The sequence below is a fragment of the Panicum virgatum genome, chromosome 4K, assembly GCF_016808335.1.
Source record: "Panicum virgatum strain AP13 chromosome 4K, P.virgatum_v5, whole genome shotgun sequence".
NCBI classification, from domain to species: domain Eukaryota; kingdom Viridiplantae; phylum Streptophyta; class Magnoliopsida; order Poales; family Poaceae; genus Panicum; species Panicum virgatum.
In genome coordinates, this window is record NC_053139.1 from 15630143 (window position 1) to 15701946 (window position 71804).

A 71804-nucleotide genomic window follows, 5' to 3' on the forward strand; every position below is an offset into this window, starting at 1 on the left:
TTACCACTACGGTGCATTGGTTTTGTTCGGTGGTCCGCTTGGCCTTTGAAATGCTTGCCCTTCTTTCGTACCGCATGCCTGATGGGAAGAAACCGACGATGACCCATGTATACAACCTTCTTACAGTGAGTCAACCATATATTATCGGTATCATCTAAACAGTGTGTGCATGCTTTGTATCCCTTGTTCGAATGTCCTGACAAGTTACTAAGAGCAGGCCAGTCATTGATTGTTACGAACAGCAATGCTCGTAAGTTGAAGTTTTCCTGTTTGTATTCATCCCACATCCGTACACCTTCATCTCCCCAGAGCAATAAGAGTTCTTCGACCAATGGTCTTAGGTACACATCAATGTCATTTCCGGGCTGCTTTGGACCCGGGATAAGCACTGGCATCATGATGAACTTTCATTTCATGCAGAGCCATGGTGGAAGATTGTACATACAAAGAGTCACAGGCCAAGTGCTATGACCACTGCTCATCTCACCAGAAGGATTCATGCCATCCATACTCAAACCGAACCTTATGTTTCTCGCATCCAAATCAAATTTAGGGTACGTTCTATCTATTTTTCTCCACTGCGACCCATCAGCGGGGTGTCTCAACATCGAGTCTTTCTTGCGTTCCTCTTTGTGCCATCGCATCAACTTAGTATTATCTTTATTTCTAAACAGACGCTTCAAACGTGGTATTATAGGCGAATACCACATGACCTTCGCAGGAACTCTCTTCCGGGGAGGCTCCCCCTCGACATCTCCAGGATCATCTTTTCTAATCTTGTAACGCAATGCACTGCATACGGGACATGCATCCAAATTCTTGTACTCGCCTCGGTAGAGGATGCAGTCGTTGGGGCCTGCATGTATCTTTTGCACTTCCAATCCTAAAGGGCAAACAAGTTGTTTGGCTTCATACGTTGTGGCAGGCAATTCGTTGTCCTTAGAAAGCATTTTTTTAACAAGTTTGAGTAATTCACCAAATCCCTTGTCGGATACAACATTTGTCGCCTTCCATTGCAGCAACTCCAAGGTGGTGCCAAGTTTCTTCAATCCATTTTGACAATCTGGGTACAACAACTTACGGTGGTCCTCTAACAACTTCTGGAACTTCAACCTCTCTATTTCACTCTCACAGTCTGCCTGCACATTGTGCAATGCCTGCCCCAGATCATCACTGGGATCATTTTCTGCTACATCTACTTCGGGCTCTTCCATGGGAATATCGTCATCGAATGCACCGATTCCAGCATTCTCGGGAAAGTGGTCGTCAAAATCTTCTTCTTCATTGTCTTCCATGGTAACCCCCTGTTCTCCGTGCTTCGTCCAACAAACATACTTCTCCATGAAACCATTTGCGAAAATGTGGCTGTGTAGGATTCTTGAAGATGAGTAATTCTTGTTATTGTTGCAATGAACACACGGGCAGCACATAAAATCATTCTGCTTGTTTGCCTCAGCCATAGACAAAAAATAATGCAGGCCATCAATGAATTCTTTCGAACGTCGGTCAGCATTGTACATCCATTGCCGGTCCATCTGCATTTTAAATAAATCGATTTGAATTCTTTACACGTATCGAATAAATAAAATATGTCAAACCTAAATTAAACTAAATGTAACATAACATGAATAATTAAAAGATATGCAATATCCATCATACATCTTGATTAATTAAAAGGAGTACTTAATCCATTACAGAACTTAACAAAGGAGTACTATACATGAAACTTAAAAATTCGGACAACAACACATAGGTTTTCAACTGTCCCTGCGTTGGAATGCAGAATGCTCTAACAGATTTCTTGCTGGCGCAGAAGAAGATGGCGGAGCTGAAACCTCCGAGTTTGGTGGTGACGAACCATAACGCCAGAATAAATCCTCAAGATGAAACGGAGGTTCCTCGCCCCTTGACATGCATTCTCTATATTCTTTTTCCAAATAACGGAGCGCTGCCCTATTAAAAGCACTAGGTTTTTTGGACCGACGACCTACTCGAGTTGTGCCCTTCTCTCCAGAAGGACAACGATCACCCCCACTGGCGCCACTCCCTCCAGCTGCTGAAGCCATATTTTACTGAAAAATACCTTTATTTTCCACAAAATTATAAATTCTTACCATTACAATGCAAAAATTATTTACTATTACAATTACAATGATCAGATTAATAACTCTTGCAAATAACAATGAAATCATATAAAAAATATGAAATGTATCATGAATCCTCAAGAAATCTCTAATTAATTGAAAGAAATCTCTATAACTTCTAATTACTTTGACACCCTTCAGTTCCAGGAGTACACTCTTTTCAATATCCAAAAACCCTCTAGAAGAAAAATAAACCTTTATTTCTGAAAATGTATATGTCAGTAACCTCAACCCTGCGGTGATGACACTACCTTTCGGGGGGACACGGTGCGGTACAAGGATGTCACCAATCGGCCAGTCGCAGCACCAACATTTACGATTAATAGGCACAACACTTGGCACAGGTAGCGTGCTCGTTGATATGCTCTCAGTACAACAACGGCCATGCTGACTGCGTCAAATGCTGTCTTCTTATCAATCGGAAGTGCTGGTGATGCGACCAACCGATTCGCGACGTCCTTATAGCGCATCGTGTATCCCCGAAAGGTAGTGCCATCACCGTTGAATGGAGATGAACGACGTATACTTGTTTCGAAATAAAGATTTTTTTAGCTTCTAGATGGTTTCAATGTGAGTCTGAATAAATACATCACTAGAGTGTCAAAATAATCCATTCATAATACAAAAAATTCTAATATACTCATTTCATTAATTCATTCATGAATACAAAAATCAACTATCCACAATATGGTCATATATACAAGTACATCACAAGAAGTGTCTACACTCATTCTAAAAATTTCTACTATCCACATACTCATCTAAATCTAAAAGAAAATCACACCTACATATGCAATCTAGCTAAATGTCCAAGAAATGAGCTAGCTACACATTTTCTCTATTTGTAAAGCATGAAATGAGCTATACAAGCCAAGGAAGAAGAGAAAAACAAGCCCCAAACTTTTAGCGCCGATGGATGGACGGGGAATCAAAGATCTTCACAAATGTGGTGAAGAAATGAGCAAGCACTCCTCTCTCCCGAGCCAAGAACAGCAAGAAACAAGTGAGCTGAATGGCTCGGGAGGGTGGAGAGGGAAGGGGATAAGGGGGCCAAGGCCTTTTGTCCCGGTTGGAGGCACCAAACGGGACAAAAGGGGGAGCCTTTTGTCCCGGTTGGTGCCTCCAACCGGGACAAAAGGGCCCTGTCCCCCCCCCCCCCCCCCCGCTGGCCCGGCTAGCCGTTGGACCCGGGACAAAAGCCACCTATTGTCCTGGGCCCAAAGGCTGCCGGGACAAATGGCCTGGAACAAAGACCTATTCTGTAGTAGTGCCTTGTGCTTGCGAGATTAGTTTTTATCCTAATGCTGGGGGCAGCTTGTAATTGCATGGTGTTACCTGTTTATCTTTTTCAAAGGACAGCATGCAGGCAAGGCAGGCTTGTCCCTCTTGCTTTACTGTGTTACAGCTTGTACTGCTCACCAGTAACTTTTATGGTTAGATTGCTGTTCATTTACTGAGAGAGATGTGGATGCTCTGCATTAACCAATGTGCAAATTATTTAAGCAATGCGCTAACAATTTATATTTCTTCAATTTCACAGGACTTTGATGTGTTGACCTCAATGGTTAAGGAATTCTGTGTGTATGGTGCAGCACCTGAAACTATTTTTCTTTGTTGAATAAACTGGGCAAAGAGAAGTTCTAGATTGCAGTACTATAAGTCTTAGTGATATTTATTTTTGCTCTTGCATGCACGCTGTAGATTGATAATATTTTTTGACTTCTGCTTTTCAGGTTAAGAACAGGATGTAAGAAGGAGCAAGCAGTTAGAAGAGATTTGTTGAGGATAAGATATTAGGAACAAGCAGAAGCTAGCTAGAAGAGATAATTTATGTGGTGTCTTGTATTGTTTGCTTAGTACTAAATTTTGTCATTCTATGTATCTGGTAGCTCAGAAATGATTTTGCTACCTGTTTTTACTTTGGCTGTTAAAATGGGCTTGGCCCATATAATGTACAGAATTGGAATGGCCTCTAAATTTATGGGCTACAATGAAAATGAAAATAAAGTTTATAATATGGGCTGAGCCCATAAATAAATGGGCCTGCAACTAGCTTTTCACATCAGCATTCATGCTGACCTATTGGTGACGTGTCGGTTCAATCTGTGACGAATAGCTATCCTACATGGCAACAATTTGTGATGCTTTATTTTCGTCACTAATTTTGGGTCTGGGTTGGGCTTGGGTAGGGCCTGATGATTTGTGACATTTATTTTCATCACCATTTTTGGGCTTGGGTTGGGCTAGCGGGCCTGTGGCCACGTTCTTTGATGTTTTTGCGACACGTCGCCAAAACAAAAACAGTTCGGTGATGGAAGTTTCTTCGTCATCGGAAAAAAACAGTTTCGTGACGTTTTACGCATTCCGTCATTGTGGAACAAACTTGACACGGCTTTCATGACGTATCAAATTTTGTCATAAATTCATCACCAAACTTTCTTTATGACAGATTTTGGCTCTATAGTGACGAATACTATTTGTCACCGATGCATCGATTTCCACTAGTGGTATTTTTGATTGATGGTGATTTATACCACACATATATCCCCAACTTTCTATGAGAGACCATTGATGTACACTGCGGTGGTGAAATCGGTACGTATACAACACAACTGAATCTTCACAGATGGAAAATACTTGGTTGATTCCCAATTACTAACTGCAACGGGGAGGCCGTATGATATGCAGTAGCTCTTATTTGAATCAAGTTAGGGGCGTGTAAGTACACGTGACCCCAACATGATATGATGTTGGTAATTTGCAATTATATAATAATAGTCTTGCAATTAATTTTATTATCTTGATAAGAGATTCGTCTAATCCATTTTGTGTATGTACTTTAGGTATAGAATATTCCACATTAATGCCTAGAGCTATAGTCATTAAAGGCTTTTGAGGAAATCTCATCGGCATTATCCATCTTGATGGATTTTGTTGCATTTTCCAGATAATGTGCTCTTAATTTGATAATTTGAGCAATGAACCTTGCGAAAGCATGGTTTTTGGTGGATAATAGACATACATGGGACCATCTTGTTGATGCATCAATAAGTACCATGAAATACCTACCCAGTTAATGTATGAATAGGACCACATATATCTTCTTGAATGAATTCAAGAAATGTTAGTCGTTTAGCCTTTACCTAAAGATAAGAGGGTCTTATGATTAATTTCCCTATGGCACATGTGGTGCACATAAAATCTTAAGGTTTGGGAAATTTTGGAGTATTCATGGCATGACCAAGTGAATTGCTGCATCATCCTAATTCCAGAATGACCGAGGCAATCATGCCAAGTCTTGAAGACATTATGATTTTGAAAAATTATCTTATATGCAACATTCTGTATGGGTTTGATGAATGTAAAATATAATGTTGTGTGTTTGGCTTTATCTAAAATAGGGCCTTGTGGATTTGGCTCTTCAATGGTATTACTGAAGCCTTTTGTTGTTAGCATGATTTTTACATTCATAGCCCAAGTCAGATAGTAGCTACCATGTGCTACAAGTTCAGCGAAATCTTTATTGACTAAATGAGCCATTTTCCTACACGCATAGGATTAATTTATTGTGGTAAATTAAATTTTATGTGTGTATAAATTTATGCAAAATAATGAAATCAAAATGATTCCTGATTCATAATCTAAGGTATATTTATTTGAATAGTGCAACTATTTTGTTTGCATTCCTGCAGGAATTAATGACTTGATAGTCACATTTTATATAAATTTTTTTTGTATAGAATATTTTGGATATACACACGTAGGTAATCATCATAAGATGTAGACCTAAACATATAGTGTCAAGATAAATAAATTTTTAAATAATTTATCGTAGCTGATGCCTAGGTCTCCATTACCTTGTGTTATTTCAAAAATTCAAATTTATGTACCTTAATTTTCATTTTGCATATTACTACATGATGTAGAATATAAACCGATTGCCATATTTGCAATGATACAAATAAAGTAAAGAACACATGAAAAGATTGTTCAAATAATATTTGCATAACCAATGCGAAATATACGGATCACATACTACTGTGGTAATCATAACATCCATATTACATTGGTGCTAACATCTAAACCTGATGGTCTAGATATCTATTTACAATTTTTATGCAAATCCAGAATAGTCTAAGGACTAAACCAGAACAATATAAGGTCTCAAATATAAACATGCAAAACTTGATGGTTCAAGCATGTAAATAGGTAGAACGTTGGGACTCTTATTGCAAGATTGCATGGGAGGCAATTGGGTTGGCGTGGCTCGGCTTGGGTGGTTTTTTTATTTTTATATTTTTTATTTCTATTTTTTACAAAAATATATTTTCGAGTTGGAAATTTACAGAAATATACCCCGGCCGCCCCGCTGTCGGGCGGCCGGGACCTGGCCGCCCGGCTGCCAGACGCTAGGGGCTAATCTGCAAAAAAAGAGGAAACAAAATTGCGGACAGGTCCCTGGGAACCGGCCACCGGCCCCCCACCCCTATATAAGGGTGTTGGCTGCCCCTCCCCCTCATTTGCCTTGCTAAAAATCCAGAAAAAAGAAAAGAGAGGGAAGGATGGAGATGAGGGGTGAGGGAGAGGCAAAGCGGATTTTTTTGCCCTGTCGGATTTTCAAGCCGGCGACTTTAGGTAACTAAAATTTTCCACATTTTATAAATAGATTATGTTGTAATAATTATTTTTTTGAAACAGTAGATTACCAATCAGTTCAATTATTGTTAGGAGTGATTAGTGATACATTTAGGTGCATTTACTTATAGTGATTAGCGTTGATATAGTAGATTAAGTGTTAGATTTAGTATTAGAAAATACTAGAAAATTGTTAGAGAAGTATTAGAAAATGCAAGATAATATTAGAAAATTGTAGAAAATGTTAGAAAATTGTAGAAAATGTTAGAAAATTATAGAAAATTATAGAGAATGTTAGAAAATTGTAGAGAATGTTAGAAAATTATAAAAATTATAGAAACTATTTTGTTGAAACAGTAGATTAGCAATCATTTTAATTATTATTAGGACTGATTAGTGGTACATTTAGGTGTAGTTAATTGTAGTGATTAGCATTGATATAGTACATTAGCAATCTAATTAATTAATCTTAAAAATTGCAAGATAATAGTAGAAAATTTCTAAAATGTTACAAAATATTAGAAATTATTATTAATGCTTAGAAAATCTTATAAATTATTTAGGAAATATTAGAAATATTTAGATGTGTGTGATTGTATTGTATTGTTTTGATCTTACGTGGTAGGTATGGCTGGGATTACTCCTGCGTTGCTGGACCCAACAATAGACTCGGGTCACCGGTCCTTCCTTGCGAAGGTTCAGCACCAAGAACTAAACATGCTGCGTCCACGTCCACCTGCAGAGTTGGTTGCTGTAGACCCACGATGGGTGCCCAGGTGATATGTCGTATATTTTCTGTTTTTATCCGTTATACATTTCGTTATATAATGTATTAACATTTGAGCACTGTATGATGCAGGCTGAGCGAGGCAGGTCTTCTCACAGTGGCTCGTCTTGCTGAGAGTGCTTTGGTGAAGCTAGACAGGTCTCTACTTTCAGCTCTCGTTGACAGATGGAGACCTGAGACACACACGTTCCACCTCCCTTGTGGGGAGATGGCACCGACCCTACAGGACGTTGCGATGCTGCTTGGTCTTCCTATCACCGGAGACGCTGTCGGGCCCCGCGTGGTACCTTCTACGTGGCTGGAGGATCTTGAGGAACGTTTTGCAGGTGTTGCCACCACGATTGATCCTGGAGATTTCAATGAGCACCCACAGTCGAAAGGCCCTTCCAAGTCATGGCTCCTACAGTTTCAGGTACAATTTCGTACAAAACGATGTGTTGATGTATTTTATGGCTTTGAAATAACTCATGTATTTCTTATTCTCAATGTTCGTACTTCATTGCAGCCGGATCTGTTGGCAGCCGATGCTGATGACTACAGCATGACTAGATCACTCGAGGCATACCTGCTGTGGTTATTTGGGTACATCCTGTTCAACAACTCACACGGGCACTGTGTGGATAGGGTGCTTCTGCCATACGCACAGGAGATCGCCGATGCAGATGAGGATGCCATACCCTTATATAGTTGGGGTTCAGCGGCTCTTGCATGCACATATCATGGACTCTGCAAGGCATCACGGCAGAATGATAGGAATGCTGTCCTAATGGGGTGCCCAATTCTGCTATAGCTTTGGTCTTACGAGAGGATTGCGATCGGTCGTCCCATGATTGACCAGTCACCGTACACGTCGGATATGTACGGTGACATGGAGGACGACAGACCCACCATGGGGACTCTCTGGTACTCTCGACAGGTATGGGACACGATAAAAATTTATATTCTATGCGTACTAAGGACATACATTGTTCCCTCAATACCTTTCTTATGAACACATAATTTTTATTTTTGCAGAAAACATGGGCAAATGTACAGACCCGGCGGTCTTATCCTGAGTTTGTTGCCGAATTTGATCGATTGACCCCAGAAGACATTGTGTGGGAGCCATACAGTCCTTCGGCTATAGCCACACGTGCACCGCTTGGGATATTTTCGGTGTGCACACAGGACCAGGTCCTATGGATGACTACTGCAGTTTTGGTGTACGACGTTGCAGTTGAGGCCCAATGCCCGGATAGAGTCATGAGGCAGTTCAGTCGACGCCAGTCTTTCCCTGTGTCTTCAGCGTTGGATCGTGTTCAGCGCCACGATCATAGGTAACAAAAATGTATGAGCACCCATGTACTAATAACGTGAAACTAATTTCTATTTAACGTGCAGTTTATCAAGGGCTGGGCATCCTTTCTCGACAATGTGGGTCACTAGATTACAACCATGGGTGGCTGCATGGGATGATGCAGACGAGCAGTTGGCTGAGGATACCGGTCCACACACTGAGCCTTCGTTTCGGGCATACCTGACCTGGTACGAACCGAAGACTTGTTGCCGTTTGACGTATGTTGACATGCATCCACAGCCGTATGTTGCGACTTCACAAGATCGGTATGCACGACACAGGGATGAGGCATTAGCTGGGGCGGTGAGTAAATGTTGACGGCATTTTCGATCTTTTAATATTTGTATACTAAGTTTTTTTGGTTGCAGTTCGAGGCATGCAGGATGCTTGAATTAGATTGCTCACTGAATGTAAAGAGGATTCATGGTAGGAGTCGTTAGTTGTTTGCACTTGTTTCTCCGGCGGCACTGTGGACTGTTTCGACTGTTCGGATTATGATTGTTTATGATTGTGGTAGTTTACTTGTCATTTTTTCTATAGATATTATTGATGTGAACTTGTTATGTTTGTGGGTTCCATAATGCTCGTGAAATAAGGGAATCTCTTGCGAATTTTTCCGTGATTTAATGAAGGACAAGTTAGTTGCGGGAGGAGTTAGCGGCCGAGATCCCGCCGACGATGATGACGACTACCGCATACAGAGTAAACTTCGTGACACGCTCGTATAGCTCAAAATAGGGACCATAGTGTATCTATCTGCGAGTACGAAATCACAGGTTGCCACTGCTCAGCACGGCGATCATGGTCAGCTAGCCTCTTCACTGTGTTGTCATGTAGGCTTTTCAGGTCCATTTACACTCCACACTCCGGGTATCAGACCTTTGTGCGCCTATAAATACTCCGAAATTTGTGAACTCCCAGCAGCACTCAAACAACAAAGCTCATTGTATACCCAATGTCTGGAGGTGGGTCTAGCGGGAAGAATTACTACGGTTTTGGGAAAGGAAAAGGGGGAAGAAAGGGAGACCCCATAATATGGGAGGGGCCTCTTGGACCTGATTCCTTTCCAGAACCAGTGTTTGAGTTTCCGCCACAGCACAAGAGTGATTTTACCAATGAAACTCCTCTACGACAATACGATAACCGTAGAGAACCGTGGCCAAAATGCAGACATGGTGAGGACTGTTTAGTGCAGATGTGCACCGACAGGATGGATGGCGGTCGGCGTTTCTTCAAATGCCCACACACATGGGTAATACTCGGTTGTTTTATTTCTTTATCTTCGTTGAGATACCTTACATGAAATTTATTTTGCAGTCTTCAGATGCTCCAAAAAACTGTGGTTTTACCAGATAGGTCGATCCTGCACCAATTGATTCAGTTCAGGAGTTCATCGAGTACCTCCAGATAAAGATCTTTGATCTGGAATGCAAGGTAAACCATTACGAGGAATTGAGCGAGGGTAACAAAGACGACGAAGATGATGATACCAGCAATGCTACCGCTTCACAGGATGAACCATGCACTATTCCTTACTACAACTGCCCTTGTCACAAGAAGAAGGGCCCTGCCCCTCCGGCACCACCGCCTGCACCACCTGCAATGGGTGGATACTGCGGAGAAGGCTCAATGCAGTTTGCTACGTGGGGGTACGGCTACTAAGACTATCTATTGCTAGTCACATGCTACATCGTTGTGCTTGTTGTGTCTAAATTACCTAAGGCATGTTAGCTTAGTTTAGAATCTGTTTACCGTAGTTGCAACGAATTCTGCCATGCCACTGCATGTTTGATGTGTGTTTCATTAACGTTGTATTATGATGTAATTCCTATGGTTTATATTGTGTAATGCAGTTTTTAGTTCTTAATTCTTACCGTTATATTTTATGTGTGGTTCACAGTATTCTAGTCCTCTGAAAACGTCCGAAAATATTAAATGCAAGTTCGAAGATTCACTAGATTGCTTGTGCGTGCGTGACACCTCGGCGCCGTGATCTGTGGCGTCAAGACGTGTTATATCGGCACCACATATTACAGCACCCACCCCTAGGGTCTATTTTTGCAAAAAGTTATAAAAAGGGCACATATGTTCAATTATTTCGCGAAAAGGGCTAAATTGCAAAAAAAAATTCCGGCCGCCCCCCAGCCGGGCGGCCGGTTCCCAGGGACCTGTCCGCAATTTTGTTTCCTCATTTTTTTGCAGATTAGCCCCTGCCGCCCAGCAGCCGGGCGGCCAGGTCCCGGCCGCCCGGCAGCGGGGCGGCCGAGGTATATTTCTGTAAATTTCCAACTCGAAAATATATTTTTGTAAAAAACAGAAATAAAAAATATAAAAATAAAAAAACCGCTCGGCTTGGCTTGCTCGGCTCCGCTTGGCCCACTGCGGCCTAGCTTGGCTCGTTGGTGGCCGGCCTGCAGGCCAATGTGGCCCATCGCGCCGCGAGCCGGCCTGGCTGCAGGTGGCCCGTATAAAGGGGGTGATGGAGCAGCAGTTAGGGTTTGAACCCAAATGGCCTAACTCCCTAAGGCTATTCACACTGGTGAGCCTTTAAATTCATCCTCTAAAGAAATATTCCTGGCCTAGTCATCGAGATTCTCTTCTCTATATCTAGTTTCTCTGCATTCATCCATCCTCTATAGCTCTCCTCTATACCAACTACCATCCACGCGGGACCCACATATCAAATTCCTTTATTTTTTTACCCTCTCCCTCCATTCTCTCTCTTTCTCTCTCCCCATGCCTCCCCTGCTTCCTCTGCTCCGCCTCCCCCCTTCGCTCGCGCGCGCGCCGGCAGCCACTCCCTCCGCTCGCGCCGGCCGCGGAGGCGGAGCTCTCCAGCTAGCGCGCGCGCCGGCCGCCTCACCCACTGCTCCTCCTCCCCTTTTGGCACACGCATGCGCTGGCCGCGACATCGAAGCTCTCCACCTCCGCGCTCGCCATGGCCTACGCTTGCGGCTGCGCGACGCTCCGCGGCGCTCCCCGACGGCGAGGCCTCTGCCGGCGCCCTTCCTCCCTTCCTCCTCTCTCTCTCTGATCTTGTGGTCCGCTCCCTTGCTCCCTCACCGCCCTCCCATCCGCCGCCTCGAGAGCTCCGCCGCCTCAAGAGCCGACGCGCGCGGCCATGGGTGGGGAGGGCGGAGCGGCGGCGGATCCGGCCCCACCTCACGTCCCCTACTCCTCCTTCCCAGCGGCGAATCCGGCGTGCCCCTCAGAGCTCCTCGCCTCCGCCCGCAGCCGAGCTTGCCGCCGCCGCCGCCCACGCTCCTAGGCTCCACCCGTGGCCGAGCTCGCCGCCGCTGCCGCCCTTCCTCCTCCATCGATGGTGTGCGAGTGCAAGCAGGCGAGCAGGGCGCGGCGCGGCGTGCGAGTGCAAGCAGGTGAGCAGGGCGGTGGCGCGGTGGCAGAGGCACGGAGGCGGAGTGCGGCGGCGGCGCGTCCCTCCGCGGCAATCCCCGGCCGATCCTCTCCCTCCCCTTCTCTCCGCGGTAGCGCTTCGGGCAGTAACAGCTCTGGTCCCGTGCCACGTCCGCATTTAGCGGGATCTCGGAAGCCCGCTTTCTAACCCGTAGACGCGAGGATCCATTGCTATCCCGTAAGCCATAGCGGACCGCGTTGCAGCTACTTTTCCGCTATAGCGGTCCTCCAGGAACTTTTATAGTTCCCCAGTGCGAGCAGCCTAAGCCGCCGCCACCACCGTGCCTCTGCGCCAGTGATGCCAACATGCAGCACCGTCGCCGTGATGCGCCATGCCCTGCGCCACATATCCTTCTTCTCATCTCGTTGTTGCTGCTCTATTTCCCCCACCCCCATGCACCAGTTTTTGCTAGCCGCCAGCTGGTTAGTTCTTGGAGGAGAGCCAAAGGAAGGTGGAGTTCTATGTGCAGTGCTGGAACCCCAGTCGGCGGTCTGTAGCCGCCATGCGGCCGAGAAGATGAGTGGGTGAGAGGGGCCGAGGAGGTACCGGCTGCCGATAACTACTACAAAAATGATTTGTAGGAACGCCTCGATTTTTTTTCAGGAGAAGACCAAAATGTCACCCGTTACTACAAATAGAGCCGGGTTACTGTAGCATCCGACCCACCCCTAGAAAAGCATTTTTAGGGGCGGGTCACCCCCTCAGCCGCCCCTAAAAATAAGCATCATTTTTAGCGGCGTCACCCGCCCCTAAAAAGCATTTTAGGGGCGGGTGGCGCCGTGAACCGCCCCTAAAAATGGTGGCATTTGTAGGGACGGGTCATGGCCTCACCCGTTCCTACAAATACTTTTTTAGGGGCGGGTGATGGCATGGCCAGCCCCTATAAACGGTTCCACAAAAAAAATTCATAATTTTTTCATATGATCTCAGATGAAGTCAAACTTTATACTAAAATTGTAGAGAATGACGGGACCTAAAACGTTGTAGTTGATAACTTTTTCATTTAAGGTCATCTAATAGTCCAAAAAATTATTATAAGTTCTCTAATAGCTATAACTATATAGTATCTCATATAACTCAAGTCACACTTTGATGTTTCCACAAAATCTTAACTTTTATATACACTAAAATATACTTGGCATATTTTTTTTATATAGTTCACAATAACCATAGTGTAGAAGTTTCACATTTTTTTAATTTGTTTTGCTATATGTAAACAATTAAATGAATATTCAGATAAAATAGAAAATTATTTTTAGGGGCGGGTGATGGCGTCACCCGCCCCTACAAATCAATTTTTGAGTTAATATAAAAGAATAGTATACCTCATAGAATTACAAGTGGTTGTGTAGTGTAGTGGTAAGTAAGGTACGCGTGAGGCTAGAGGTAGGTGGTTCGAATCCCAGGTGATGCAAGTATGTATATTTTGTCAAAAAAATCGTAGGTTGACACTACAGGGCTAGTGGTGGTGGCTGGTTGGCTAGAATATTTTTTTCATTTTTATTTTTCTGTTTTTAAATTTTTTTAACATTTTTAATTTTCTGGACATGGATTTTTAGGGACGGGCCATGCCGTGACCGCCCCTAAAAATGGTATTTTTAGCTACGAAAACTAAGGGCGGATACCGCATCCGCCCCTAAAAATGTGTTTTTACCTGCCTCTAAAAATTATTTTTGCAGTAGTGGATAGCAGTGACGCGGGTGCTAGCAAGGCCGACTCCGAGGCCTCTAGCGGTGCAGCCGAGGATGGTTCGCCCACATTGAAGAAGGGCAGTGCACCTTGGAGGCGTCGCGAGGGTGGGCGCTGCCGAGGGCGACGCCACTGTTGGAGGTGGAGGTGCAAATATAGAAAAAAATTCTTCCTTTCTCTCCTTCATTGATCTAGAAAATTATTTACATGAAGCTAAAACTTATATATTGAGCCCAAATGATTTCATAATCATATTCTCCTACTAAAATAGCACAACTTCATCTGAACGTTTGAGGTAAATGGAGCCTCAAATAGCAAATCCATACCATGGAGATTTAGATCTAGCTATAGGTAAAGAGAGCTTCATTTTTGCCTTAGAACTATACAAAAAGCATAGAAAAGATATGAGATTAGCATCAACTTACCTCCTACAGCCTCCAACTTGAACGAAATCAAGTTTAAAACCTCCCCTCTCCTTTTTACATTTTTTTTTGGATTTTCAAGCAGCACCTCACACCAGTAAAAATGGCATGCCCACTAAAAATGGCATTTATAGGAGCGAGTCACCCTCTCACCCGCCCTTGAAAATAACTCCTGTTTTCATTCAAAATACTTTTTCAGAGGCGTGTTTTTTTTGCTAAAGTAGCCCTGCTTCCTTTTTAGGAACGAGTTATGTTTTGACCTGCCCATATAATTGAAAAAAAAATTAAAGTGTTCCTACAAATCATTTTTGTAGTAGTGCCAACAGTAGCCAGGGCTAATGTCAAAGATCAAAGACCATTCTATATCAGTGAATGTAATCTTACGTTTAAAAAAAAATCATATGAAGAGTGCAATCTAAAAGAATCCAACAAATTGGAGCTGGGGCTCGGTGGAGCGCGGTGGTGGGGTGGGGGGGGGTGAGGGGTGAGCCATCTTATCTCTGCACATATGCATGAAAAATTGCTAATGCAATACGGAACATTATTATATCCATATTCAGCAACACTGCTACAAGCATTATTCATATTTCATACAGAGTATTCTCCAACACTCCACATGAAATTACCAGGCGAAAACATGGATCCAGAGATGCAGCAGGTTCATCTTGTTCCTAGCTAAAATCCATACAAAACAACAGAACAACCGATGACACACGTCCCTGCTCGCTTATTCTACTCCAACCAACAAGCATCGACGATCACCTCAGCAACTGCCCGGGACAAACCCGATCTTCTCCGCCGCGACGTCGTAGATCACCTCAGCCGACCGCTGCTGCGTGTTGCCAATGATGTTGAACGTCATCGTCTGCGGCCTCGCCGCGAACGCGAGGCACCCGATGGCCGTCGCATCGTCCAGGAAAATCAGGATCCCAAAGAAGTCGAGGTCGACAACGGCGCCGTCGCTGAACTTTAACGACACGGCCGGGATGATGATGGCATTGTGCCCCTATGTGTGCGCTAGTACGGATCACTTTGCTGCAAAATGTCCGAACCGCAAAGGCAACAACTCCGCCAACATGGTTATTAGCGAGCCTGGAGGAACTTCGGGGTACGGTAATTTATTACCTACTGTTCTTTCAGTCTTTGGTTCACCCGAGTGGTGGGTTGATACTGGTGCTAATATTCATGTTTGTGCTGATGCTTCTTTGTTCTCTTCTTACCAGACCGGCGGGACTTCCTCCTTGCTGATGGGGAACGGATCACATGCGCGTGTTCTTGGTGTTGGTACGGTAAATCTGAAGTTTACTTCGGGGAAGACCGTGCAGCTGAAGAACGTGCAGCATGTCCCCACCATCAAGAAGAATTTAGTCAGCGGCTCTCTACTGTGTAGAGATGGTTTCAAATTAGTCTTTGAGTCCAATAAATGTATCTTGTCTAAGTTTGGTACTTTTGTTGGAAAAGGTTATGAAAGCGGAGGTTTGTTCCGTCTTTCTTTGTCAGATGTTTGTAATAAAATTGCATACAATGTTATTAACGTTGATGAAACAAATGTTTGGCATTCGAGGCTTTGTCACGTTAATTTTGGTTGTATGATGCGCTTAGCTAATTTGAGCTTAATTCCAAAGTTCACTTTTGTCAAAAATTCTAAGTGTCATGTATGTGTTGAATCAAAACAAACTCGTAAGCCTCATAAGACCGCGGAGGCAAGGAGCTTGGCACCCTTAGAATTAATTCATTCCGATTTGTGCGAAATGAATGGAGTGTTGACAAAAGGTGGTAAAAAATATTTCATGACTTTGATTGATGATAGTACTAGATTTTGTTACATCTATTTGTTGAAGTCAAAAGATGAAGCTTTACACTACTTTAAAATCTATAAAGCTGAAGTAGAAAACCAACTTGAGAGAAAGATCAAAAGAGTTAGGTCAGATCGTGGTGGCGAGTATTTCTCAAATTTATTCACTTTATTTTGCGAGGAACATGGTATTATTCATGAGAGGACGCCTCCCTATTCACCTCAGTCAAATGGGGTTGCCGAAAGAAAGAACCGCACTCTAACGGATTTGGTTAACGCCATGTTAGATACAGCGGGACTTTCCAAGGAATGGTGGGGTGAGGCTATATTGACTGCATGTCATGTCCTAAACCGTGTTCCTACAAAGAATAAAGAGATAACTCCTTTCGAGGAATGGGAGAAGAAAAGGCCAACACTGTCATACTTACGTACATGGGGTTGTTTGGCAAAAGTGAGTGTGCCAATAACCAAGAAACGTAAGCTTGGACCTAAAACTGTGGATTGTATCTTTCTAGGTTATGCTATTCACAGCGTTGGATATAGATTTTTAATAGTGAAATCTGGAGTACCTGACATGCATGTTGGTACTATAATGGAGTCCAGAGATGCTACATTTTTTGAAAACATTTTTCCCATGAGAGATGAAACAAGTTCATCTAGGCAAGAGTTCATCAAGGATGATGGCTCTGCTGAGCCGATAGAACACAATGAACATACACTTGTAGAAAATTCTGAGGAGGATAACAATGATGCTCCGAGAAAGAGCAAGAGACAAAGGACTGTAAAGTCTTTTGGTGATGATTTCATTGTATACCTCATAATGATACACCCAGAACCATTGAAGAGGCATATTCATCTCCTGATGCTGACTATTGGAAGGAAGCAGTAAGGAGTGAGATGGATTCTATTATGTCTAATGGAACCTGGGAGGTCGTTGAACGTCCTTATGGATGTAAACCGGTTGGATGCAAGTGGGTGTTCAAGAAAAAGCTTAGGCCAGATGGTACTATTGAAAAGTACAAGGCTAGGCTTGTGGCCAAGGGTTATACACAAAAAGAAGGAGAAGATTTCTTTGACACTTATTCACCAGTTGCCCGATTGACCACAATTCGAGTGTTACTTTCCTTGGCAGCCTCTTATGGTCTTCTCGTTCATCAGATGGACGTTAAGACGGCTTTCCTCAATGGAGAGTTAGAAGAGGAGATCTATATGGATCAGCCGGATGGGTTTGTATCAAAGGGTCAAGAAGGAATGGTTTGTAAGTTGTTAAAATCTTTATATGGTCTCAAGCAAGCGCCTAAGCAGTGGCATGAAAAGTTTGATAGAACTTTGACCTCTGCCGGCTTTGTTGTGAACGAAGCTGACAGATGTGTGTACTATCGCTATGGTGGGGCTGAAGGAGTGATTTTGTGCTTGTATGTGGATGAGATACTGATCTTTGGCACTAGCCTTAATGTGATTAAGGAAGTCAAAGAGTTTTTATCTCAAAATTTTGAGATGAAGGATCTGGGAGAAGCTGATGTTATCCTTAATATAAAGCTGGTAAAAGAGATCAATGGTGGGGTGATTCTTACACAGTCTCACTATGTGGAGAAGGTGTTAAGTCGCTTTGGTTATAGTGACTATAAACCTGTCTCAACACCATATGATGCCAGTTTAATTCTTAGAAAGAACAAAAGGATAATGCGAGATCAGCTGAGATATTCTCAGATCATTGGTTCATTAATGTATTTAGCGAGCGCTACAAGACCTGATATCTCGTTTGCTGTAAGCAAACTGAGCCGGTTTGTTTCAAACCCGGGAGATGATCATTGGAAGGGTCTTGAAAGAGTAATGCGCTATCTGAAGGGGACAATGAACTATGGAATTCACTACACCGGGTACCCAAGGGTACTAGAAGGGTATAGTGATTCAAATTGGATTTCTGATGCTGATGAGATAAAGGCCACAAGTGGATATGTGTTTACACTTGGTGGTGGAGCTGTTTTCTGGAAGTCTTGCAAGCAGACCATCTTAACGAGGTCAACTATGGAAGCAGAACTCACAGCATTAGATACCGCCACTGTTGAGGCTGAGTGGCTTCGTGAGCTCCTTATGGACTTGCCGATAGTTGAAAAACCGTTACCGGCAATCCTAATGAACTGTGACAATCAAACGGTAATTGTCAAGGTGAATAGTTCAAAGGATAACATGAAGTCATCTAGACATGTGAAAAGGCGGTTGAAATCTGTCAGAAAATTGAGAAACTCCGGAGTTATAGCCCTGGACTATGTTCAGACGGCTAAAAATCTGGCAGATCAGTTTACAAAGGGTCTTTCACGAAATGTGATAGACAATGCATCTATGGAATTGGGCTTGAGACCCACGTGAGTCATTCTATAGTGGAAACCTGTCCTATGTGATCGGAGATCCCGTGAATTAGGATGTTGAAACAAAACTAAAGTCTGACTGTGAGAAGAGAACCTTTGTGACAAGGGCTCATTCCGTGTATAAGGTGCATTTCTCTTCTAATCTGTATGGCAGGTTGGTCTATACCTTAATGTGTGCCAGGTGGTTTCTTTTAAACAAATGAGTTGTTTTCTTGAAACAAAAGATGTTGTCCTACAGAACATCTGAAAGGAACACACCTATATGAGTTTGACCACTGGTCATGGTCTATGAGAATTGGGTATTCTCTAGAAACTCATGAAGGGCCTGGAGTATGACTTATAAGCTCCAAACCGCGGGGATGCTTTTGCAGCCTAGTACCAGTGTAGGGCTCTGGTCAAACTTGTTTGCACAAAACTGGCAATTCAAGGCATAGTCCATTGCACAGTTGTGAATAAGTGTAGCCTTTGTCCTAGATGGAAGTTCAACTTAACAGTCTCTGTCGAATACTGGTATATCAAAGAGAGAATGAGGGTATTTCTAGTGTGGCTTGAATTTCTTGGTGGGGATTGTTGGAGTAATGGGCTTGGCCCATTTATTCTAAAGCAATAAAAGAATTTAAAGCCCACTATTAATACTAGGGAATCAATGTTTAATTCCGTACCGGGAATTGAGGAGGATCTCAACCGACTTAAAAGGTGGACTTCTTGTACACCACTTGTGAAGCCGGTAAGAGGAGGACGGTGAACCACACGCGCGCGCGCGCTCGCTCGCCTCGCCGAGCCGGGCCGGGCCGTGGCCGTGGCCGTGGCCGTGGCCGAGGCCGAGGCGCGGCGCGGCGCGGCGCGGCGCGGCCGGCCGGTGCGGTGCGGTGCGGCGCGGCCGGCCGGACGGGCGGTGCGGCGCGGCGCGGCGCGGCGCGGCGTGGCGTGGCGCGGTGTGATGTGATGGCTATTTTGCCGTTGACAGCAATTAATCGTGCGATTAAACGTGCAATTAAATCTGTAATTAATGGCCATAACCGCATCACCTAAATGACTCTGATGGTGTCCAGGTTCAACGAACCTGAGCACCTGAGTCACTATATAAGGAGTGCCATGCCCCTCATCCATCCTGCACCAGAGCACTGAGGCAACTCGGCTCCTCTCTTCTCCCTCTCCAGTTGCAACAACTGAGTTCCCCAACGCTAATCTCTGCGCGCACAGAATTAGCGTGAGCAGGCCTCCGAAACCTTGCTCGCCTTGAGATCCTGCACGGGATAGGCGGGCAATCAGGTTTTTGGGTAACGCTTTAGCGTGACTGCTCAAAAATACTAAGGCTTTGCCCGATTGTACGACTACTTCCTGGTGGACGAGCCGAACAACTACGTCGACTACATTCTGGTGGCCGAACGACTACGTCGACTACATCTTGGTGACCGTTCGTGGGACTGCACTGCGAACATCTTTCTGCACCGATTTAGTTCGACTACTTCGACTGAGGCCAACCGAGTAGATGTCTACTCCAGTTGGTAACAGCGCAGCCAATGCCTCCGGCAACGGCCCCGCTTTAGGGTACTCCCTAAAACTTTGGTTATTTATATTGTTTATGCTTATATGTGTGATAAGTATAAACATGTTCACATGTTTTCTTTTACTCCTTAAAGTCATAGAAATATTGCTAGTTTATACATCTAATTTTGGAATTAAAATATACCGAAAATTGCCTAGATTTCTAACAATGAAATCGGAATTCCGGGGTCGGGGAGTGCCCGCGGAGGAGCTGGAACAAATGGAATTCCCGGGGAGGGGTCCGCCCGCGGAGCTGGTGGAAATGGAATCCCGGGGATGGGCGGCCGCGCCGACGGAGCGGGAGGAATTGGGAACGGATCAATCCCGGGGAATGGGCGTGGCGACGGAGCTGGTGCGAAAGGAAATGGAAACGGAAACCCAGGGATGGGGCGTGGCGACGGCGATGGTGCAGGTGACGAGGTGGTGGACGAGGACGACGACCTCTGGAGGAGAGTGCTCAGCCGGTTCATGTCATGGTGAAGGACGTAACGCCCGACGGACTCGCCAGCGCCGCAGCATTTCGGTGGAAGGCCGCAACTCGCAGGGATCGTGAGCTTGTTGCCAGAAGTTGTCACTGCGTGCACGTCATTTGGAAGCAGTAGAGAGAGAGTCAGGTAAAGTAAAAACCTCAGGCAAAGAAGATCCATCTACAAAAGATTCGAAATCGAAACTTAAAAGTGCTTCTTACAATGAGCATGCTGCTACTCTATTCAACAAAAAATATGGAACAAGTGTACGAGATATCGGGTCGCAAGTACCGATTAGATGGAATAATCGTGATACCATAGCCCAAAGCATGCGTACAAGATTAAAATGATCAATAATTATACAGAGATTCTACATAAGTCACAAGTCATAATTTCTGGATAAAAATTGTTGTCTTCATGTGCAATTACAAAATCAACAAATAGCAAGGTTAATATATTTCTAGTTAGTTTTGTTTATGGTTGGTTGACAATTTTTTTCATATCTACAAATAAGTGGAGCTAGCTTTTAATCGGAATGTTTGGTGTGATTGTTTGATATCACCTCCTTACAATGATTTTTTTTGGAGTCTTTAATCTTCCAATATCATGCCTCGTTGTTTCCATATAATTTAACCGTACTCTTTGCTAGTTACTCCCTCCATTCAAAATTATAAGTCATTTCGAGAATTTTGGAGAGTCAAACCATCTCAAAATTTGACCAAAATTATAGAAAAAAAATAAAGATTTATAACATCAAATAGGTGCACTATGAAAATATAGGTAACAAAGAATCTAATGATACTTAATTGGTATCATAAATATTATTATCTTGTCATATAAATTTAGTCAAATTTGAAAAACTTTAACTCTCCAAGATTCTTGGAATGACTTATAGTTTGGAACGGAGGGAGTACACTACAAGGAAAATGAAAAACACATCTCAAGCTTTCTACGTGTGGTTAAAACTACGAAGAAAACTGTTATGAAGATGGTGAGGGCCGCCTCAGCTCATAGCCGCTAGGCATATGACATTTTCTCAGAAATGGAGGTTCTCTACTTATGGAAACGGCACGGTTCCTTATTAAAAGGTCCGCTAGTGGAAATGGTTCCATAAAACTGAGAAGTTATATTTTGCCACAAAAATAACTAGAGCCCATGAAAGAAGTTTTACAGGCGTCAAGTAAAATATTCAATTCAATAAATCTAAAAACAAAAAGGCTTTTACAAATTTTAATAAATCCATACTGACTCTACATCAACCTTCTTATAACTAGAGATCGATACATCCTTTGGGATGTTGTCGATTGAACCAATGAAAAAAAGAATATAGGCCTAGTGAAGGCTTATACCGAGTTCTACGTAGTCGGTGATCCGGGGCTGTGGTAAAGTAGTGTGACTCATGAATTTACTATAAAGATGATGCTTAATTTTCTAAAACAATATACTGTACATGGCCCTGGCTGGTAGTCCTGCATAGCGTTGACATGCTGCTAGTGTGCTAGAAGCTTTTGATCGAATTGGCCAATTCCCAAAAAAAGGATGGTGAACCGGAAAGAAGATTTGATCGGTCAGTACCTGACTTCTTCAAGGGAGGGCAGTCGAGGTGAGCCTTGGAGCTCATCAGCAGCTCGTCCATGCTGACGGAGAGGTAGCGCCGCGTCGCCGCGAGAGACGCGCCGCAGAGGAGGCAGAGCACGAGCAGGCGCATGAGCGACCGGTGCGGCGACGCCATTGCGTGCGTCTCTGCAGCAGAGCAGATGGTGGCCTTGTTGCTCCCTCGTGATCCGATCCGGTCCTTAAATTGGCCCGCCTCGCAGGACTAGTACTTTGGAGCGGCCGATCTCGAGCACAAACTTGGCTGGGAAACCAAGAATGAAATGTGCGTTTTACGTTGCCAGTAACGAGACACTCCTGTACACCTGTCGATCGCCGCCACGACGCCAACCAGCAGAAGACGCCAACGTCGCAATCGATGCAAAACGGTCGGGAACATTCTTTTGTTCTTGATATTTTGTTTTGTCTGTCATGAAGTTAGCCCAATGCCCCATGGAAGCTACAGTGCAAAGAGGGACACATGACCGTGTAGTTGTGTAAGAAGGGGCCGGGACGGGTGGAAGGAAGCTTTGATGAAGTTGTGCAGTCAACATTCTGAAGCACGTCGCACTTAAGTATAGTTATTGCTACATTTTTCTATAGATTTAGTCAAAATTGGCTAACTTTTACATAGCAGAAAAAATCTAATACGACATATAAATAAAAATGGAGGGAGTGTCCTGCTACTATAAACAAAATATTTTTAGAGCCAAGTGGAATAACATTTATAGGGGTGGACACACGAACAACCCATACATTTCGCAACTAAAATATAAGGTGTAAAGACGGGTATGCATCTGCACCAACAAATAAATTTCTAAGGGCCGGTCGTGATTTGTAGGGCTGGGTGCATATCCGCCCCTAGAAATGACAACTCATAAATTCAATTTCTAAACTAAAAAATAAAAAACAACTAAAAATATTTTTTTTTTCACGAACCCCCGAGCCCCCAAGTAAGCAGTCACAAAGTGTGCAATGTTTTTAGAGTAAAGTGCATGGCCGGTTATTAAATTTGCCCGACTGTGTCACTTAATTAGATTCTTAAACTTAGCTTGGGTGTCATTTAGGTCCATATAGTTTCAAAATGCATATGTGACCTACTAAACTTGGCTTTGGGTGTCATACGGGTACATGTACTCTTCACATGCAGTGTCATTTCACAAATAAAGCATGATATGATAAAATATTATGCTTTCAAGCCTATAATTATTTTTATTGCCACTTTTCTTACTCATTTTATTACCCCTTTAGTTTCTCCTAATATTTTGTTTCGTATTTTTATTGCCTCTTTTCTAACGCAGTTAAATGTTATTTAAGTTTGGATGGTCTTCAAAGATATATAAAGGCCAACCATCATGTTTACTATCAAATTATGATATTCATTCCGAATTAAAATATGGTCAAATTTTTTGGACTGATACTTATTAGTATCTTATACATTCTTTTGTTATATAAATTTTGTTAGACTATAGCTGATGTATATCTATTAAAAAAAGTTTTATCAATTTAAGTGAGATGACACTGCACTTTAAATGTAGGGTCAGTTGGATCGTATAGAGACCTAAATGACACTTGAAGCCAAGTTTGCGGAGTAGAATCTGCAATTCAAAAGTACATGGACCTAAATGACAGCTGAGGTTATTTTAGGTGTTCAAATCTGCAATTTGAGAGAGTACAGTGACCTAAGTGACATAGTCCAACAAGTTTAAGGTCTTACTCTTTCTTTATATACCTCATACCATTTACAACTCTACTACAGAACGGGATTTTGCGAGGCGCTTTGAAAAGCAGTCGGAGGCGGGAGGGCCGACAGCCCGCCTCTGTTAATGGGGGTTGGGCTGCCGGCCTCGCAACCGCCTCGATTAATACATAACCGAAGCGAGCGTTCTAAGGAAACCACCTCGGTTAATAGATCATTAACCGAGGCGGTTGGTTAAAACAAACTGCCTCGGTTAAAACTTAACCGAGGTGGTACACCTTATCGCAACCGCCTCGGTTAATAGGTCCTTAACCGAGGCGGTTTCGCTAAGTTGACCGCCTCGGTTAAGTTCCCTATATAATAGCACAGCCCCCACCCTTCTTGCCCGCAGCCCACTCCATTTTTGTGTGTTTTGAGCTCAAAACACAAAAAAATTGGTCATTTTAGAGGGAGGGGGGTGGAGGTTTTGCCCTTAGATTTGGTGGAGGTGGCAGTGCAAGAGGTTGATTTCTTACTCTCCTCCTCTCTTTTTGGTTGATTTTGGTGCTTTTGGTCCAAATCTAGATATAGATCTAAATGGATGAGAGAGAAAATTGGATCTAGTTCTAGATCTGCTTATCTGACTCTAGTTTTTAACTTTGTGCAAGGTCTCGTCCATGGTCAGGGCAGAGTGAATGTACAAGATACTAAGGGTTGGCAACTGTAAGGAACATGGCCCCATCTAGGACATTGTTTGTGATTTTGGTGATTGAGTGACAACATAATCAATGGGACTAACAAGTTTGTGAGATAACATTTGTAGGAGTCTTTAGGTCCCATGGATATGATTCAACATGTCTAATTCATCGTCAAGACGCAATGTCCAATCTATTGTCGAGACGCTATGTCCAATCTACCATCAAGATGACAAGTCCAATCAGTCGTAGAGGTGCCAAAGTATAGTGGAAATCCAGAGATAGAATATATTTCAAGAATCCAAAGTATAGAAGGAATTCAGTTCAAAGAGGGAAAAGAAAGCAAGAAAAGCAAAGTTTAAAGAGCCTTAGGTACCGGTTTCCCTAAGCCACCCGGTACCTTAGGGGCTTTTCATTTCCCGCCCGTTGGGACCTAAGGCACCGGGTGGGATGCGACCCGGTACCTTTGGCTGGCGAAGGGTACCGGGTGGATCAGGAAACGGTACCTTTGGCTGGCCTTAGGTACCGGTTTTGTTTTTCACCCGGTACCTTAGGCCCTTCCTATATAACTAGAACCCCTGTTCTTCTTCCTCCACTTCCTCCCCTCCTCGCGATTGCCGGCGCCTCTCCACCGCCTCTCTGATCGTCCGCCGCCCCAGCCTGCACCCACCCCACTGCGCGACGCCGCCAACTCCTTCATGAGGCCCGCGCCACCGGTCTCCTTCGTCCAGTGGCCCGCGCCCGTGCCCGCGCTCCCTCCTCCGTGGCCGCGCCGCCCCCTCCATTGTCGTCATCGACTGCGGCCCCTGGTGCGCCACGCCGACGTCCCACGCCGACTCTAGCACACCATGATCGTCCCCACGCCCACTCCAGCACCCCTGGCCGCCGCTGACTCCAGCGCCCCCGTCCTTACGCCGACTCCAGCGTCCCACGTCGCCGCCGCTGTCGCCGCTTCATCTCCAGACCGCACCGTACGTCGCCCACGCTCCACATTCCTTGCAGTACGTCGCTGCATGCCAGTGCCGCCCCTGCTCTGCCCGCCAGCCGGCCTTGCATTGGCCCTGCTTTGCCCGACTGGCGGCGCCGAGATGATTTTTTTCTTTAATTTTTTAAGTAATTTACCATTTAGTTTACAAATTTAGTTTTTTTTCTCATGTGAATTAGATTTTTAGGTAATTTAGCATTTAGTTTACAAATTTCAATTTTTTCTCATGAGAATTAGATATTTAGATAATTTAACATTTAGTTTAAAAATTTAGTATAATTTCTTATCATTTACCATTTATGTACATGTATAAATTCCAAAGTAGTATTTCTTATTATTTTGTAAGTGTATTATAATTTTTCTCAAGAATTACATGTACATGTATTATGTTGAAATACTTTGTACTATTAAATTTCATAAAATTTTAAATGTACATGTTACACACACACTCACACACACACACACTAACACACTAACACTCACACACACACACATTTATTGTATTGAAAGACTTCAATTTATTGTAAATATTATGTAGGTGCATAACTAATTATTTAATTTATTATGCAATTAAAATAATTAGTTATGCACCTAAATGATTTATCATGTAGTACTTGTATCGCATGTTAATATATACTATATACATTAGTTAGAGAATTTAGTTAGAGAAGGAAATGGAGAGAATTTAGTTAGAGAGAATGTAGTCATTATTTTTTTGCCATTATTTGATATTATCTAGAATTTAGTTATTTCATATATAGAAGGAAATGAAGAGAATTTAGATAGAATTTCTATTATTATGTCTTATGTAGTGTATAATTGTGTCATTCAAAGATTTTATTTAATCATGTATTTAATGGTTAGACGACGACATGTATTTCACTGTATAATGTAATGACGATGACGAGTAATGACAACGACAATGAGTAATGACGACGACGAGTAATGACGAGTAATGACGACGAGTAATAATTTAATGTTCAATTCTTGATTACATGTATTGCATTTGTAATTTTGATTGATTTAAATTAATTCTCGAGCTCGGACCCGTTCGTATTCGCTCTCTAACTCACTCACGCATTCGCTGTCCCTTGACTCTCGACCTCGACCCTCGACCCCGACTTTCAACCCCGTCCCTCGACTCTCGACCTCGACCCTCAACCCTCAACCCCGTTCCTCGACCCGGTTCCTCGACCCCGTTCCACGACACACACACACACACACACTCCCACTAACACACCCACACACACACTGACTCAAAGACACACTCACTAACACTCTCTCTCTTTCTACGTCCCTCTAACATACACACACACACTCCCTCTCTTTCAAACACACATATTCGTTCAAAAAATTGAATTCTCCTGCTTCATTTAAGGATGGACACATACTCTAACACAGTTTTATGGTTTCAGTTAAGGATGGACCCCCTCGGTGATGACGAGGTTGCCAGACAATACATGTTGGACGCAATAAACGAAGATACGAGGGCCAACACCACCCAGCCAATCGGTGAAGAAGATGCTCGGACAGCTGATTCGTTCCTGAATATGTCTGGAGATGCCGATGAAGAAGATGATGACTTTGCGCCGCCACCCAATCAACAGCAACATGTTCCAGTATGAATCTTAAAACTATATGCATGGTGACTTCGGTAGATTAGTTTTGCGATTAACATATCTTTTCTGTAATTTAGTCGACCTCCGCATCGACTTCGTTGAGCCAGTCAAAAGGGAGACGCCGGCCAACCAAGAAAATGGAGGGAAGACAGGTCGTCACAGAAGTGGACGCAGAGGGCTGTCCAAGTGCTCCAGAGGCTGCTAGCACAAAATTTGTCAACCAATATGGGGTTATTGTTCGGGCAAGAATTTCGATCACCACAAGACTATGGAAAACGAGCAAACCCGAAGAACAGCAACACACCGTGCCTGCACATCAGAAGGAAATGCTATAGGCAGAACTCAAGGATATGTTCACTCTTCCTGATGGAGTTGACCAAGAACTTGTGAAGAAATGTGCCTTGAAAAAGATGGCCCTTGCCTTTGCAACTTTGAAGAAGAAGTTGTACATCAATTACATCAAGAAGGATAAGGAGCCGAACTGGGACGATCTTCCTCAGGTTAAACCATACTGGGAGGAGTTCAAACAATACAAACTATAAGAGGAAGTCCAAGAAAAATCCAAAGAGGCCAAGGTGAATGCAGCAAATAAGAAGTACAGCCACCACCTTGGTGCTGCCGGGTACAAGAAGTCAATAAAAAAATGGCAGAAGATGGAGCAGGACCTGATGGATAGAGGCATCAGACCGACGACTTGGAATTGGCTGGATAGATCCAAGTGGTTGTTATTTGCTAATGGCGTGACACTAAACCAGTTGGATGGAAATTTGGTCGTGCCCGAGCATATGCAAGAAGTGTCCCACGATCTAGTCGCTGCAATAGATGAGACCCAACAAGGAACATTCCATCCTCAAAGGGAGAATGATGAGCTGACAAGGGCATTAAAGAATCCGGAACACCCTGGACGAGCCCGCGGCATCGGCGTGGTCCCATGGAAAGTTGCTTGGGACGGAGATTCCTCTTACAAGACTCACCGAAAGAGCAAAGCCGAACAGGAAGAGAAACTTCGTGCCATGCAAGAAGAGATGACAAGGAAGGTTGCGTCCTTGGAATCTCAGATGGACGCCAGGGTCAATAAGGTAGTGCAGCTAGCTCTGAGCCAAAGGGGCACTGCTGGGTCGCACCCGGATATTGTGATAAGCCCGGTCTCTCAGCGACGTAGCAGCTGTGCATCCACAGCGGCGCCCGACGTACAAGCGGAACAGCAACCCCATATTGAGCCAACGGCGGTAGATGACCAGAGGTATCCAGTGGACGATGTCACCATGTCGACACCGTGCGAGCTTCATGTGCGAGCAAGAAATATATCTATTCATGTCGCATACGGGTCAGCCCTGCCCCTGAATCCTTCTACTACAATTCATGGAAGGCCGATACCCCCTGGCTACACCTCCGTCACAGTCGAGCAGATAGTTGGAAACAATGAGGATCTTGAGCTCGACTTCGTTGGAGGGGATGGAGAGAAGACATTGGGAGACGCACTGCACGAGGTCGTTCTATGGCGCAAGGCCGACATCAAGCTTACTGCAAGCACAATGGCTCTCGTGCAGACCGATCGCCCGTCTCCGCGGTCTCCCTCACCGCCGTCCCCACAACCACCTCCTTCACCACCGTCTCCGCCGGTGCAAAGGGCCACGAGTACTCCAACTCCTCCTGACCCAGAAAAGGAAAGAAAAAGACAGCATCCGGCCTCCCAGCGGATGGACCCTCAAAGAAGAAGCAGAAAATGGTCGAAAGAAAATTAACCTACGAGAAAACTGCTGAGGAGTTGGAAGAGGAGGCTGCTCAATATATAAAAGAACAATTGAAGCCTAAAGTCCCCCCGCCGAGGGAAAAGGTACCTCTAGAACTAGGGAAAAAGCTTCTCGCAAATCTAGACAACCCACCAAAATCGAAAAGCTTACCCTCGGACTATGATCGTACTCTGACAAAAGCACACAAGGTGAGAAATCTGAAGAAAAAATGTGGCAAGACCATTCCTCAGCTTGGCACACAACAAAAAGGACTCGAGCCCCTCCGGGTGCCAGGGTTGCCACTCCTACACCCGACGGACGTACAACTGCAGGCGGACCTACAGGCCGCGATATTTCTTTCTAAAACTGGATTAACGCTAGAGGAGGCAACGGGGTAAGTGGAGGCGGAAATCCCTATCGCTCCCGTTCTTACTCCATTCCAGCATGGAAAACCTTTTGTCACTGAGGAAGAGGAGAAAAGTCTAGGCACGCAGATGTTCAATTTACATAGATGGTACCTGCGAATGTCGAAGGACCATGGGAAAATATTTGGAGTCAAGTATCGTGACCATGATTTCTTCCGCGGGGAGGAGGACTTCTGGGTGTACTTCGAAAATTTATATCACATTTACCATCGACAAGCCCTCGACGCCGCTATCATCACCATTTGGGTTTTGTAAGTATCACTTACCTCTACATTAATACTTTTTGTTAACAAGAACATAATTATATGTGTGTATTATAATATTTCTATTGTATCATTTAGACAGGAGACCCAAAGAAGCCCAAAACATGGATGGCACCATCAGATCGGCTTCATGTCTCCTTTGCTAGTCAACCAGAAAGTGTTCAACAAAAATTACAAGGAAACGTGCGAAAACATGTACGATTCGTTGACTAGACAAAATTACAAATCCTATATATTCATACCATACAACTTTGGGTATGCCTTGGTTGACTCAATCCTCTGTTATATTACTAAATAAATACTAAGTCGTCTAATGCATGTATGTATATATCCTATCTATATCCGCAGTTATCATTGGATTTTCCTCATACTTTCCGTAGAGACCGGCAATCTTATAGTCTTTGACTCAATGAGAAATCCAAAGTCCGCAATCGAACATATCATAGACCCTTTGAACAGGTAAGTTCTTCTTGAATAGGTAAGTTCAGTTTGCACAATCAAATCTTTTTTCTATTAATAACAATTTCTGAATATCAAACTTAACTTTGAGCGCAGGGTTTGGAAAAAATTTGTGAGAAATAACAAAGGACGTGGTCAATGGAGGCCCGAACTGAACGTTAACATGGATTATCCGGTATGTTGATTCATAAAGATTTGTCTAGTTAAGTATATAATCCCAAATTGTTCTAAATTGAGTAATTTATTTATTTCTCCTTAAGTGTGCGAGACAACAACAAAAAACTGATTGGTGCGAGTACTACGTATGCGACTACTTGCACATCATGACTCCATGCGGGGAAGGTTACTGATGAAGACACGAGAGTACGTCCAAACCGTTCACTACTATATTTTCATAATTGTACTAATGCACATGATGTTAATCCTTTTTTTTCTAAATGATAGATGTCTCAAATGGCGGATGAATGTTACTCTACTGATCGGATCAACGCCGTGTGCGAGCATCTCGCCGGATTCATTTTGAACGAGATCTTGGATCCTAGAGGCGAGTTCTACCACGATGGTCACATCAATAGAGGACTTCCATCTACCTCCCGAGGGCCGGGGACCAGTAGTTGGACTACAAACATGTCTTGTACATTTGTAAATATTTTTATACATTATGTCTTGATGTTTGTAAATTTGTAAATATATTAGTTCATCTAATTAGCTTAATTATATGCTCGCATTTCACTTTTAGTTAGTTTCAAATATTCTCTGAAAACGAACACGAACGACCAATGAACGTATAGTACTGTAGAGCTTGAGTGCGTTTAGCAATTATAAAAGAATAAACAGTAATAAATATAACAAACAAAACTGAATCTGGGAAAAAAAGGGAAAATGTCATTGGTACCGGTTGGAAAGACCAACCGATACCAAAAGGGCTGCCACCTTGCGTCAGTGTGGTAGCCTCTTTGGTACCGGTTGGACTTTCCAACCGGTACCAATGGATGCCTAAGGCACCGGGTTAAATAGCCGGTGTCCTAAAGCGAGGCCATTGGTCTCGGTTGGCGGGAACCGGTTGGAAAACCGGTGCCTAAGGCCATTCCCAACCGGTTCCCATGGCCTGTTTTCTAGTAGTGTTGGTTGGCTTCTTTAGACAGAGGTCGTTGGCCCCAAAGATTGGCTCAGGACACAGATAATCAAGTACAATGGCCTGTCCTGCCAGCAACCGGATCGGACGAGGCTTAATTCCCATATAGCCAGTAGGAGCCTGGAAAATTAGACTGGCGACAAACCAGCTAGGTGAGAGCTAGGGTTCGGTTGTAGGGGATTTTTGAAAATTTGCCTTCCAAATTGAAGTGTGGTTTGATTTTATAAAGTATGAGGGTTGTTTTACAAATTTACCATAGGACACCCAGCAGCGTAACTGCCTAAGAGAATGCGAGTGCTCTCATGCGAGGAAACGGGAGTTGTCTTTAATAAACCCCGATGACACAACACCAATATTAACAAGGCAACGACAGCATGAACTACCATGCATTCACATCACGGATCAAGCAGAGTTTGGTATCCTTGCTCGAGAAGCTGCAGAGAAGTCCATATTATTGGCCTTAAAAATAATAAATAAACAATAGACACGCCAACAGAAGGTTTTGGTTCCTGATTCTACATAGCTTTCTCAAATAAATCATTTACTAAGTGCTATTTATTGAGCGTAAATGAGAGTACATAACTATTAGTAGAGAAGCATCGTATGAGGTACCGCTACTTCATAGCCACACTGTTGCTGCATGCCGATATAATAAGCATGCATTATTCACGTTTAACGACTTGCGAGAGGAACTCCATTTTCTCCAGTTAGCAGCTTCCTGGGACGAACCCAACCTTCCCTCCCCGAACGTCGTACACCACCTCCACGGTCTGCTGCGCCCGGTTCCCGATCACCGCGTAGGGGAAGTCTTCCGGCAATGCGGCGAAGGCGAGGCAAACGTAACTGGAGTGATCGCCATCCACGAAGTACAGCATCTGACCCACGTCCGGCTGCAGAGTGGCTCCGCCCTCGAACTCGAGGATGACGGCCGGGACCTCGAATCCCGGCAACCCCGTGAAGTTGTAGCACGTGTCGAGCATGCGGTAAGCCGGCGCCGGACGGTACATGGACATCTGCTTCCGGAACTCGTCGCGGAGAGCGCTGTAGATCGCCGGCGGGAAGAAGGTGAGCGATGTCCCCACCTCGAGTGCTGCGAGGTTCGACTCCGTGGTCGGGAGCTCCGTATCGCTGACGTTGAGGCGAGCGAGCTTGACGAAGTAGCTGTTCCTGTGACCCGGGTAGTCGACCAACGGTGTGGAACCCGCGTTGCCACCGGAGAAACCGGGCAGGGCACCGCCGATGGAGAGGAAGCCGCGGGAGCTCCTCTCCGACGCCGGCAGGCAGTAGGAGAAGGCGGCGGTTGTATTGTCTGTGGGGGGTGAAGAGGTGATCAGCCGGGACACCAAGGAGAACCTGCTCCGGCTCAGGTCGAGCAGCCCGCTGGAGCCAGTGGAGTGGATGTTGTCCACGTCGATGCAAGCCAGGACGAAGCTCGCGAGGGTCGCCGATGGCGACAACGTGAGCGTGTCTTTGACGAAGGTGCCATTGGCCGCAATGTAATTGTTACTCCCGAACGTGACATCCAAGGAGCAACCCGATCCGTGGCACGCGGACGGGCACTCCTGGCCGCACGAGACCGGGGCGAAGGAGGACGACCTGCTGGGGTCGAACACCTGGTCGCACGGCGCGTCGCCGCCACGGCATGGCTTGCACCGGAGCGTCGAGATGCCGCTGCCTAACCGGAGGGTGTCGAAGTCAACCGGCAGCTGCTGGGCCGGTGTGCCGTACCCGACCATGACGCTGTAGTCCAGGTTGAGGAGCGTGCCGGTGATGGGAAGCGTGACACCTGATGCCGGCGCCGGGGCTGGGGCGGTGCCGTCAGCCACGCCGGACTGCGCCGCCGCAAGTATCGTCCTGAGTCTCCTGACATCGCGATCGAAGACGTCGGCGGGCAAAGCCTCCTGTTGCCTTCGTTTCCCAGCGTCGTTGAGGGGAGAGCATGGGCTAGAGCGGTGGATCAAAGGCAACTTGTTGCCGTTTGCCGGGCCTACAGATGTTTAGAAGAGTTAGTACGATGAACGATGTAAACATTTCATCAAAGGTTATTAAACAGGACGCGTCTTGATCAATGATCAATATTTGATCTGCACCAGAAGGGATGGACGAGCAGGTCTCAGTCGGCGTCGAGGGTCGTGTCTCGTCGTTGGATGACCGGAGACGAACGAATCGCCGAGACCATGGATTGTGGCTGGTTTGGTAGGAGCTACACAGATGAGGGAGAAGGAGGAGGCCGAAGAAGATAGCTGAGGCAACGGCTGGAGCCATTCTGGTGCAACTTGCAATGAACGTGGCCATTCATCCAAAGGCACTTGTTGGTATATATATGCAAATGCGATAGGTATTAATGTTGAATATTCTCGCATGGATAACGATTTTCTGGTTGTCCTGTCTAGGTTGGCTTCTACAGAGGGCGTTGGCCCCAAAGAAAGCATAAGGAATTAAGGATGCAGGTACCAAAGATCGCATAAGGATACAGGTAATCAACAATGGCCTCTAGCCATGTCCTGCCATCAACCGGACGAGGTTTCCCCCAGCCAGTAGAAGCCGGGAAAATTATAAAGGCGACAACCCAGCTAGAGACAAACATGAAAATGGACGTCCATTATACATGGAACAGATGTGTCATGGACTCATGGATTACCCACTTAATGAACTTGCATTATTTTTTTCTTGGGAAACTACGGCAACCCTTAGGTTGCCTGAACTTTATTGCATTGTCAATAATTATTACAAAGATTGCAGAATCTCCTTCAGCATGTCTGTTACCTTGTAGTAGTTTCTAGATCATGCGCTTTGGTGACAAGCTTAATAGACTCTGTTTGGCAATTTGGCAGCTCAAAATTAGCAGTGGAGGTACTCAACTTGTAGTTACGTAGGCTTCTACTTGTTCAAAACTTCTGCATACTTTCCTCAGGCAATAAACATGGAGAATGATGTGTTTGTAATACTGAGAATGATGGTTTATTTCCATGAAAGGATACGGGAAGTGGGATTATAATTATGCAATTATGCAGGTCATCAAATTTGAGTACGAGTTGTTTTTTTTTGTGGGTATTGAGCACGAGTTGGTTGGAAATTTGCATAGCTCAAAATGGTATTTTGATTACGTATGGCAATAACTTTGAGACTGATTTGTTGAAACTTCGCATTCTACCACGTATCAGGACATGGATTTGTTAAACATTTCTTTTCAATCAATCAGAGCTTCATTAGTAGTTACTATATTAGTCTGGGTTCTGTTCGAATGAAAATTTTCTCCAGGTCTATTCATGCGTCGACCAGTTCTTTCTCTAGCAGCAACTGCTGAAATATTTTTCGGGTGATGATAAGGATTCCAATCAGGTAGAATGATGGTTCAGGGTGATGAGAAGTCGTTGCATGATGGGCAACCGGTTGCATGTTCACACCATATATATCCTGAAAGGAAATCTCTGAATTTTGCCTCTTTTTCAGCCAATGTTAATACCGAGAGTTACGAAAAAGTCAAGTCTCGCTTTGAGAAAATGGTGGCATCTCAAGGTAAGATCGATTGGTACAATTGTTCGTTGTTGAACTGTAGGCTTCGTCTTCAGTCATGTGAACTCAATGACGTCTTTTGTGATGGAAGGTGGCAGGAAGTTCATGAAATACGCAGGTGTCACGACCCAACAATTTTAAACATGACTAAAATAATGTCAGTATGAGCATCGTTAAAGCACAATGAAGCATCATGTGCACAAGTTCATTGTCACACCCTGAAATTTTTGAATTTCAGGATGTGATTAAAATTAAAAATAAAACAACAATTTTCTCATAATTCTAAAATTTTTCCAACATTTATTTTCTTCGCATGGAACTTTAGTGAAAAATAAATATTGATTGGTTGTTTCTCTAAAACTAAATAAAACTTTTTGTTTGTTTTGCACTCATGCTGCCCTTGCATTGTTTTAATATTTGCTGTTCAATTTGAATTTTAATTCTTTGAATTTGAATTCAAATTGAATTTGTTTGAAGGCTTTTGCAAAAGAAAAGAAAAAGAAAACCGGAAACCCCTCTCTTCAGCTCAACCAGCAGCCCAGCCCGTTGTTTTTTTTTCCTTTCCGCGGCCCAGAAAACCTCCACGCGCCGGCCCACTTCCTTTCCCCGGCCCAACCCGGCCTCCCACCCCTTCTTTTCCTCCCTGCCACCAACAGGTGGGGCCCACCTGTCGGGGCCTTCCCCTTCCCCGTGCTCCTTGCGGACTCTGTCCCGAGTCCGGATCAAGCCCGGCGCGCCGCTGATTTTGGGCGTGGCCCGCACGCCAAGAACGTCCCCTAGGCCCTATAAAAGGCGCCGCCCTAGTCCCCTAGCCCCCATCGAAGTTGCAGCGCCGCCACGCCTAAACCCTAGCCTAGCGCGCCGCCTTTGCCGAGCTCGAAACCGCCGCCTTCGCTTCGCCATCTCGACACATCCCTGCCGCGATGGAGTCGTCCCGTGGTTGCGCGTTAAGGTGAGGCTCGCCGCCGACCCCTTCCTTCCCCTCCCTTTTGCTCTCTTTCGCGCGAGCAAGCCCGCCGGAGCTCCGCCGCCGCGGGTTGCCGTCGCGAGCTCTGCTCCGGCTGCCTAGGCCTTTCCCGAGTCCCAAGATGAGTTCGCGGGCTCGCGCGCTCGCTCCGTATCCAACTCCCGAGCCAAATCGTGCTCGGAGCACCTGGAACGCCTACTCCGGCGATGCTCCGGTCAAGTGCCACCGCCTGCCGGCCGTGCGCCGCCGCGTGCCGCCCCCTTCCGAGGCTAGCCGTTCGATCTAGATCGGGTGGCCCAGATTAGATTCAACTCAAGTCAAACCTAACCCATACCGGTCAACCATGGCGGTTTTTCAAAAGAGTCCCCCAGTTTCCACAAAATAAACCCGCAGTCCATCAGTGTTCAAAAATAATTACGTATAGGTCCTTCCTTTTACGTTTTAAAACCCTGAGTTTATCTATAATCCAACCCGCCGTCCGTGAGTCGTGTTTTTGCAATCTAACCCCTGCGTATAAAGTTTAATTATGTTTAGGCCCCTGGTTTCTTTAGAGCTAGCCCCTGAAAGTTTAAATCTATCGCAAACAAGCCCTTAGAACCCTGTTTTAGCCATATATTTCACGTTTTAACTCCGTTTTCATCGATTCTCGCGCTCACGTGATCCTTGCAACGTGTGCAATAGCTTTATAACCTTTTTATCCTCTGTGAGCACACTTTGTTGTGTCTTACAAATCTTTGCTGTTTGTCCTTAACCTTTTAGTTAATCGCGACTAGATCCCTGAAGCACCGTTTAGTCTATAGAATCGCCGTTTTAGCTCAGTTTTCCGTGTTTCTTGCGCTCTCGTAACCGTAGTAGCGAGCCCTATCCTTTAGTGCGTTCTTTTAAAGCCTTTCTTTTGTTTTGGTGTATTGTTCTTAGTTGTATCTTTTTGTTTGCTTTGTATGGTTGCTCGTTGATTGCTCCGAGTAGAAGGATCGCTGTTTGGAGATTGAAGATCAAGAGTTCCAAGTGACCAAAAGCTGAAGAGCAGTAAGAGTAGCTTTTCGTTGGAGAAAGGCAAGTGACCCTAACCATCTTTCTATCTATGCTTATTTACATGAGTATTATGACGATCTAATTGGAACATGGAGAACCACCCAAGAAAACCGTACAACCACAATACTAATGGGCTCTGGTCTTGGCTAAGTAATTAGAAGAACTATATGTTGTGTTGGGGTTGTTCCGCTTGGTGGTTATGAGTTTGTGTTGTGGAGCGGGTGAAGGAAGCTGCGTCTTCTGAGGGACCGCACGGCAGGGACCAACACATACATATAGGGATTCTTTGTAAAGGCCTCGTAGCGTCCCTATGCAATCACACCTCGGAAGTGTGGTATTGTGCCTGATCAGCACATATGCGTGGTTGGGTTCAAAGTTCTTCGGAACTTTTACGCAAATTGTGGTGAAAGTGTACAACCTCTGCAGAGTTAAAACTAACCGGTTAGCCGTGCTCACGGTCAAGAGCGGCTTGGACCCTCACATGATTAATAAACTTAAAGATGGATTGAAATCACATTCTGGTTATTTCTTGTGGCCTTGCTGAGTACCAACCATAAGTGTACTCACCCTTGCTTACTGCTGCTTAGAAGGAGAAGGTTTATGAAGTTTTCTGAAGATGATGCTGAGTTCTAGGCGTACGCAACCCCCAGTCGATTGCCTGTGAAGTTTGAAGCCTCCATTTCCAGGATAAGCTGTATAACTCTGATAGTCTTTTAATTGTTTTATTTACTCTTTTACGTGATACTGTTACTGATTATTCACTTATGATGTCTCTATATGTATAAAACTTGATCCTGGCATACATATAGCTATGCATTCGGTTTTGTCCTTAAAACCGGGTGTGACAGAAGTGGTATCAGAGCTGTGTCGACTGTAGGACGTAAGCCTAGATAGCAATGGCCGTGTTCTAAGGATTCTTTTGATATAAAATTCATTCATACTTATTCCTTGACCCCCTCCATTGAATATTCCTACTCCTTAGCTTTTATTCTCTCAATCCGCTTTGATAACTCACCTTTCTCGTCTGACTCCTTCTCATTTGCACCTTATTATTTCGCAAATGTTAGACCCTCAGTTCTGGACGGTCTAATTTCCCCTTCAGGATCCCTCCTTGATTTTAATCCTTCTTGATGTATGATTATACCAATTCCATCCTTGAATTTCTTTTAATCTTTCTTGAGCCTATTTTCTTTGTTACAATGTGCTCAGTTTTCATATTGTGCCTCTTCTTTCCAAAATAATAATAATAATAACAATTCCGCTCTGGAATCATCCCTTGATTTTTGATTCCAAGTTATTTTTTTCCTGATTCAAGAAAAATTAGATGATCCATACCACGTATCCTAATGCCTGTCCAAGTCATCTGAAGGTTTGAGCTGATAGTTCATCATGAGGAGTCAAGTCAAAGCAGTTGGAACTGTACCACCTGCTAACATTCTTACTCAAGTTGGATGAAGGATTCAGAACTCCACTAAAGAATCAAGCCTGAGCGAGATTATGACACTCCCACTACAATCACGAAGGTGGAGTCAACGCTGGACAAATTGAAGGAGGCACGTGTCATCCATGACGAAGCTGGAAGATATAATCAAGCTTAGGAGTACCCCTTCTAACTCTATTAACAACGTTTAGCATCGTTCTTTGACCGTGTTGATTGGTGGAATTCGGTGCTTGCATGATGATGCTTGTCTTTATGACCTTGTTTGTTTTTGTTTCTTTGTAATGATTGTCGGTGTATTGTGGGTCTTCTACCTACAATAACATCGGTTGCCTAGATGGGTTCTTATGTACCTCCCACCTCCTTGTTATCTTCTATCTTTCTACCTAATCATTTAATGGATGTCAAGAAGGAAGTTTATGGCAGCACTCATCTACAATGATCGACAAATGAAAGAGGCTGAAGACAAGAATGCTCTCTTTTCCTTTCTGTTACCCCCATATCTTTCTCACCTTCTCCTTGATTTATTTAAGTTGCAACCACCAAGAGTTTGTGAAGATGATAATATGGACGTTACCTTGATACTCGCTTTTTTCTTTCTCTCTACTGACCTTGTCCCTACCACACAACCAGATGTTGAGCCCCAGCAGAAAGGAGAAAGAAGACATCAACATTCTAGCACAAACTCAAGGAGTACAAGCAATGGTTCCAATCAGGATCAACAACCAACAGCATGTTACAGAGCAAGCCTCCTCTCGTAGGAGCCACAACCCTGTTAGCAGTGATAATCAAGTCCCAACCGGTCTGCCAGCATTTGATAAAGAGAAGCTATTAGCTATGCAAGCTCGTGTCCTACAAGGAAGGTTGCAATCTACAACAACATCCTCGAATAACATGGAGATGACCAAGACAGAAGTCCCCACTGGACCAGTGAAGAGGCAAGTTGCTGAAGCATGGAACAATGAAAAGCGCAAGAGGAACTATGAAGCACCAAACCCGTTGATAGAGGAACAACATGAGGATAATAAGACTCCAGGAACATGCCAATGTTGTGAGCATTATGGTCGTCTATGTCTTCAAGAAGATAGCTTAATGACAACAGAAGCAAGACAACATTACCATTCAGAGATCAACAGAAAGTTATTTGCTCAGGATCTAGTCCTAGAAGAAGTCGTCCAAGGTAGAGATGGTAATCAGACTATAAACCTCGACGACTGGACTATCTCTTTGAAAGAGTTTCAGCCTAAAAGAAGCAAGCAGTCCAAGAAACAAATTAGTAAAGCAAGTCAAGAGAAGGTGGAGTTACCACAACTGTTGGCAGATAGAAGTGTTCAACCCAGTTCCAACCAACTACAGCCTGAAGTGGTTCAACCTCCATATGACAACTCTATCGAGAAGAATCCTGACGCACAAGCCATTCCACGAAGAGTGGAGATGGAGCAGAAAGAAAGTTGGGATGGACGTGTAAAAAGAGTAGTGTGCTTAAAATGTGGTGAAAAGGGTCACTATACCAGCAGATGTTTCACAAAGCAAGGAAGCCAGGATGAGTATGCTAAGAGAATGTGTTCTGTAGGTAGTAAAGAAGGCCACTATGCTAATAGATGTCCAACAAAGTGTAAGAAGACTAGATCCTGTGATCTCGGACTATATTGCCTCAAGTGTGGAGAAGATGGACACCTCGCCAGTTGGTATGAAAAAGAAAATGATAATTAATGACAGAAGTACATGAAGACTTGTGAGGTGATACAAGACTCCAAGCCAAAAAAAAACAACCAAGCTCTATTCAAATCACTTTATCAAGATACAATGGAACTACTTCAATAGATGGGCCAACGAAGCGGAGGAAAGAATGGATGGTTAAAGTAGAAATTAGACTAAGTAACCATGAAGTGTTTGATGTGAGTTGTGGAGAATAAAGAAACATGTTTGAAGAGGTATTGTAAGAAGAAATGACCGAGAAGAAAGTTATGTGTGTCGCATGCTACCCACCTAAACCTTTGTCTCTTGCTAGATTTGTGAATCTCGGGACGAGATTCCTTTTAAGGGGGGTAGTTCTGTCACACCCTGAAATTTTTGAATTTCAGGATGTGATTAAAATTAAAAATAAAACAACAATTTTCACATAATTCTAAAATTTTTACAACATTTATTTTCTTCGCAGGGAACTTTAGTGAAAAATAAATATTGATTGGTTGTTTCTCTAAAACTAAATAAAACTTTTTGTTTGTTTTGCACTCATGCTGCCCTTGCATTGTTTTAATGTTTGCTGTTCAATTTGAATTTTAATTCTTTGAATTTGAATTCAAATTGAATTTGTTTGAAGGCTTTTGCAAAAGAAAAGAAAAAGAAAACCGGAAACCCCTCTCTTCAGCCCAACCAGCAGCCCAGCCCATTGTTTTTTTTTTCCTTTCCACGGCCCAGAAAACCTCCACGCGCCGGCCCACTTCCTTTCCCCGGCCCAACCCGGCCTCCCACCCCTTCTTTTCCTCCCTGCCACCGACAGGTGGGGCCCACCTGTCGGGGCCTTCCCCTTCCCCGTGCTCCCTGCGGACTCTGTCCCGAGTCCGGATCAAGCCCGGCGCGCCGCTGATTACGGGCGTGGCCCGCACGCCAAGAACGTCCCCTAGGCCCTATAAAAGGCGCCGCCCTAGTCCCCTAGCCCCCATCGAAGTTGCAGCGCCGCCACGCCTAAACCCTAGCCTAGCGCGCCGCCTTTGCCGAGCTCGAAACCGCCGCCTTCGCTTCGCCATCTCGACACATTGCCGCCACGATGGAGTCATCCCGTGGTTGCGCGTTAAGGTGAGGCTCGCCGCCGACCCCTTCCTTCCCCTCCCTTTTGCTCTCTTTCGCGCGAGCAAGCCCGCCGGAGCTCCGCCGCCGCGGGTTGCCGTTGCGAGCTCAGCTCTGTCCGCCTAGGCCTTTCCCGAGTCCCAAGATGAGTTCGCGGGATCGCGCGCTCGCTCCGTGTCCAACTCCCGAGCCAAATCGTGCTCGGAGCACCTGGAACGCCTACTCCGGCGATGCTCTGGTCAAGTGCCACCGCCTGCCGGCCGTGCGCCGCCGCGTGCCGCCCCCTTCCGAGGCTAGCCGTTCGATCTAGATCGGGTGGCCCAGATTAGATTCAACTCAAGTCAAACCTAACCCATACCGGTCAACCAGTGGCGGTTTTTCAAAAGAGTCCCCCAGTTTCCACAAAATAAACCCGCAGTCCATCAGTGTTCAAAAATAATTACGTATAGGTCCTTCCTTTTACGTTTTAAAACCCTGAGTTTATCTAAAATCCAACCCGCCGTCCGTGAGTCGTGTTTTTGCAATCTAACCCCTGCGTATAAAGTTTAATTATGTTTAGGCCCCTGATTTCTTTAGAGCTAGCCCCTGAAAGTTTAAATCTATCGCAAATAAGCCCTTAGAACCCTGTTTTAGCCATATATTTCACGTTTTAACTCCGTTTTCATCGATTCTCGCGCTCACGTGATCCTTGCAATGTGTGCAATAGCTTTATAACCTTTTTATCCTCTGTGAGCACACTTTGTTGTGTCTTACAAATCTTTGTTGTTAGTCGTTAACCTTTTAGTTAATCGCGACTAGATCCCTGAAGCACCGTTTAGTCTATAGAATCGCCGTTTTAGCTCAGTTTTTCGTGTTTCTTGCGCTCTCGTAACCGTAGTAGCGAGCCCTATCCTTTAGTGCGTTCTTTTAAAGCCTTTCTTTTGTTTTGGTGTATTGTTCTTAGTTGTATCTTTTTGTTTGCTTTGTATGGTTGCTCGTTGATTGCTCCGAGTAGAAGGATCGCTGTTTGAAGATTGAAGATCAAGAGTTCCAAGTGAGCAAAAGCTGAAGAGCAGTAAGAGTAGCTTTTCGTTGGAGAAAGGCAAGTGACCCTAACCATCTTTCTATCTATGCTTATTTACAAGAGTATTATGACGATCTAATTGGAACATGGAGAACCACCCAAGAAAACCGTACAACCACAATACTAATGGGCTCTGGTCTTGGCTAAGTAATTAGAAGAACTATATGTTGTGTTGGGGTTGTTCCGCTTGGTGGTTATGAGTTTGTGTTGTGGAGCGGGTGAAGGAAGCTGCGTCTTCTGAGGTACCGCACGGCAGGGACCAACACATACATATAGGGATTCTTTGTAAAGGCCTCGTAGCGTCCCTATGCAATCACACCTCGGAAGTGTGGTATTGTGCCTGATCAGCACATATGCGTGGTTGGGTTCAAAGTTCTTCGGAACTTTTACGCAAATTGTGGTGAAAGTGTACAACCTCTGCAGAGTTAAAACTAACCGGTTAGCCGTGCTCACGGTCAAGAGCGGCTTGGACCCTCACATGATTAATAAACTTAAAGATGGATTGAAATCACATTCTGGTTATTTCTTGTGGCCTTGCTGAGTACCAACCATAAGTGTACTCACCCTTGCTTACTGCTTCTTAGAAGGAGAAGGTTTATGAAGTTTTCTGAAAATGTTGCTGAGTTCTAGGCGTACGCAACCCCCAGTCGATTGCCTGTGAAGTTTGAAGCCTCTGTTTCCAGGATAAGCTGTATCTCTCTGATAGTCTTTTAATTGTTTTATTTACTCTTTTACGTGATACTGTTACTGATTATTCACTTATGATGTCTCTATATGTATGAAACTTGATCCTGGCATACCTATAACTATGCATTCGGTTTTGTCCTTAAAACCGGGTGTGACGTTCATTTATTTTCTTGTCTTGCTTGAGTGATGTTTGTGAAAGAAGTTTAATTTCAATTATGCAAATGTGCCCTAAAAATTTTATTCAAATAATAGAGTTAAAATGATGATTTTTGTAGCTCGGGAAGATTTCGTTTCTGATTTTTGAAGTTGAGCCGACGTTTTCACTTTCTCCTCTCCTCCTCGAGCCCACTCGCACTCTGGTTGGTCATCCTGCCCCTCACCCTCGATTCGTTTTAAACACTGCCGGCTCCTGTCCCTCTAAAACTCTAGTCTTTTTTCTCCATCTCCACCATTACTGTAAACCTTACCTTCTCTTCAATCTTCCCCAACTCTGATCACCGCAAAATCCCCCTCCTCCGATGAGTTTCCCTTCGATTCCTCGCAGCCCCGGCTTCCAACTGCCCTCCTCGACCCATTCCGGCATTGATCCCATCGTTTCCTTCCCCGTGAGGGGCTCCCGGCGGAGCTCTGCTTCTTAACCGCCGCAGGCGTCCCTGCAGCCCCGTTGACTAGCTTCCCCTGCCTCCTCGATGTTGCTAGTGAGCCTCACCATGTCCCAGACCGCGCCATGTTTCGTGCCCCTGCCCACTTCTGCCGCTTCCGGTGCACCGGCCGGCCTAGCCGTTGTCTCGGCGTCGTGTCATGGGCGTGGCAGCAGCGCCTCGTGTGGCCTCCTTATGCTCTGGCCGTGGTCAAGGCCAGCTGGCTGCCTTGACCCGAATTGGGCCCCAGGGCCCACTTGTCTGTGGCTTGGGGTAGAGATGGCTGAGCAGATCTGTTGGCTGGCACGTTTTTTTGTTGCTTGTGTATGCTAAAAACTTGAAAAATGTGTAGCAAATTGTGTAAATATCCAAAAGTTGTGAAACCTATTTTGTTAGATTCCTATGGCTTATATCTACTCAGTAAAATGTTGTTGTTCATGTTAATATTCATTAGATTTAGTTATGCCTTGTTTTTGACAACGTAAGCTAATTGTTTAGTAAATTCTGTACTGCTCTAAAAATGCCAAACTAATTTTGTTGGACTCCCCGTGAAGTGTGCTATCAGGTGGTGCGGCTTGTGCTAATGTACTCCCTCCATTCCAAATTATGGGTCATTTGAATTTTTTTACACAAAGTTTGACCACTCGCCTTATTCAAAAAATTTGTGCTTATGCTAATCTAGTAAACATGCTTGCTTGAGTTGTTGTCACACCCTGATTTTTTTAGATTTTAGGATATGATTAAAATTAAAAATAAAACAACAATTTTCTTATAATTTTTAAAATTCTCCCAACATTTATTTTCTTTACAAAGAATTTAGTGTAAAAGAAAATAGATTGGTTGTTTTTCTAAATTAAATGAGGTTGTTTGGTTTGTTTTGCATTCATGCCGCAATGTATTATTTTATTGCTTGTTGTTCAACTCGAGTTTAAATTCTTTTGAATTTAAATTTGAATTGAACTTGTTTGATCTAATTTTCAAAAGAAAATGCAAAATCCGTCACCCTCTCCTTTCTCTTTCCAGCCCGGTCCAAAACCTCTCTCTCCCTTCCCCTTCCTTTCCTTTTCTTCTCCACGCCGGCCCAACTCGCTCTGCCGGCCCATTTCCCGCGTTTGGCCCAATCCGCCTCCCCTCCCCTCTATCAGCCACCGACAGGCAGGCCCCACCTGTCGGGGTCGTCTTCCTCCCCGTGTTGGGCACGGACTCAAGCAGAGTCTGCCCGGCGCCCGACGCCCCACTGCGGCCTTCCCTTGGCACGCACGCCAAGGAGGCTGGCCGCCCCCATAAATAGAGCCGCGTCCCCCGCCCCTTGGCCTCCCTTCGACCCGCAGCCGCCGCCACCACCTCAAACCCTAGCCACCGCCACCATTAGAGCTCCGCTCGAGCTCAGACTCGACGAGGAGCCGCTGCTCCGCCACCTTCCCTCGACGCCCGAGCATCCCCGGAGCTCCGCCACGGGGTGAGCAGCGTCGTGTCTCCTTTTATCCTCTCTCTCACATCCTCTCGCCGCCACAATCGCTCGCCGACGAGTCTCCGCCGCAAGCCGCTGCGGTGCGCCCCTCTCCGATCGCCGTAGCCCCTTCCTGAGCCCCTACTCGTGTTCCCCGTTGCGCGCTCTCGCTCCCCGGCCAACCCGCGATCGTATCCGAGCCCTGAACCACCGTTTTTGGCAGCTCCGGGAGCCCGCCGCCGTGCGCCGCCGCCGGACACACCCTGCGCCGCCGCCCGAGCCGCCCGACCCACGGTCGCCGTTGGATCTCAATCCAAGGGCCCAGATTAGATCTAAATCCAAGTCAACAGCCATAAACCGGTCAACCCTATGTTGTTTTTCATAAAAGCCCCTAAGTTTTCTAGAAATCAAGCTGTGGTCCCTGGCAGTTCAAAAGTATTTACAAAACAATCCTTTCTTTTCTATTTTAGCCCCTATCTTTCCCAGAAATAGGACCCACCATCCCTGGACCTTGTTTTTTTTGTTTTAGCCCCTGCGTATAGGGTTTAATTAGGTTTTTAGCCCCAGGTTTCATTGATGCTAGCCCCTAGAAATTCAAAACTCTCACGAACAAGTCCCTGGTGCACTGTTTTAGCCATAACTTCTTCGTTTTAGCTCCGTTTTCCGTGTTTCTTACGCTCTCGTAACCATAGCAGCGAGCCTTGTCTTTTAGTACGCTCTTTAAAGTCTTTCTTTTGTTTTGGTGTATTGTTCCTAGATGTACTTTTTGTTTGCTTTGTATGATTGCTTCGAGTAGAAGAATCGTCGTTCGAAGTTTGGAGATCAAGTTTTCCAAGTGAGCAAAAGCTGAAGAGCAATAAGAGTAACTTTTTGTTGGAGAAAGACAAGTGACCCTAACCATCTTTCTATCTACGCTTATTTACAAGAGTATTATGAATTAATTGGAACATGGAGAACCACCCAAGAAAACCGTACAACCACAATACCATATGGCTCTAGTCTTGGCTAAGTAATTAGATGATCTATATGTCGTGCCTGGGGGCATTTGATTGGTGGTTTTCCGATTTGAGAATTGATGGAGCAGGTGAAAAAAAGCTTCGTCTTCTAAGGTACCACAGAAAGCAAGGGACTAGTGCGTACATATAATGAATCTTTGTAAAGGCCTCATAGCATCCCTATGCAATCACACCTTTGAAGTGTGGTATTGTGACTGATCAGCTCATGCGTAGTTGGGTTCAAAGTTCTTCGGAACTTTTACGCGAATTGTGGTGAAAGTGTACAACCGCTGCAGAGTGTAAAACTGATATATCAGCCGTGCTCACGGTTAAGAGCGGCTTGGACCCTCACATGATTAATTTAAGTTAATGATGGATTCAAATCATTTTCTGGTTATTTCTTGTGGCCTTGCTGAGTACCAATCATAAGTGTTGCTTACTGCTGCTTAGAAGGAGAAAGTTGTGGTGAAGTCTACTGAAGATGTTGCTGAGTTCTAGGCATAAGCAACCCCAGTCGATTGCCTGTGAAGTTTGGAGTCTTCATTTCAAGGATAAGCTGTATAACTCTGATAGTCTTATAGTTGTTTTTAATTCTCTTTTTCGTGATATTGTTACTGATTATTCACTTATAATGTCTCTATATGTATGAAACTTGATCCTGGCATACATATAGTTATGCATTCAGTTTTGTCCTTAAAACCGGGTGTGACAGTTGTTTATGATTATGCTTGTGCATCATCGCATGTTGTGCCATTTATTCTTCGTGTCATATCACTCATGCACAACCATGACATCATGCTAATGCATACACTCATTCATGCATTAGAGCGACCAAAACAAAGGAGAGCGAGCCCGTTCAGCCCACTGAGAATGTTGAACCTGAGCTTAGTGTAGAGTTTGTGGTTGAGCCCGAAGAGAACCAAGGTAAGCAGTTAAGCACGATTCCTTGTACCCATTAAATTTGATTTAATTTAGTTATGTCACTTGGGTATTTATGTTTATGTATTATGCTGCATAGTCTGCTCGAATCATTCAAGAACCGTTCATGGATGACCTTGGTTTTGTGCATTTTATCATGCTACAACAATATCCTAGTCCTAGTGGATGACCTTTGTTTTCTACCACATATCCTAAATAATTGTTAGGATTATTACACTTTCATCCTCTCTTCACATAATAGTGTTAACCCAAGGTTGCAATGCTTCCTAGAGTTGGCTATTTAAGTTAGCTCATCCACTCTTAACTTCCCATTTTTGACTATTTTTGAGCTATCAAGCCTCATGCATGGTATTACAATTTGGCCCAATTGGCCCATGGGCTAGATGTCACAGGATATTTTGTCAACTATCAATTTTTTTGGAAGAGAGGTACTTTCCATTGTTAACCAAATGGCGCATAATATTTGCTCACTTTTCTACTTTTTATAATGAATGTTGCAACTTATGTAAGAGTAAAAATAACTCTTGAGTTCCATTTTAATAAAACTAGACCTAAAATTGAGCAAACATTGTCGGTGTTTTACCGTCGGGTTTGTTGGTACTTTGTAACGTCACGAATAAAATCCGCAAGCACACGGATACCGTTGTAACTTTCACCCAAGAGTATTCCAGTGTATCATATCCACTGGGGAACGTGAGTACACTATCTACGGGTTCAGGCTGTCCAAGGACACACACACACTGGCGTGGGAAGGATAGGACAAAGAGGACTTCCTTTAGAATCTATGTTTAGAAGAAGAGATCACGTCGCCGTTATACTTCAAGCTATTGGTTTCGACCAGGGCTTATACAAGACGATAGTTCCAATAATACGTGCTCTATCGAACATCCGAACGTGGAGGATTACTAGGGCTCGAACAGGGCTGTCACCACCTACCGGCTACCTCTACAAAATGTGGGACTACCGGACAATAGAGTGGTATAGTCCAGCCTAGACACCACGTCTATGCTATTCCCTACTAACTCTAGAGGCGTACAGGGTTATCCTTTTCTATGCGGAGCCCAACTCTAGAGTCAAATGCTACTCTAAGCATACAGTCATGTAATATAAGGTAGATATGATAACTTGCAATCTAAACTCTATTTCTAAATAAGAAAGTCTCGAACACTTACAACCGAATAAGCATCAATTGAGGTACAAGCGGAGAAGAGCGTGGACAAGCCCGGCACATCCCCCCACTCCTCCTCACTCTCTTGTAGAGGTACTAATTGGAGAAGAGCGCCGTTACCGGCGCCCCTCCTGAGTACCTCTACTCCTAACTCTCTAAGACAACTCTACACCTCAAGTGAGGACTCAAGAGAAGAGTGAAATGTGTTGTGTGGAGTGTGTCTTCATTTGGACCCCCTCCCCTTGTATTTATAGGAGGGAACCACCAGCCATTCACTCGGGGATTGAGCCAAACCGTCATTGGGGACCAACCACACCTCTCCACATGTCATCTGAGAGGCGGTGGGGCCTGTGGGCCGTCACCACTTGGTCGGCCAACCTATGGGGTCGGCCGACCGTGGTCTGGCCCCGTTTGCCCCGGTCTTTGGTCAGAATGCTGCTAGGTGGGCCCCCATGTCATATATATGGGTATGGGCTTGTCTTGAGTCAGTTTTGGTGCTCTGGTGGGCCCGTAGATCCTCATGAATGCATCTAATTCATCGAGGAGTTGTTGCCTCGGATCAACGACGTGTCACCTTGCTTCTGGGGTGCATTCTCCTCTCATTACCGAGCATAAGCAACCTGCACATAAATGTACACCAACACTTTGTGGAACTCGTTAGTAATAACTCCTACCACTAGTGTTGACGCTCGTCTTTCATATGCTCATGCAGGAGATGATGGCTTTCTCTGATGGTCGGGTTTGTATCTTGACGCTTGGAGCCTGTTTTCCCTGCATTTCTGCCCGAATTCCGATATAGCAATATATCTAAGAGAAAGTGTGGAATTGGCTCTTTTTGGATAACATCAGCAGGTATGAGACTTTATTCCCATGATTTTAGGCGTAAGATGATGCCTGAAATGAGTCGTTAGCGAGCGTCAACAGGGTTCTCCGAGGGGTATCTCAAAGAGAGTAGTTATGAGTAGGGACTCGCCGAGATTCGAATGCGATGGTGCAAGGAACATAGGGATTTAGACAGGTTCGGGCTGCCGGAGCATAATACCCTACGTCCTGTGTAGTGGTTTGTATTCTCTCTAGTATTGTTCGATGTTTTTGGAGGGGTCCCTGTCCGCCCTTATATATCTTCGGGTGGGGGACAGACTTACACGGACAATTCTATCCGAGTACATCTAGAGTTCTACTCTGAGTCGGTCGGGCAGTTTCCTTGTACTCCAGCTAGTTCTACTGCTGTACAAGTAGACTCAAGGTGATGAGGGGTATTCCATGAGCTACCCCTCTATCCGGAACATTCTATGCCTATGAGCAGTCCCGTGGCCCCGGGCCTGACAAGTCCCCGAGGTCTTCGTAGTCGAGTCCTGCAGGCGTCGTATACTTCTGAAGACATTCATCGAGTGCTTCTGAGTGCTTCTGGGACCCATCGCTCAGGCTTGGAGTCTGTCGAGTGCTTCGAGTAGTCTTTCGAGTACTTCTTCAGCTGAAACGAGGCTATGAGGTGCTCTAGCCCCGAATCTCTTCTGCTGACATGGTACACAACGTACTCGCACTCCATATGGAGTAGCCCCCGAGCCTTAGGTTGAATCGAAGGATCAGGCTGAGGGTCGTTTCTTAGCCTTCAGAGCCTTTTTGAAAAAAGTTTGTCATTTATGACGCATGTTTTCGCAGCCCCCGAGCTTTGACTTGAAATCCACTGATTTAGGGTTATGGTTCCCAAACCAAGACGTACTTTGTGACCTTTGATCTTCCTGATATTTTTAGAAATGCCACTGGCCTTGTTGTTTAACTGAGGAGAATCGATCTGTGTTTTTCGCCTGCTCTTGCTTCTAGCCATCTCCTCGATCTTTTGTGTTAGGCTTCCGATCCGAGCTGTGTTTCTTTATCTTCCCCTGTTTCTTAGCCCTCGAACATATGCATGAGAAGAGGCCGGCGACTTTCTCGATGGCGGCGAAGAAGTCCAAGCGTCAAATGTCCGAGAAGGAGGCGACGATGGCTGATGGTTGGAAGAAAAGTAAGTTATCGGAGGCTACTGTTGGCACCTACCAACATCACCACCGGGAAACAGTGATGTCACCCGCAGACGCCAATTCGGGTGGCAGGTATTTAATGAACCACGAATAAATCCACAAGCGCACCAAATACCGCTGTAGCATTTTACCGGGAGTATACCGGGGTGTCATTTATATTTTTACAGGGAAGGTGGTGAGTGAAGAGATATATAGACCAGTTGATGAACTTTATCTAGATTGGATACTCTCATGCATAAACAGGGGTAAGATATATAACATGGTAGGAGGTAGTGTGACACACACAAACTACCCTCTTGGTTAAATAAAAGAAAGATAAAAGATGCTCTAGGCCGGGAGCAAGGTAGAAGTTAGAGCTCGAGTCAACTGTGCTAGGCTTGCTATATCTATACTATCTCGTTGGTTAGATCGTCAGAGATTAAACTATACAACAGGGAGACCGCTATCGAAGCAACAGGAGGAGCCCGTACACCCTGGCGGCTTTATGTACCTCTTACCCCCCCCCCATACCGAACGTGGAGGATTACTCGGGCTCGGACAGGGTTGTCACCACCTGCCGGCTACCTCTACAAACCATGGGTATAGTTGACATCCATGAACTCTTAGCTAATATAGACACCATGTCTACACTAGTAAGGGATACTCTAGTGTCCCGCGCAGAGCCCCCACCCTCCGGATGGACAGACATCACACTAGAGCAAACTTGCGAATACTGGAGAAGTTGATAGAGTTCTAAGCATGAAATACTAACCATCTCAAGCACAGGGCGATAATACAATGCAAGCATTGAATAATAACACAACCATATCAAGAAGCATATATCTGATAACTCAGAACATACTTCGAGCAGATATCGGTAACCATAGTCTAATTCTATTACAAACAACTGAATATTACAAGAGAGAACTAGAGATGAACCCATACCAGACTCTCGAGCAGATCAGGTGACTCGAAGACTCCTAGACTTCTCCTAAACTCCACTAAGCCTAAAGACTATGCAAGATGAGCAAGATAGGAGAGGAAGTGTGGTGTGTGTGTGTGTCATAATCTCTACCCCCCTTGTATTTATAGCAGGGAGCCACAGGGTGAAATGCTTGCAACCGACCTAGGGGACATATGAGGAGGCGCCACGTGTCCTGGATGAGGTGGTGGGGCCCACGGGCCAGGTCGGTCGACCTGGTAGGTCAGTCGGTGAAATAGACCGGGTTCCCGAAAGGTGAACCCGACCCTCTGTATCGTCGTGATAGTCCCTGGATCAGTAGCTATCACATACAGAACTCATTTCAATTGAATATCACAGACATAACTCACGTTTACAACATCACATGGGTTTACTTATTTCATAATCCGAAGGATTGTATTACGAATCTCAGAGTACAAGCCCCTTGGGCTAAAAGAAAACAAACAGAAAGCGGAAAAAATATCTAATCTTCTAGGCAAACATCATCTTCACGAATCTTCTCCACAGGCAGCTCGGAGTGTAGCTCGGGCCATCCTTCACATCGTCTTCCTTTGTCGTCCTGTCGACTCCTTCACTCGGATCTGGCATCTATCAGGCTATCCCCAAGGACGGGATAGGTTCACGTCACCATCCGTATGCAAGCTTTATGTGGATGCAGATGGTATAAAAGTAATGCCAAGGGTAGGATATGTTTTCCTAATGCAAGCAAAATATAAGTCATCCAAAACACCTTTCGACACGAGCAGCTCCGGCAACCCGGACTCCCGGTCTCCTATCTTCCACTACAACTGTCTCAACCCTGAGTCGGTGCGGGAACTCCCTCTCCCCGCACCTCAGCTGCTATCGATGCAGGAAAAGTAGACTAGAGGGAGGTAGAAAAGTATATGTGGATCTACCTACAGTGTGGTGCCAGATCTAGAGTTGTACATGACTGAGTACGTGGCTATACGTATAGTTTTCACCCTGCAGGGGTTGTACACCTATACCCACTCGCCACGAATCTAGCCAGGAGCGACCTGACCTTCTCCGAGGCACCAGTCAACGAAACTAACTGCTACGGCACCATCCTACTCCCGGTCTGGGACGCGTCCTCCCGCAGTAGGTCGCCCGGGGCTGTGAAGCTATCTAGAATGGAATCTCCATGGATCCTACGATCGGGGACTAAAGGGTCCTGCCCACTCCCCCTGACACTGAAACACTATCCTCCTACAGTAATGGTGCCGTGCGTAGCTAGCTCGGGCTGGGTCCCCCCTCATAAAGGATAAGTGGTGTGCACGTTTGACATAGTTCCATCACCAGGGCCACAAAGTCAAGTCCTTAATCTCGCAAGGACGAGTGTCTTCGTCCACAGTTTGCGTTATGTAAACACGGTTTGCGATCGGCACCCATTACAGGTATCGCCACCTCAACTCCTCAACTCATGTTCCCACGGGAACAGCCTTGCACCCGCCACTAGGTGCTCGTCACCCATTACAGGTGCTCACAGGATCGTGCCCAACACACAATCCCCGGCTCTCGATCCGAAGATCAGAGAAAAGGGTCCGCTCGCCCCCGCTGTAACCTAATCACCAACTCCCATATATGTGGAGGCAACTTCCAGCAAGCATGGACTATCACATCATATATTCCCATTCCCCAAAACTCACTCATAGTAGCAAAAGCATGTAACAATCAAAGCTAAGTACGGGAAACAAGGAATACGGAAAGTAAATGGCCATGCAAGCTCATCTCATCACTCAATTTGGGAGCGTAGTGTATCTAGCAAGCAATGCCTAATAGGTATTCAATCGCGAATGGGCGTGAACCTAATAGGTCTTCGTAGTCTTCCTGGTCCTCCAGGGGCTTCTGGTCTCCGGGTACGTCCTTCTGGATCTCCTGGTCATCCGGGATGTCGGTCAGCTCCTCCTCATCAGGACCTAATCGTAATTTCGTATAAATACAGGGGCCAAAGTGCAAGAATGCACAAAACAGGCTCAAATAAGATCCAACTCACAAAAAACCCTATTCTAACGCGTAGATCATGATTTTAGAAGATTTATGAAACTGGTTTCATATTTTTCGGAGCTCCGGTTGAATTATTACGATTTTTCTAAGATCAAAGCATTTTCTGGAATTAATAAATGATTATCGGAAAAGGAAAAACACAAAGGTGACACGTGGCAGCACCAGAGCGTGCCACGTGGCATGATGACGTCACCTCGGGGTCAGCTCTGCTGACGTCAGCAGTGGGCCCTGCTGAAGTCAGCGTTGACCAAGTCAACATTGATCGTTGACTGGTCAACCGGGTCAGTGGGGTTCGCAAGTCAGTGGGCCCATGGGTTGGCCTCACATCAGACGTTTACAAGTGGGGCCCACGTGTAAGGTTTAAAAAGGGAAAAAGGAAAAGGCAAAGGGGCTGCTGGGTTCAAAGGGAGAACTGGGCCGGTCGGCTCGGCCCAACGCGGTGGCGGCTCGGCTCAAGGAGGTGGACCGGCTCGGGAGATGGCTTGCAGGCCGGCTCGGTTAAGAAAGCCGGTTCGGGCTTGGTCTGTTCTTCGCGGCTCACGGCTTGGTGGACCGGCTCGTTGAACTTGGGCCAGGGCAGCAGCGGCCCACTTCCTCTCTTCCTCTTCTCTCCTCCCCTGCCTGCTTCCTCCTGCAGCAGACGGTCCAGCGTCATGGCGACGGCGGCGGCAGCGACGTACACCAGTGGCAACTTGGCACTGGGTCCGAGTGGGCGTCCTCGCGAAGCGGTCCTTCTCCTCTGGTGGCGGCATCAGCCCTTGCTCCTCCCCATCTCTTCTGCTCCCTTCCTCTATTCTTGGCGTAGCGGCGGCATCAACAAACTCTCGGTGGCAAGGTCGTGGTGCGGAGAGGCAGGGTTGCGACGGCGCTACTAGCAGGGACCAAGGGTGGTTGCGCGTGAAACTCGGGTGTTCCTGGTACGCGGCGGCAGCACGAAGACGAGGCTGGAGGCAGGGGCGACGAGGTAGGGCTCGGTCGGAGGCGGAGCAGGCTGGTCAGGGCAACGGCGGCAAGCACAAGGACAGGCTGCGGGTTCGTAGGTTCAACTGCAAGGGCACGTTGACGGCACCAAGGCAAAGCAAGGCCGCACGGGTGGCTCAGATGGCCACGGCGGCTGTAGCAGAGCAGCGCCGGCGAGGCTCAGGGATGTGGTGGCGGCGTGGTTGGTTTGGGATCGCGCTAACGCGCGTGGATTCTTGGCGTGCCAGGTCCATGGCGCGACACGGCGGCAGTGCAAGGCCAAGGGGGCGTGCCGGTGTAGGCCGTGGGTGCGTGTGCCAGGGGCTCGGCATGCGCGTTCATGGCGCGGTCGTGGAGAGGGCCGAAGGCGTGGCCTTGGACACGGGTGCATGGCTGTGTGCGCATGTGCGGGCACTCAGCTTTGGCCGAGGCCGCATCACGGCCATGGCGATCGCGGTGTCCTAGCGGACCGGGCCGCGGCGATGCCAGGCTGCAGCGTGGTCCTGAGGGCGTCGGCGACGGGCTCCTGCAGAAAAACTAGGACAGTTCTGGGGTGCCTATGGCTATGCCTACTGATGGCTCATCGGCAGGACGCCGGCAGCAAAACACAAGGAGGGTCCAGGGAGATGGGCAGCAGCGGTCTACCGGTTGGCTCGGTGATGAGGGACTTGGGGCCGTGGCAAGGCGAGGCAGCGTCGAGCCGATGCAGTGCAGGACGCACGGCAATGTCGGAGTAGTCGATCGGGCGCCGGCGCGACGTGGGCGTCCTGGTGGCGTCGGTGCTCCCTGGTGCGTCGGCGTCGGGGTGCAGCGGCACTCCTGGGCAGCGGTCCCTCCATTAAGGCACGGAGGTGACGTCGAGGGCACCGGCGCCGATGTCGTCCTCCTCGGCTCCTTCTTCCTCTCCACACCTCCTCCCTTGGCACTCTCTCTCCCTCTCGGTTCTCTGCTTGGCGGCGGCACAAGGAAAAGAGGGGCTAGGGTTTTGGGGACGGCCGATTGGGGCTTAAATAGAGGCGCTAGGGCTTCGGCTTGGGCTCCAAGGCGGCACGGACGCCGAGGATTGAAGACGGGGGTCAGTGTGCGCGCGGAGGCTACGTGGCAAGCATCCAACGGCCTCCCGCGTGGAACCTAGGGTTTCCGAGGTGTGCGGCGCGGGCCGAGGGAAAAATGTGGTGCGGCGGTTTCGTCTGCTTGTCGCGACGTGAGGACGTCGCTGCGCGGGAGCAGGTGGAAGCGGCGGCGCTGGGCGAAAAGCAGAGGAGCGGGCGGCGTTGCGATGGGGAAGAAAGGGGAATAGTTTCCGCCTTTCCCTGGCAAGTGGGCCCGGGCGGCAGGGGAAAAGAGGGCCCTGCGGGCTGAGCAGCGCGTCCGCACGAGCGGTTGGGCTGGCTCGCGGCGCGTGCGGTTGGGGCAGCTTTGCTGGACCACGCGGGACCGGGCTGCGGGGCGTACGCACGAGCTGGGCCACGGGGCGGTGGTTGGGCCGCGCGAGCTGGGCCTGCAGCTATGATTTGGGTCCGGCGTGCAGGCTGGTTTGAGCTGAAAACAAAGAGGACCAACTGGCCGGTTGCAGAGCTGGGCTAGGCTGCTAGTGGGTTTAGGTGCTGATGGGCTTAGGTGGTTTTGGGTCCAACCGGGCTGGATCGGACCTGGGTTCGGGCTGGTTAGCGGGCTCGTCCGGTTTGGGGTCAGGGTTAGGATAGGTTAGCAGGTTAGGGTTAGAGATGGTTAGCGGGTTGTTAGAGGTTAGAGCTCGGATTTAATTTGAATGGCTCAATTCAAATTAAACCCCACTCAAGTGTTAGCGTTTGAAATTAAATTGAGGGGCACACCTCGATTTAATTTCCATACAATTTTCACACAATAAAATAAATCCAAATCCAGATTCGAATAAATAAGGTAGAGCCAAATAAATTCGATAACTCAAAATATTCCCACTCTAGCAATTAATATCCTTAATTGTATACAAAATTTTTAATTGCTAGGATTTTCGGGAAGCAGAAATCCTACTTAAGTTGGTAACTACAGCATTGCCACGAATTTTTTTTGAAATTCACATTTTTTAACTTTATAACATTCCGGAAAAATCCAGGATGTTACAGTCGGCCTGCCCAGGCCGCCAACCGCCCCCAACTTCTTCTAAGCCTCCTTGTCTGGTCCATATTTGGTTTGGCCTGTCTTGGCTTGTCTGAATTGGGTTCTTGCATCACTTTTGGTCCATCTAAGCCTGAATCGGCGCTCTGATAATTTCTGTGATTTATGCCGTGCCAAATTGTGCTTGTAACCTGCATATTAGCTCTAGAACACAACTTGCATTTTCTAAAAGATAAAGTGTGGTTTAGGGATTTTATTGGATAAAGATGCGTGTAAGAAATGCAAACTCTCATAATTTTCTGATCAAGTTGACGCCTGGAAATGATCATTAGTGAGCGTCAACAAGATCCCCATGCTGTCCTTTGCTCGTCCCGAGCAAAGTAGGACAAATCAGGTTGTTGATCAGAAAATCACTTTGACTCATACCTTACCTGTCATGTCATAGTCTGAAGCAGAGAGATTTATCTATAAACTTAAATAAGTTGGCTATCATACCTTTGCACAATTACCTTACTCCTTCATGAGGCTTTTTAGCTGTCTCCTTATCTTGGGCTGTTGAGAGTTAGAATGGTGCATAGAGTAGTACTTACTTGCTCATAGATCTGCAATCCATCTAGAGGTATTTTTTGAAAGATTTTTTGAAAACATGGCAAAGTTCCTAGAATAACTCTCTCGAGGCACTCAACTTGTATTTCCTTACCTCGAGGCACTCAACTTGTATTTCCTTACCAGGGCAGTATTTGCCTTTGATCTTTCCTACTACTACAAGCCTTTGTGGAGCTCAAGGTAGGATAAGAACAGGGCATACTTGCATTCCATATATTATAAAGTCAAAGAGATGATCCATGGATAAACAAGTCATGCAATCTCGATCAAAAGGTGCAAGTGTATGAGTGGATGGATAGATGGATGGATGTGGCTTACTCCTTGAGGTAATGGTTTTCCCTCTCGAATCATCCCTTGTCTCTTTTTTTTGGAGACATGGTTACCCCCTTTTTTCTCTCTTTTTTTTGGGTCATGCTTCTTTGGCATGCCATATTTTCTCTTTTTGGGGCAACCATAATCTGACTTTATTTTATTTCAGGGATGTTCTACGAGAGATTACGAAGACATGGAGCATATATTAATGTGGAATGGATGGAGGATGGTTCCAATTCCCAGTGTAGGAATGTAGCAGATGGATGGGACGTGTACGTGCTTATGATCGGGAAAGCATGAAAAGTATCTCACTTGGGTCACACAATTTGACAAAACTCAACAGAACATCAAGCAGCATATGTGTAAGGTTTTTCATGGAATATGACATATGGCTCTGGTAGGACATTGCATATCACTTGGGAAACTTGCCTTTTTAGATTTTCAAAAACAACTCCAGATTTTAAGCACCACTGGAACAAACTTGCACAACCTTATTTACCATATCTGAACTCACAACAACTTAGACTTGGATCAAGCATATGCAACCCACAGAACTTTCAGGTTCATTGGCAAGATAGTTGCACAACCAATAGATTTAAACTCAAGAGAACTCTCATTTTCAAACTAAGCACAACAAACATGATAGAGCAAAGCAAAACTCATTCTTTCAACTTGTCATAAAGAGTTAAAACATTCTTATCGTGCATGATGAAAAGGAAAATAAAGCAGTAAATTTTTATTTTGTTTTTGAAAGTTTTTTATCAAATTTTGTTTGAAAGCAAGTAAAGGGATACAGTTGACTTAGGGTAGGGGAGGGAACCTCCCCCAAGCTCTTGGTTTAGGGTCCGAAAAGCAGGACCTTTCTCCATACCTGATCAGGTTGAGGTCGTTTCGTCTGTACCTAGAGAAGTAGTAGTGGTCGATGATGTCTTGTTCTTCTTGCGCCATTTCTTCTTGTTCTTCTTTGATGGCGTAGGTGGCGCAGGAATGGGATCCTCGGGCGTAGTAGCCTTTGATTTACCCTTCTTCTTAGACCTTTTTGAGCTCATTGGATCTTCTTTCATGAGTGTCTTCATAAAAGGTATAAGACTATCTTTCTGAGAGGGTGTGACTTTGACTTCTTTGATTTTCTGAGGATTTGGCTCAAATTTGACTCGGATCATCAAGCATTGCTCCTTCTTGGGTCAAAAGAAAAATTTCTCCTCTTTACCATTGATATGAAGTCAGATTTCTCCAGCCCCCACATCAATATGTGCATCTACTCTATTGAGGAATGGCCGTCCCTGAATGAGAGTAGTCTCCTTTTCATTATCCATATCAAGTACCACAAAGTCGATTGGGACAAAGCAGTCCCGTACTCTCACTGGGACATCCTCAGCAATTTCTTCTGGGTGCCGTATTGAGGAGTCAGCCAGTTGCAGCTGCATGGGTGTTGGTGTCAACTTTGTGTAGTTGAGTTGGTCGAAGACTGCCTTCGGCATCACACTAACACTGGCTCCCAAATCACATAAGGCTTTGTCGAAGTTCTGTGCCCCTATTGAACAACTGATAGTTGGGAATCCTGGATCCTTCTTCTTCTCGGGCAATTGTTGAAGTATAGCTGCAAATGCATGCTTCAGTGAGCTTGATTACTTCAGTAGTTGGCAGCGGTCGCTTGTTGTTGATTATGTCCTTGATGTAGCGAGCATAGATTGGAACCTTCATCGCATCCATCAAAGGCACGTTGATGTTCACTTGTTGCATCATCTCAACAAAGCGGCTGAACTGCTCATCTGTACTTGGCTTCTTTGCCCTCATAGGGAACGACAATACTTGAGTATCATAAAATTCATGCAGAGCCATCTTCCCTTCATGAGCCTTCTTGGGTTCCTCCTCCTGAGGTGGTTCTTCTGCCACCAGGCTTGCCTTCTTCCTGTTGACATGGTTAGGATAAGGTGGATCTTGTGTAGTTTTACCTCCTCGTGTAGTTATTGCCTTAACGTTCTCCATAGCAGGGGGCATGGCGGCAGCCACATGAGCTAGTTGAGTCTCAATCATCTTGTTGAAACTCAGCTGGTTCTTGATGGCAATGGAGAATCCGTCCATATTGGCGTGGATGGTCTCCATAGATTTGTCTATAGCGGCCAACTTCTTCTGAAGGGACTCATTGATCTTTGCTTGGCTGTAGACAAGATCTCTCAAGGTAGGCTGGTTAGGATTGAAAGAATTTGAATTTCCATTACCTCCTTGGTAGTATGGGCATGGTTAATTCCACCCCTGACCTCCTTGTGGACGAAACCCATTGTTGCCATTGAGGAATAGAGCTTCTTCTTGGGTTTCTGGGCAATTGTCGCCCGAATGTCCAACATTCCCGCAGATCTCGCACGTCATGCGAGTTTCCAAGGCTTGAAGTGTTTGCATTTGAGCCTTATCTTGGGAATAATCCTCAAATTTCTTGAGGAGGAGATCAATCTTCATAGCGAGCATGTCAGCCTCCTTGACGGAGTGCATGCCTCGCTGACGCGGTTGGAGGCGATCATCGCTTCAACCTTGGTTGGAAACCATTTTCTCAATCAATGATGTAGCTCTTTCAATGGTCAGCAAGAAGAAAGCTCCGCCTGTAGCGGTATCCACATGATCACGGGATGGCTGTGTCAACCCGTTGTAGAAGTTCTGTAGAATGAGCCAATTGTCCATTCCGTGGTGCGGACATGCCATAATGTACTCCTGAAGTCTCTCCCAAGCTTCAGGAATTGACTCATTTGATGCATGCTGTAAGTTCGAAATCCGACCACGAAGAGCATTGGTTTTGCCCGTTGGGAAGAACTTCGAGAGGAACGTCTTGGCACATTTGTCCCAAGTGTCCACAACAGCCTTGTTAGCATAAAACCATTGTTTCTCTCTCCACAAGAGAGAGAACAGGAATAGAAGGAGCCGGATTGCATCTTGCGATACACGCTTGATAACAAAAGTACTACAGAGCTCCAGGTACTGCTGGAGATGAGCGCTAGCATCCTCATTGGCCTTGCCACAGAAAGGGCTGGCCTGCACCATCGTAATGAGACCCATCTTGACCTTGAAATTTTCCCCTCTGGTGTTGACCTCGGGCCCAGTAGGGACCTGGTTAGTAGACAGAGCAGAGTAATCACGGAGTGTCTTCTGGGCCATAGCTGACAACGATGCGATGACTAGTTCGGCTGCCGAGAGTGATCTCCGAGGTGATACGAGATGAGCTCGCGTCCTCCTTAAAAGTGACTCTGGATCGGAATGAAAGTTTTGCGGCAAGTCGAAACCGGTCATACACTATCCTGTTTTCATATTAACAAAGACAAGAAAACAAAGGCAAGTTAGCCTGTTTAGTAAGCGAATACTAATTTTTATTTTGTTCACAACTTTGTCTATATACTTCAATTTGTGCCTTCCCCGGCAATGGCGCCAAAAATGCTTGTTGGCGCCTACCAACGTCACCACCGGGAAATAACGATGACGCCCACAGATGCCAATTGGGGTGGCAGGTATTTCATGAACTACGAATAAATCCGCAAACGCACTGAATACCGCTGTAGCATTTTACCTGGGAGTATACCGTGGTGTCATTTAGATTTCCACAGGAAAGGCGGTGAGTGAAGAGATATAAAGACCAGTTGATGAACTTTATCTAGATTGGATACTCTCATGCATAAACAGGGGTAAGATATATAATATGGAAGGAGGTAGTGTGACACACACACAAACTACCCTCTTGGATAAATAAAAGAAAGATAAAACATAATCTAGGCCGGGAGCAAGGTAGAAGTTAGAGCTCGAGTCAACTATACTAGGCTAGCTATATCTATACTGTCTCATTGGTTGGATCATTTTTCGTCGGAGAAGACCAGTCGAGATGAGGCTATGGTGCTTCTTTATAACCTTTTTGAAGGTGTTAGTACCATGCCTGTGCTTGCGGATTTATTCCGTGCGAGTAATTTCTTGAAACAGGTAAGATTCTGTATCATCGAGTGCTTCTTTGAATTATCCTTCTGCTTGTGTAGCTGACCCTGGGTTTTTGTAGGATGATTTGTTGATTTTTCGGAGTGATCCTCCACTGCCTAAGGTTCATCGGCCAAGCCATATGACGCCTAGCGCTCATTTGTGGCCTCATGATTATAGGTCGGACTTGGATCCAACTGTTTCGGAGAGTCTATCGAATTCTGACTTCGATGATCGTGCTACCCTTGCAGACCTGATGAATGGTAAGACTGGAGGAGTCGGATCTTTGGCTCGTGAGGGGAGTCCAGGATCCGAAGCCGGCACTAGTTGTCCCAAAAAGTCGAGGACAACTGTGCGAAAGAGAAGGGCTAGCGACAATGTCAGGTAACCAGTCGGGTGGTTGTTGTCTCATTCTGAGATTTGTTGTCTGACATCTTTGCCTTTGATTGCAACCCTGGTCCTGCGACTAAGCAGAGGCGAGTGGTTGAGGTAGGAATTCCTGTAGCCGCCGCTCCTTTTGTCGTGGCGGAATCATCAGGGAGGGCTGAGGGGACTGGGTTACATCCTTCGGAGGAAATCCCAATTGGTGATCCCATTATTCCGCCTTATAATGGTTCAAATATTTTTCTAGTTGCTCGGCTGCTTCATGAGGATAAGACAGTAGGTGTTTCACCAGATGATGGCGAGGAGGAGGAGTCAAGTGATAGCCTTCTTGAGGAGATTACGACGTCCCCTCCTCATTTTGAGTGTAATCATGGTGAAGAGCTTGAAGATGATCCACAATTGACAGCTGGGAACGTGAAGAAGTTCCAGGCTATTGTTCAGGAGTTCACCAAGTTTTCTGTGGTAAGTACTTATTGTCGAGTGCTTTTTTTGTGGGATTTTTCTGTACACTGACTGTGTTGTTGCAGCAAATGGCCAACCGGTTATACTTGAAGTCACAGAAGTTGAAGGCGACTGAACTGGATTGCCGGAAGATCATTCTGCTAGAGGCGGAGAATGCTGCTTTGAAGAAGGATAACGCCGCCCTCGAGCAGAAGATCAAAATGTTGAAGGAAGTCATTCAGAAGAATCGAGGTAGCTTCCTATGTTTCCTTTGTTGAGAAGTTCTCTTTTGGGTTGCACAGGTCCTGATGCTCCTCTTGTTGTATTCGCAGATGGAACTGAAAACCATAAGGAGTTGCAGGAACTCTGGGCGGCGGCTCAAACTGTAGTCGCGTCGATGGGTTCAACCGAGGACTCTGGAGGCAGCTTGGCGGATCGGCTGTAGAAGGTCCCTCAGAAGTTTGCCGAGTACTTGGCTGAAGCTTCTAGGAATTGTGTAGCGCAAGCTCTCGGTCTTGTCAAGTCATACTGGCCTTGGGCCAAGATAGGTATCCTTAGTGATGGCATGTGTTCGACTTGTGACCATGACTAATTTGTCAAGTTTGTAGAGGAGGCGGAACCTATGGCCGACCAAATTGTAAAGTTGATAGACCAGTAGGATGTACAGTATCTTCTTTTTGTCATGTAAATATGACTTTTTGGTCAATGAGTTGTTGAGTGAGAACTTTGTTTTGGGCAATCATCTTGTGTAGATGTAGAGATCGTGTCTCCTCCTTAGCTTTTCCATCTTGTGGATGAATAGCTCTTCTTGAGACCTTGTCTCAGCTTGAGTTGAGCACTGTGGTAGTCGACAGGTTGTCATCTTGTGGACGAGTATTTCTTATAGATAGTAGAAGGCTTTGTGTCTTCATGTGGACGAGTACCGTAGTAGTCAATGTGTGGTCATCTCCTGGATGAATAATTTTTTCTTGGAGATAGGAAATTTGTCCCATCCGAAGTTCGAGTACCGTAGTAGTCGATTATTGTCGTCTCATGGATGATGGAATCCTCTTGGGAGATAGGGAGCTTGTCCTGTCCAAAATTTGAGTACCGGAGTAGTCAATTATTTTCGTCTCATGGGCGATGGAATCCTCTTGGGAGATAGGGAGCATGTCCCGTCCAAAGGTTGAGTACTGAAGTAGTCGACTTAATAGTCGTCTCATGGACGAGAAGATCCGTGGAGTTATGACTCCTGGGGTGTAGAGAAATTGTCTCTAGGGCCGCAAGGATCATGTCCCTTAGCCCCAACTACTCGATTCGCCGTGCCTTTGACTTTGAGTAAACAAAGAAAGGTTGGTATTCGAGATAGCCGATGGAGTTACGACTCTTGAAGAAGGTAGAGAACTTGTCTCTAGGGCCGCAAGGCTCATGTCCCTTAGCCCCGACTACTCGATTTGCCGTGCCTTTGACTTTGAGTAAACAAACAAAGGTTGGTATTCGAGGTAGCCGATGGAGTTATGACTCCTGAAGCTGTCCTGGTCATTTGAATTGAGCTCCTGAAGGATCATGTTTCTTTATTGAATTTTGAAATCATGGAGGTTGTCTCTGACAGCTTATGGATGGAACTTCCGGAGATGCTGATATTCCAAGAGTTGGGGACTTCTAGTCCGTCCGCATAGATCAGTCGATAGGATCCTGGTCCTGTGACTTTAGTGACGATGAAAGGTCCTTCCCATCTTGAATTAAGTTTATGTAGACCTGTTTCATCTTGAATTCTGCGGAGGACCATGTCTCCGACATTGAAGGATCTTGTCTGGATGTTGCGATCGTGATATCGTCGCAATGCATTGCATCTCATCTCATTGAGTGAGTCCAGTTCCAGTTGGTGGCTTCCATCGGCTTCTAATGAGTCATACATCTCTAGACAAGGTGACTTCCACATTATGTCTGCCGTTAGTATTACTTTGGAGCCGTAGACCAAGAAGAAAGGTGTTTGGCCAGTGGCTTTGCTAGGGTGGGTGTGCAACCCCCAGATTACCATTAGTAGTTCTGCTAGCCTTGTAGAATCGAAGATCCTTTTCTTTAGGCCATTGATTATCAGTCCATTGATGCATTCCACCTGGCCGTTGGCTCTTGGATGCGCAACTGATACATATTTGATGTCGATGCTGGAGTTCTCGCAATAATCCCAGAATTCTTGCGAAGTGAAGTTTGATCCAAGGTCTGTTATGATCGTGTTGGGAAAATCAAATCTGTGGAGTATTTCACTGATGAACTCGACTGCACGATCTGATGAGATCTTTTTGATTGTCTTGACTTCAATCCATTTGGTAAACTTGTCGACTGCCACTAGTACATGTGTGAAGCCTCCTGGCGCTGTTGGGAGAGGTCCTATCATGTCAAGGCTCCAGCAATCGAATGCCCAAGATGGAGGTATGGTTATTAGGTTGTGGGCAAGCAAGTGACTCTGTTTGGTGAAGTACTGGCAACCTGGGCATCATTTGACGAGTAATTCTGCGTCTGATAATGCTGTGGGCTAGTAGAATCTTGATCTGAAGACTTTGCCGACCAGCGTGTGTGAAGCTGTGTGGTTTCTGCATGTGCCTTCATGAGCATCTTGCAGGATTCCTTTTCCTTATTCTGCTGTGACGCATTTCATGAGGATTCCGGATCCTGCGCCTTGTTTGTAGAGTTTGTTGTCAACAAGAATGTAATTCTTGCTGCGACACATGATGTGTACTGCTTCTGCATCGTCTTTTTTGATTCCTGGTGGGAGTACTTTATCCTTGATGTAGTCGATGAACGCCATGCGCCAATCGGTTTCAATCATCATTACCTCTCGACTGGTTTCTTGAGCCTCCGAGTCGACTTCCATTGGGGTGGAAATATTGATTGAAGGGTGATGAAGCTCATGGACGAAGATTCCTGGAGGGACTTCTGCTCTGTCGGAGCTGAGTTTTGAAAGGACGTCTGCTGCCACATTGTTGTCGCGGACGACATGGTGGATCTCCAATCTTGAAAACTTGTTTTCAAGCTTCCAGATTTTTGCAACGTAGGCGTCCATGGTTTCTTTGTTGATGTCCCACTTTTTGTTTACTTGTTGGACTACGAGGAGGGAGTCTCCATAGATGATTAGTCGCTTGATGCCGAGTGAGATGGCCAGTCGGAGGCCGTGTAGGAGAGCTTCATATTCTCTTCGTTGTTGGATACTTCGAAGAGAATTTGGAAAACATACTTGAGTTGATCGCCTTTTGGGGAGATGAACAGTACACCTGCTCCACCTCAGTACATGATCCAGTGGTCTGAAATGGATGGTGGAGCGGGTACTTGATTTTCTCTCCACTCAGCTAGGAAGTCGACTAGGGCTTGAGACTTGATCGCTGTTCTTGGCGTGAACTTTAGCTCGAGTGCTCCTAGTTCGACTGCCCATTTTGAGATGTGACCGGTCGCATCTCGGTTGTGTAAGATGTCACCCGGTGGGAAGTCCGTGACAACTGATGTCTTGTACTCGTCGAAGTAATATCGCAGCTTCCTTGAGGTGATTAGTATTGCGTAGAGTTGTTTCTAAATTGGTGGGTATCGCACCATTGATTCAGAGAGTACTTCACTTATGAAGTAGACTGGTCTTTGGACGCCGTAGGCGTGGCCTTCTTCGTTTCGTTCTACCACGATTGCTGTGCAGACAACGTGTGTGGTAGCTGCGATGTAAAGGAGCATCTCCTCTCCTGGCATTGGAGCTGTTAGGATAGGAGGTGACTGGAGGTACTGTTTCAGGTCTTCGAGTGCTTCGGCTGCTTCCTGGGACTGTGGCGGAACCACCCAAAACTACTGGGGCCGGGTGCACTGATCTTTGTTGCTAAGCAACTCTGACCCAAATTTGGCACTCACCGGTAGTTCCTCGAGTGAAGCCTCGATAAAAGCCACGCTATTCCAGGATCAGCAGACAACACTCACACGAAGGTGAGCCCAGAGATTACAACACATGATATTTCATACATCTCAGAGTGATTGCAGCGGAAGAGAAATTTATTACAAACCATGTTCAGAGTAGCAAAGTATTATAGAATTCCAAACTACACAAATTATTCAAATGTCATAGTCTCAACGGAAGCAATAAAACATCTAACGAAAGGAAATGACGTTGTCTGCATAGTCCCAAGGCTTACCGATTACCATATTTCTCCGTATGTGGCTAGTACTTTCAAACGCTTAACAAAATGAGCCACACACCGCGACCTTAGCCATTTTTGACTACACCAGCGGGGTATCACAACTACACACCCCCGCCCGTTGTCCTTATATTTCAGCAGGAATTAAAGACAGTAAAATTCCTATTTGCTCGCGAGAGGCAGGAAACCTCTTGACTTCTACCGTACCTAGTTAGCGGGGCAACTAGTCGAGAAAAAGATCCGAATAACAAACATAGGTACCTAGGGATCATGCACCTAAGGTTTTCGATCAACTCCTAGAAAACGTAAATGCACAATAAAATTATTACAACATATACAAATAGTTGGATGAATATAAGGCGTAAAATAATGGGATTATGCACCGGGGCTTGACTTCTTGGGCTCTGTTCAAAAATAGCCTTGGGCTCTTCCGAACATTGGTTCGGGTCTTGATTCAAGTCAGTATAATTAAGAGAGACACTCTCCGGAGTGATAGTATTCGCGGGCACCAATTTGTAATCACCGTCGAGTAGATTTACCGTTTCTATATGCATGCAGAAATGATATTGTTACAACATGATATAAACATATTCCACAAAAATTATCAAGCTTTATATCATTAAGATAAATTAGTTATGCAATTAACTTATCATGAGTTAGCATAAATTTTTCAAAGTTCATTTGATCAGTACTACATGTGAAACTTTTACCATAGCTAGTTCTCATTCTAAGTAGCAACTTGTCCAAAGATGAAGGCCAAAAATGACATATTTCTTCCAGAACAAAAATAGCAAAACTAAACATGATATCGCAAGCATAGATTATAACTGTAAGAATATTCAGTAAATGGTGCTCAAACCTTGCAGACATATTTATATGACTAAAACAAAGTTTCATAAATAAACCTATATTTTTCTAAGCATAGGAACTATATATCACAAATAAAGCCTACTTATCAAGCATTAAATCAAATATATAGTTAATTAGTTCAATAATTTCTCAAACTTGCGAAATAGTAAGTTTTTAGTGGCATGCATACAAGGAAAAAGTTTCATACACAAAACCTCATTATTTCTACCAGCATTAATACATGAGCAATACTAGTAGATTTATGAATCTTGATCATTTGAGCAAGCAAACAATTTCAAAAAGACCTCATATTTTTACCAGGTTCTTCTAACAGTACTAAGTTCAACATATCCAAAAATCAAGCATAGTTACTGAACCAAACTCCTAGAACATTTATGTGCCATTTAAACTAGTCTTTTTCTTAGATTAAATTAAAGGCAAAATATGAACATGTGACTGTAACAAAAGTTGTAGTTCTTGTTCTAAGGATTCCAGAACAGTTGAGTTTATAATTTTATGATTTTTCTACGATTTTCTAGGCATTTTTGAAGTTTGCTGTTCTGAAGTTTAAACACATTTTGCAGCTTGACCCCTGAAAGTTTCGTTTCTTTTAACTTGGGGTCCCTGGACGGAAATCTCAGAACAGGGGAGGCTTGGCGCGGCGGTTCCCGGCGATGGGGTTGGCCGGCGGCGAGGGGAAAGTGGGGGAAAATGGAGAGGGGCTCGAGGACTACCTTTGGGTGGTCTTGGATCGAGCAGAGGTGGTCCGCAGCGGCGGCTCCACGGAGAGGGGCGGACGGCGGCGGGTCTGTTCCGGCGCGGTGGTGCTCCGGTGATGGAAGGAAGGGCCGGCCGGGCTGGGAAGGTTCACTGGGTCTAGGGCAATCTGTTCAGGGGGTTGGTTTGGGGAGAGAGTGGCCGGAGAAGGGGGCTCCGCGGCGAGCCGAGCTCGGCATCCATGGCAATGAGGCTGGGGTGCTCTAGGCGCGCACAGGGGGCTTGGGGTTGTTTTATAGGCGGTGAAGGAGAGGGAGGGCACTCCTGGGAGTGCAGTGCGCCATCCGGGGGAGGCCGACTTGGCCTGGACGACACGGAGGCGCGTCGACGGCCGGCAGCGACGCCGTTTGGCGGCGTGTCGAGCTGAGAGCTGGCAAGGGCACGCGTCACGGGGAGAGAAGGCCAGGGCGGAGGGGTTTCGGTTCAACCCGTGGGTGTGCGGGCGGTTTGGTCGGGGGCGCGGCCACGTGGCAGGGACAGGTGGCGCCGGCAGCGTACGAACGCCACCCGTAGGCGTGGTGCAGGGAGGCGAGAGGTAGGAGATGGAGTGGAGGGTAATTTCGTTAATAAATCAAAGTTCAAAAATCAGTTCTGTAATTTCAATTTTTCTCCCTCATCATGGCCTCAAATGAAAAAGTGTTGAATACTACTTTTGCTCAGTTTTTCGATATCTACAACTTTCATGTTATGCACTTTTTCATTCGATTAATGGTTTGAGAGTTATTTAATTATTTCAAAAACTGCCATTTAAAGTACTTATCATTGCATGGGAATTTTGGCACTTTTACTCCTAGGCTTCAACTAGGTTTTTGTTTAATATGACATGGTGAATATGTCTATTTATTTTCATATGCATGTTTGCATTGTTTTGAAAGTCATTTCAATTTCCCAACAACTAGAAATTGAACTCCTATTTATTTGATTTGTTGAAATCTTGAATTTGCCAAAAAGTCTTTTAAATTAAACTATGTGTCACAAAAATATGAGTGTGTCTTTATTCTACATTTTTGTGACAAGTTAAACATGAAAGTTCAAGAATATTAAAGGAACAAGTTTTATATCCGCACATACTCATATACAAGAATGCATTATTGTTTTGTATAAATATTTGACATTATGTGCTAAAGTAATATTTAATCCTTTGTTCGAATTTTTATTTTGTTCACAACTCCAATTTGTTATTTAAGGAAGGACTAAATATTTTCTTACTAGACCTCCGAAGTAAGTATGTTTTATGTCTTCTTTTCCTTAAAGAAATTTCAAGATTTCAAACTACTTGTGCGTTGAATATTTGTGGCCTCATTTTATTATTTTGTTTGAACTAGCATATCTTCACAAATCAAAGAATGGTTCCATTAATCATTTCAACTGATGGGTTTTCCTAGTTTAATTTGATTTGCATAGAAAGTTTATAGCTCATTATGAAAGGTGTATTTTATTGCCTTATTACCACACATGTCAAGTCAAGTTTAAAAGTGTACCAATTATTGTTTTTCAAACACATTGCACTCAAACACATGCACACATACATTTACACACAAGTTTGCAAGAACTAGACATAGGATTCTTATTTAAGTTTTCTTAGCTCATTTGTGTGTGGAGTTATGTTAATTGACTGGTTTCGGTTAAACTGACACCAGATGTGTCACAGCCTACCCCCCTTAAAAAGAATCTCGCCCCGAGATTCAGGTGACTAAGCTAAGTATGGAAAGTGTGTGTATCTTTGGTTGGTGAAACCAGAAGGTAGACATTATTACCGACTTCGAGTTGCAAAGATTTTCTTCTTTTTATCCAAATAACTCATTTGTCTAGAGTGGGTAGCTTTAAGATTTTCTAGTATTATCTTTGCTGGTTATTTTTCTTGATTATCAAGTCTGGTCCAAATATTTAGTGGTCTTCGGTTTGTGACAAACTCAGAGGAGTTCGACACCTTTGATCATATGATGCTTTAAATAGTGCCATTTTCAAGCTTTCTTGATAGCTGGGTGAGAACTCTGCTAAAAACGGGCATTTGTCTTCATGGTTGTCATAATGAATGATGTAAGATCTTAGCATGTCTTTTAAGATTCGGTCAACTTTTCAGTTTGGCCGTCGGTTCGAGGATGATAAGCTGAACTTCGGATCAGTTTGGTTACAGGAGAAGATTGCAAGGGATTTTCCCAAAAAAGGTGCTAGGAATTGAGCATCACTATTGGAATTAATTATAGGTGGTGCGATATGTAGACCACAATGTGATCAAGTTGAATACCGGCTCACTTCTTGGTAGTATGAATAGGGTGTAATTGAAGAAAAGGTCGGTTGTCGATAATGATCCATATGGAATGAGGCCTTGGAGAGGTGCCTGGCAAAGCAATCATGAAATCCAGCATTAGTAAAAGTGAGAGTGTAATGGCTATTTATAAGTGGTCTCGGTATAGCATTAGGAGATATAGTCAGCGAGAAATTTGCCTAGGGTCTTGATATACTTTGTTAATACCCAAGTGATTGGAAAGCTTTGGAAGGGGTGACCTATCAAGAATTGGTTTTCAAAGATCATGATTCATTTTAGCCACTATGGAGATTCGAACGATAAAATTATATCCTTATCGTAGTAAAACATTTAGGCTTCTCCATTATTTAGAAGAGCTTGTGCTTGACGATTCTTTTGCAAAACATATTCTGGGCACTTGATAAAATGGAGTATAACTGATGAATCCAAGGTCGAAAAATTCTCAATTTTTTACTGGGGTGCCTAAGATAATTGTGATCATTTCCTCTAGTCAACTCCAACTCAGAAATAGAGCTTAAGATAGTCAAATCCTTAAGTGTTTGCAGGAAGGTTGACCCAGATTTCAGACTGAACAGAGGGCTAGTATTTTGACTGTAAGTACCAAACCACTTGAAATAAAATTCTCAAAAATTTCAATAGATTATAGACTTAGTTATCCGCAACATTCATGTTGAACGTTTTCTCAGGAAAAGCTCTTAAGTGGGTCGAAAAATTCATGTGGCCTGACTGCTACAAGTTGACAGGATCATAGGGGTTTACCAAAAGACTGAATTTTGAGGGTTACAATTCTAAAAAAATTTTCAAAGTTTTACAGAAGTAAGGATATTTGTTTTTCTACATTTAGTTACACAGGCTCAACTTATTTTGAGGTAGTTTATCAGGTCTAAAAATTTGGGTTTCTATTCTGTACCTGTCGGTCCAGTTATATTGACAGCTTTCTAGAATGGAGGTCTTATTCTTTGGCAGAAGCAAACTTTTCTCAAGACATTCTTGCTCAAGATGCTTTTATTTAATAGTTGGTACTTGTTTTGAGAAAGATGGACCATTGTTCAAAGTCATGACGTATTGTGGAAATACCAACATATCATTTTTTTCTGGTGTATTGTGGCAATGCAGATATGTGGTTAAATGAGTTAAAGCACCCATGGGTAGGGTTGAAAACGGTCGGGATAAATCCCGTTCCGTTCCGTTCCGATTTCTACATTTTACCGGTCCGTTTTCATATTTTCGGACAAATTCGGAATCAATACAAAATACGGGATGTCAAATTCGACAATGGGATGGAAACGGTTTGACCTATATTCCGATCATTTTCATAATTCCCGTATTTGATCGGGACATCCCGTTTTCACTAATTCGGAATATACCGTTTTTTAGCTTAAGCCTAACCAGTTTCAAACCCAACCCCTTAGGCCTTGATGTCCCCGCCTCCCTCCCTCGCCCGCTGCCTCTCTCCGCCTATCCCTCCACTTACCATCGCCAGCCGCCTCTCTGGCTCTTGTCCCCTGAGGCCTCGACTTCGGTGTCCAGTCGTCCTCAGTCGTCGCCAGCCCCTCCTCCGGTTGTGAGTTGTGGTTGTGACTATGTACCGTCATTTGTCTATGTATTTTTATGTACTCATGTCGAGTTTGTAGGATGACTGGGCACGATCGTACAGGTCGGTGTTTCTGTTGTACCTTTCCGTAGACCGTTCACTTTCGACACTTATCCATTCGAATTGGTTCGTTTTCGATATACCGTGAGTCCATATTCGTATTTGTGTTCAACTTGTTCATTTTCGATATCGCTTTCGTATTAAAATGTAAAAGTGAAAATAGTAACGGGGTTATCCCGACCGATTCCGACCGTTTTCAACCCTACCCATGGGAGATAAGTTTGTGTCGATGTAATATACGGATACAACGACCCATACTCCTAAGAAATATGCACACGGATTGGTGCATTTGTCCTGAGGTAAGCTAGTGGATGTGCGGTTCATGGTGTGATGGTACACATGGTTTATGCACATAATGTGGTACACACAAGTGTGCTGAGTATGTGCGTGGGCATGCGTTGCACATATTGCAATGCAGTGTACTGACCAAGAAAGTTATGTAAGTTCTTTATATTTCTGTTGACCTTCATGGATTTCTTCAAGAGTGGTGAA

The 71804-nt window shown here is 45.1% G+C and overlaps 3 protein-coding genes and 1 non-coding gene across 4 annotated transcripts; 1 reads left to right on the top strand and 3 right to left on the bottom strand.

The window, feature by feature from the left end:
• Window positions 1-15191: 15191 nt before the first annotated feature.
• On the bottom strand, window positions 15192-22339 carry LOC120701953 (aspartyl protease family protein At5g10770-like). Its single transcript, XM_039985742.1, has 3 exons — window positions 22183-22339; window positions 20519-20583; window positions 15192-15434 (listed from the first exon to the last, which is right to left on the bottom strand). The coding sequence occupies exons 1-3, from the start codon at window positions 22337-22339 to the stop codon at window positions 15192-15194; spliced, it is 465 nt and encodes a 154-aa protein (XP_039841676.1).
• Window positions 22340-31899: 9560 nt separating this feature from the next.
• On the bottom strand, window positions 31900-36020 carry LOC120701954 (aspartyl protease AED1-like). The gene is made up of 2 exons (XM_039985743.1): window positions 35999-36020; window positions 31900-33179 (listed from the first exon to the last, which is right to left on the bottom strand). Exons 1-2 carry the CDS (start codon window positions 36018-36020, stop codon window positions 31900-31902), a joined length of 1302 nt encoding a protein of 433 aa, XP_039841677.1.
• Window positions 36021-58065: 22045 nt separating this feature from the next.
• On the bottom strand, window positions 58066-58843 carry LOC120701955. Its single transcript, XM_039985744.1, has 2 exons — window positions 58475-58843; window positions 58066-58368 (listed from the first exon to the last, which is right to left on the bottom strand). Exons 1-2 carry the CDS (start codon window positions 58841-58843, stop codon window positions 58066-58068), a joined length of 672 nt encoding a protein of 223 aa, XP_039841678.1.
• Window positions 58844-59516: 673 nt separating this feature from the next.
• On the top strand, window positions 59517-59623 carry LOC120705284. The gene has a single exon (XR_005687872.1). It is a non-coding gene; the product is annotated as a small nucleolar RNA R71 (small nucleolar RNA).
• Window positions 59624-71804: the final 12181 nt, after the last annotated feature.

Coding starts and splice junctions, on each gene's coding strand:
- LOC120701953 (XM_039985742.1), bottom strand. CDS start 22,339: ATGGCGTCGCCGCACCGGTCGCTCATGCGCCTGCTCGTGCTCTGCCTC. Junction 20,584..22,182: donor CCCTCCCTTGAAGAAGTCAG/GTACTGACCGAT, acceptor ACTCTCCTCCAG/AGGTCGTCGTCCTCGTCCAC. Junction 15,435..20,518: donor TCGCCACGCCCCATCCCTGG/GTTTCCGTTTCC, acceptor GCGCACACATAG/GGGCACAATGCCATCATCAT.
- LOC120701954 (XM_039985743.1), bottom strand. CDS start 36,020: ATGGTTGACCGGTATGGGTTAG. Junction 33,180..35,998: donor GGTTGACCGGTATGGGTTAG/GTTTGACTTGAG, acceptor AAACATCTGTAG/GCCCGGCAAACGGCAACAAG.
- LOC120701955 (XM_039985744.1), bottom strand. CDS start 58,843: ATGCCCCCTGCTATGGAGAACGTTAAGGCAATAACTACACGAGGAGGT. Junction 58,369..58,474: donor GACCGCTGCCAACTACTGAA/GTAATCAAGCTC, acceptor ATAGGGGCACAG/AACTTCGACAAAGCCTTATG.